The sequence below is a fragment of the Leptidea sinapis genome, chromosome 35, assembly GCF_905404315.1.
Source record: "Leptidea sinapis chromosome 35, ilLepSina1.1, whole genome shotgun sequence".
NCBI lineage: Eukaryota > Metazoa > Arthropoda > Insecta > Lepidoptera > Pieridae > Leptidea > Leptidea sinapis.
The window spans coordinates 1,109,768-1,181,856 of record NC_066299.1 but is presented as its reverse complement, the minus strand read 5'-3'; positions in this window follow the sequence as shown (position 1 = coordinate 1,181,856).

Below are 72,089 nucleotides of genomic sequence, written 5' to 3'. Positions count from 1 at the left end.
CAGAGGAAGATTTTGTGGACAGTTTTCAAATCCAAGATGGCCGCCGCTCAAAATTATGTTTTCACCAATGTGGATATCGTGTCCGAGGTTCACGAGGGTGCAGAAAACAATTTTGGGATCAGTTTTAAATCCGAGATGGCCACCGCTCAAAAGTTGGATTACTAGATTATGGTTATCGTATCCTAGGTTCTCGAGGGTGCAGAGAAAGATTATGTGATCAGTTTTCATATCCAGGATGGCCGCCGCTCAAAAGTATGATATCTTCATTATGGATATCGTATCAGAGGTTCTCGAGTGTGCTGAGAACGATTTTGTGATTATTTTTCAAATCCAAGATGGCCGCCGCACAAAATTATGATTTCAGCAAAATGGATATCGTATCCGAGGTTCTCGAGGGTGCAGAGAACGATTTGGTGATCATTTTTCAAATCCAAGATGGCCGCCGCACAAAATTATCATTTCAGCAATTTGGATATCGTACCCGAGATTCTAGAGGGTGCAGAGAACGATTTTGTGGACAGTTTTCAAATCCAAGATGGCCGCCGCTCAAAAGTATGGTAACTACATTATGGGTATCGTATCCCAGGTTCTCGAGGGTGCTGAGAACGATTTTGTGATCATTTTTCCAATCCAAGATGGCCGCCGCTCAAAAGTATGATAACTACATTATGGGTATCGAAACCCAGGTTCTCGAGGGTGCTGAGAACAATTTTGTGATAATTTTTCAAATCCAAGATGGCCGCCGCACAAAAATATGATTTCCGCAATATGGATATCGTGTCCGAGGTTCTCGAGGGTGAAGAAAACAATTTTGGGATCATTTTTAAATCCGAGATGGCCGCCGCACAAAATTATGATAACTAGATTATGGGTATCGTATCCTAGGTTCTCGAGTGTGCTGAGAACGATTTTGTGATTATTTTTCAAATCCAAGATGGCCGCCGCACAAAATTATGATTTCAGCGATATGGATATCGTACCCGAGGTTCTCGAGGGGGCAGAGAAAGATTTTGTGGTCAATTTTCAAATCCAAGATGGACGCCGCTCAAAAGTATGATAACTACATTATGGGTATCGTATCCCAGGTTCTTGAGGGTGCTGAGAACAATTTTGTGATCATTTTTAAATACAAGATGGCCGCCGCACAAAATTATGATTTCAGCAATATGGATATCGTACACGAGGTTCTCGAGGGTGCAGAGAAAGATTTTGTGGTCAGTTTTCAAATCCAAGATGGCCGCCGCTCAAAAGCATGATAACTACATTATGGGTATCGTATCCCAGGTTCTCGAGGAAGCTGAGAACAATTTTGTGATCATATTTCAAATCCAAGATGGCCGCCGCACAAAATTATGATAACTAGATTATGGGTATCGTATCCTAGGTTCTCGAGGGTGCAGAGAAAGATTTTGTTATCAGTTTTCAAATACAAGATGGCCGCCGCTCAAAAGTATGATAACTACATTATCGGTCTCGTATCCGAGGTTCTCGAGGGTGCTGAGAAAGATTTTGTGATCAATTTTCTAATCCAAGATGGCCGCCGCACAAAATTATGTTTTCACCAATGTGGATATCGTGTCCGAGGTTCTCGAGGGTGCAGAAAACAATTTTGGGATCAGTTTTAAATCCGAGATGGCCACCGCTCCAAAGTATTATAACTAGATAATGGGTATCGTATCCTAGGTTCTCGAGGGTGCAGAGAAAGATGATGTGATTAGTTTTCAAATCCAAGATGGCCGCCGCATTAAATTATGATTTCAGCAATATGGATATCGTACCCGAGGTTCTCCAGGGTGCAGAGAACGATTTGGTGATCATTTTTCAAATCCACTATGGCCGCCGCACAAAATTATGTTTTCACCAATGTGGATATCGTGTCCGAGGATCTTGAGGGTGCAGAAAACAATTTTGGGATCATTTTTAAATCCGAGATGGCCGCCGCTCAAAAGTATTATAACTAGATTATGGTTATCGTATCCTAGGTTCTGGAGGGTGCAGAGAAAGATTTTGTGATCAGTTTTCAAATACAAGATGGCCGCCGCTCAAAAGTATGATAACTACATCATTGGTATCGTATCCGAGGTTCTCGAGGGTGCTGAGAACGATTTTGTGATCATTTTTCTAATCTAAGACGGCCGCCGCACAAAATTATGATTTCAGCGATATGGATATCGTACCCGAGGTTCTCGAGGGGGCAGAGAAAGATTTTGTGGTCAATTTTCAAATCCAAGATGGACGCCGCTCAAAAGTTTGATAACGACATTATGGATATCATATCAGAGATTCTCGAGGGTGCTGAGAACGATTTTGTAATCATTTTTCAAATCCAAGATGGCCACCGCACAAAATTATGATTTCAGCAATATGGATATCGTGTCCGAGATTCTCAAGGGTGCCGAGAACAATTCTGTGATCATTTTTGAAATCCAAGAGGGCTGCCGCAAACAATAATGTTTTCAGCAATATGGATATCGTGTCCGAGGTTCTCGAGGGTGAAGAAAACAATTATGGGATCATTTTTAAATCCGAGATGGCCGCCACTCAAAAGTATGATAACTAGATTATGGGTATCGAAACCCAGGTTCTCGAGGGTGCTGAGAACAATTTTGTGATAATTTTTCAAATCCAAGATGGCCGCCGCACAAAAATATGATTTCCGCAATATGGATATCTTGTCCGAGGTTCTCGAGGGTGAAGAAAACAATTTTGGGATCATTATTAAATCCGAGATGGCCGCCACTCAAAAGTATGATAACTAGATTATGGGTATCGAAACCCAGGTTCTCGAGGGTGCTGAGAACAATTTTGTGATAATTTTTCAAATCCAAGATGGCCGCCGCATTAAATTATGATTTCAGCAATATGGATATCGTACCCGAGGTTCTCGAGGAAGCTGAGAACAATTTTATGATCATATTTCAAATCCAAGATGGCCGCCGCACAAAATTATGATAACTAGATTATGGGTATCGTATCCTAGGTTCTCGAGGGTGCAGAGAAAGATTTTGTGATCAGTTTTCAAATACAAATGGCCGCCGCTCAAAAGTATGATAACTACATTATCGGTCTCGTATCCGAGGTTCTCGAGGGTGCTGAGAAAGATTTTGTGATCAATTTTCTAATCCAAGATGGCAGCCGCACAAAATTATGTTTTCACCAATGTGGATACCGTGTCCGAGGTTCTTGAGGGTGCAGAAAACAATTTTGGGATCATTTTTAAATCCGAGATGGCCGCCGCTCAAAAGTATGATAACTTCATTATGGGTATCGTATCCTAGGTTCTCGAGGGTGCAAAGAAAGATTATGTGATCAGTTTTCAAATCCAAGATGGCCGCCGCTCAAAAGTATGATAACGACATTATGGATATCATATCAGAGATTCTCGAGGGTGCTGAGAACGATTTTGTAATCATTTTTCAAATCCAAGATGGCCACCGCACAAAATTATGATTTCAGCAATATGGATATCGTGTCCGAGATTCTCAAGGGTGCCGAGAACAATTCTGTGATCATTTTTGAAATCCAAGAGGGCTGCCGCAAACAATAATGTTTTCAGCAATATGGATATCGTGTCCGAGGTTCTCGAGGGTGAAGAAAACAATTATGGGATCATTTTTAAATCCGAGATGGCCGCCACTCAAAAGTATGATAACTAGATTATGGGTATCGAAACCCAGGTTCTCGAGGGTGCTGAGAACAATTTTGTGATAATTTTTCAAATCCAAGATGGCCGCCGCACAAAAATATGATTTCCGCAATATGGATATCGTGTCCGAGGTTCTCGAGGGTGAAGAAAACAATTTTGGGATCATTTTTAAATCCGAGATGGCCGCCACTCAAAAGTATGATAACTAGATTATGGGTATCGAAACCCAGGTTCTCGAGGGTGCTGAGAACAATTTTGTGATAATTTTTCAAATCCAAGATTGCCGCCGCACAAAAATATGATTTCCGCAATATGGATATCTTGTCCGAGGTTCTCGAGGGTGAAGAAAACAATTTTGGGATCATTATTAAATCCGAGATGGCCGCCACTCAAAAGTATGATAACTAGATTATGGGTATCGAAACCCAGGTTCTCGAGGGTGCTGAGAACAATTTTGTGATAATTTTTCAAATCCAAGATGGCCGCCGCATTAAATTATGATTTCAGCAATATGGATATCGTACCCGAGGTTCTCGAGGAAGCTGAGAACAATTTTGTGATCATATTTCAAATCCAAGATGGCCGCCGCACAAAATTATGATAACTAGATTATGGGTATCGTATCCTAGGTTCTCGAGGGTGCTGAGAACAATTTTGTGATCATTTTTCAAATCCAAGATGGCCGTCGCACAAAATTATGATTTCAGCGATATGGATATCGTACCCGAGGTTGTCGAGGGTGCAGAGGAAGATTTTGTGGACAGTTTTCAAATCCAAGATGGCCGCCGCTCAAAATTATGTTTTCACCAATGTGGATATCGTGTCCGAGGTTCACGAGGGTGCAGAAAACAATTTTGGGATCAGTTTTAAATCCGAGATGGCCACCGCTCAAAAGTTGGATTACTAGATTATGGTTATCGTATCCTAGGTTCTCGAGGGTGCTGAGAACAATTTTGTGATCATTTTTCCAATCCAAGATGGCCGCCGCTCAAAAGTATGGTAACTACATTATGGGTATCGTATCCCAGGTTCTCGAGGGTGCTGAGAACGATTTTGTGATCATTTTTCCAATCCAAGATGGCCGCCGCTCAAAAGTATGATAACTACATTATGGGTATCGAAACCCAGGTTCTCGAGGGTGCTGAGAACAATTTTGTGATAATTTTTCAAATCCAAGATGGCCGCCGCACAAAAATATGATTTCCGCAATATGGATATCGTGTCCGAGGTTCTCGAGGGTGAAGAAAACAATTTTGGGATCATTTTTAAATCCGAGATGGACGCCGCACAAAATTATGATAACTAGATTATGGGTATCGTATCCTAGGTTCTCGAGGGTGCAGAGAAAGATTTTGTGATCAGTTTTCAAATACAAGATGGCCGCCGCTCAAAAGTATGATAACTACATTTTCGGTCTCGTATCCGAGGTTCTCGAGGGTGCTGAGATCGATTTTGTGATCAATTTTCTAATCCAAGATGGCCGCCGCACAAAATTATGTTTTCACCAATGTGGATATCGTGTCCGAGGTTCTCAAGGGTGCAGAAAACAATTTTGGGATCAGTTTTAAATCCGAGATGGCCACCGCTCCAAAGTATTATAACTAGATAATGGGTATCGTATCCTAGGTTCTCGAGGGTGCAGAGAAAGATTATGTGATCAGTTTTCAAATCCAAGATGGCCGCCGCTCAAAAGTATGATATCTTCATTATGGATATCGTATCAGAGGTTCTCGAGGGTGCTGAGAACGATTTTGTGATCATTTTTCTAATCCAAGATGGCCGCCGCACAAAATTATGTTTTCACCAATGTGGATACCGTGTCCGAGGTTCTTGAGGGTGCAGAAAACAATTTTGGGATCATTTTTAAATCCGAGATGGCCGCCGCTCAAAAGTATGATAACTAGATTATGGGTATCGTATCCTAGGTTCTCGAGGGTGCAAAGAAAGATTATGTGATCAGTTTTCAAATCCAAGATGGCCGCCACTCAAAAGTATGATAACAACATTATGGATATCATATCAGAGATTCTCGAGGGTGGTGAGAACGATTTTGTAATCATTTTTCAAATCCATGATGGCCGCCGCACAAAATTATGATTTCAGCAATATGGATATCGTGTCCGAAATTCTCAAGGGTGCCGAGAACAATTCTGTGATCATTTTTGAAATCCAAGAGGGCTGCCGCAAACAATTATGTATTCAGCAATATGGATATCGTGTCCGAGGTTCTCGAGGGTGCAGAAAACAATTTTGGGATCATTTTTAAATCCGAGGTGGCCGCCGCACAAAATTATGATTTCAGCAATATGGATATCGTACCCGAGGTTCTCGAGGGTGCAGAGAACGATGTTGTGATCATTTTTCAAATCCATGATGGCCACCGCTCAAAAGTATGATAACTACATTATGGGTATAGTATCCGAGGTTCTCGAGAGTGCAGAAAACAAATTTGGGATCATTTTTAAATCCGAGATGGCCGCCGCTCAAAAGTATGATAACAAGATAATGGGTATCGTATCCTAGGTTCTCGAGGGTGCTGAGAACAATTTTGTGATAATTTTTCAAATCCAAGATTGCCGCCGCACAAAAATATGATTTCCGCAATATGGATATCTTGTCCGAGGTTCTCGAGGGTGAAGAAAACAATTTTGGGATCATTATTAAATCCGAGATGGCCGCCACTCAAAAGTATGATAACTAGATTATGGGTATCGAAACCCAGGTTCTCGAGGGTGCTGAGAACAATTTTGTGATAATTTTTCAAATCCAAGATGGCCGCCGCATTAAATTATGATTTCAGCAATATGGATATCGTACCCGAGGTTCTCGAGGAAGCTGAGAACAATTTTATGATCATATTTCAAATCCAAGATGGCCGCCGCACAAAATTATGATAACTAGATTATGGGTATCGTATCCTAGGTTCTCGAGGGTGCTGAGAACAATTTTGTGATAATTTTTCAAATCCAAGATGGCCGTCGCACAAAATTATGATTTCAGCGATATGGATATCGTACCCGAGGTTGTCGAGGGTGCAGAGGAAGATTTTGTGGACAGTTTTCAAATCCAAGATGGCCGCCGCTCAAAATTATGTTTTCACCAATGTGGATATCGTGTCCGAGGTTCACGAGGGTGCAGAAAACAATTTTGGGATCAGTTTTAAATCCGAGATGGCCACCGCTCAAAAGTTGGATTACTAGATTATGGTTATCGTATCCTAGGTTCTCGAGGGTGCTGAGAACAATTTTGTGATCATTTTTCCAATCCAAGATGGCCGCCGCTCAAAAGTATGGTAACTACATTATGGGTATCGTATCCCAGGTTCTCGAGGGTGCTGAGAACGATTTTGTGATCATTTTTCCAATCCAAGATGGCCGCCGCTCAAAAGTATGATAACTACATTATGGGTATCGAAACCCAGGTTCTCGAGGGTGCTGAGAACAATTTTGTGATAATTTTTCAAATCCAAGATGGCCGCCGCACAAAAATATGATTTCCGCAATATGGATATCGTGTCCGAGGTTCTCGAGGGTGAAGAAAACAATTTTGGGATCATTTTTAAATCCGAGATGGCCGCCGCACAAAATTATGATAACTAGATTATGGGTATCGTATCCTAGGTTCTCGAGGGTGCAGAGAAAGATTTTGTGATCAGTTTTCAAATACAAGATGGCCGCCGCTCAAAAGTATGATAACTACATTTTCGGTCTCGTATCCGAGGTTCTCGAGGGTGCTGAGATCGATTTTGTGATCAATTTTCTAATCCAAGATGGCCGCCGCACAAAATTATGTTTTCACCAATGTGGATATCGTGTCCGAGGTTCTCAAGGGTGCAGAAAACAATTTTGGGATCAGTTTTAAATCCGAGATGGCCACCGCTCCAAAGTATTATAACTAGATAATGGGTATCGTATCCTAGGTTCTCGAGGGTGCAGAGAAAGATTATGTGATCAGTTTTCAAATCCAAGATGGCCGCCGCTCAAAAGTATGATATCTTCATTATGGATATCGTATCAGAGGTTCTCGAGGGTGCTGAGAACGATTTTGTGATCATTTTTGTAATCCAAGATGGCCGCCGCACAAAATTATGTTTTCACCAATGTGGATACCGTGTCCGAGGTTCTTGAGGGTGCAGAAAACAATTTTGGGATCATTTTTAAATCCGAGATGGCCGCCGCTCAAAAGTATGATAACTAGATTATGGGTATCGTATCCTAGGTTCTCGAGGGTGCAAAGAAAGATTATGTGATCAGTTTTCAAATCCAAGATGGCCGCCACTCAAAAGTATGATAACAACATTATGGATATCATATCAGAGATTCTCGAGGGTGGTGAGAACGATTTTGTAATCATTTTTCAAATCCATGATGGCCGCCGCACAAAATTATGATTTCAGCAATATGGATATCGTGTCCGAAATTCTCAAGGGTGCCGAGAACAATTCTGTGATCATTTTTGAAATCCAAGAGGGCTGCCGCAAACAATTATGTATTCAGCAATATGGATATCGTGTCCGAGGTTCTCGAGGGTGCAGAAAACAATTTTGGGATCATTTTTAAATCCGAGGTGGCCGCCGCACAAAATTATGATTTCAGCAATATGGATATCGTACCCGAGGTTCTCGAGGGTGCAGAGAACGATGTTGTGATCATTTTTCAAATCCATGATGGCCACCGCTCAAAAGTATGATAACTACATTATGGGTATAGTATCCGAGGTTCTCGAGAGTGCAGAAAACAAATTTGGGATCATTTTTAAATCCGAGATGGCCGCCGCTCAAAAGTATGATAACAAGATAATGGGTATCGTATCCTAGGTTCTCAAGGGTGCAGAGAAAGATTTTGTGATAAGTTTTCAAATACAAGATGGCCGCCGCTCAAAAGTATGATAACTACATCATGGGTATCGTATCCGAGGTTCTCGAGGGTGCTGAGAACGATTTTGTGATCATTTTTCCAATCCAAGATGGCCGCCGCTCAAAAGTATGATAACTACATTATGGGTATCGAAACCCAGGTTCTCGAGGGTGCTGAGAACAATTTTGTGATAATTTTTCAAATCCAAGATGGCCGCCGCACAAAAATATGATTTCCGCAATATGCATATCGTGTCCGAGGTTCTCAAGGGTGCAGAGAAAGATTTTGTGATAAGTTTTCAAATACAAGATGGCCGCCGCTCAAAAGTATGATAACTACATCATGGGTATCGTATCCGAGGTTCTCGAGGGTGCTGAGAACGATTTTGTGATCATTTTTCCAATCCAAGATGGCCGCCGCTCAAAAGTATGATAACTACATTATGGGTATCGAAACCCAGGTTCTCGAGGGTGCTGAGAATAATTTTGTGATAATTTTTCAAATCCAAGATGGCCGCCGCACAAAAATATGATTTCCGCAATATGCATATCGTGTCCGAGGTTCTCGAGGGTGAAGAAAACAATTTTGGGATCATTTTTAAATCCGAGATGGCCGCCGCACAAAATTATGATAACTAGATTATGGGTATCGTATCCTAGGTTCTCGAGGGTGCAGAGAAAGATTTTGTGATCAGTTTTCAAATACAAGATGGCCGCCGCTCAAAAGTATGATAACTACATATTCGGTCTCGTATCCGAGGTTCTCGAGGGTGCTCCAAGATTTTGTTTTCATATCCAAGATTTTGTTTTCATATCCAAGATGGCCGCCGCTCAAAAGTATGATTTCCGCAATATGCATATCGTGTCCGAGGTTCTCGAGGGTGAAGAAAACAATTTTGGGATCATTTTTAAATCCGAGATGGCCGCCGCACAAAATTATGATAACTAGATTATGGGTATCGTATCCTAGGTTCTCGAGGGTGCAGAGAAAGATTTTGTTATCAGTTTTCAAATACAAGATGGCCGCCGCTCAAAAGTATGATAACTACATTATCGGTCTCGTATCCGAGGTTCTCGAGGGTGCTGAGAAAGATTTTGTGATCAATTTTCTAATCCAAGATGGCCGCCGCACAAAATTATGTTTTCACCAATGTGGATATCGTGTCCGAGGTTCTCGAGGGTGCAGAAAACAATTTTGGGATCAGTTTTAAATCCGAGATGGCCACCGCTCCAAAGTATTATAACTAGATAATGGGTATCGTATCCTAGGTTCTCGAGGGTGCAGAGAAAGATGATGTGATTAGTTTTCAAATCCAAGATGGCCGCCGCATTAAATTATGATTTCAGCAATATGGATATCGTACCCGAGGTTCTCCAGGGTGCAGAGAACGATTTGGTGATCATTTTTCAAATCCACTATGGCCGCCGCACAAAATTATGTTTTCACCAATGTGGATATCGTGTCCGAGGTTCTTGAGGGTGCAGAAAACAATTTTGGGATCATTTTTAAATCCGAGATGGCCGCCGCTCAAAAGTATGATAACTAGATTATGGTTATCGTATCCTAGGTTCTGGAGGGTGCAGAGAAAGATTTTGTGATCAGTTTTCAAATACAAGATGGCCGCCGCTCAAAAGTATGATAACTACATCATTGGTATCGTATCCGAGGTTCTCGAGGGTGCTGAGAACGATTTTGTGATCATTTTTCTAATCTAAGACGGCCGCCGCACAAAATTATGATTTCAGCGATATGGATATCGTACCCGAGGTTCTCGAGGGGGCAGAGAAAGATTTTGTGGTCAATTTTCAAATCCAAGATGGACGCCGCTCAAAAGTTTGATAACGACATTATGGATATCATATCAGAGATTCTCGAGGGTGCTGAGAACGATTTTGTAATCATTTTTCAAATCCAAGATGGCCACCGCACAAAATTATGATTTCAGCAATATGGATATCGTGTCCGAGATTCTCAAGGGTGCCGAGAACAATTCTGTGATCATTTTTGAAATCCAAGAGGGCTGCCGCAAACAATAATGTTTTCAGCAATATGGATATCGTGTCCGAGGTTCTCGAGGGTGAAGAAAACAATTATGGGATCATTTTTAAATCCGAGATGGCCGCCACTCAAAAGTATGATAACTAGATTATGGGTATCGAAACCCAGGTTCTCGAGGGTGCTGAGAACAATTTTGTGATAATTTTTCAAATCCAAGATGGCCGCCGCACAAAAATATGATTTCCGCAATATGGATATCTTGTCCGAGGTTCTCGAGGGTGAAGAAAACAATTTTGGGATCATTATTAAATCCGAGATGGCCGCCACTCAAAAGTATGATAACTAGATTATGGGTATCGAAACCCAGGTTCTCGAGGGTGCTGAGAACAATTTTGTGATAATTTTTCAAATCCAAGATGGCCGCCGCATTAAATTATGATTTCAGCAATATGGATATCGTACCCGAGGTTCTCGAGGAAGCTGAGAACAATTTTATGATCATATTTCAAATCCAAGATGGCCGCCGCACAAAATTATGATAACTAGATTATGGGTATCGTATCCTAGGTTCTCGAGGGTGCAGAGAAAGATTTTGTGATCAGTTTTCAAATACAAATGGCCGCCGCTCAAAAGTATGATAACTACATTATCGGTCTCGTATCCGAGGTTCTCGAGGGTGCTGAGAAAGATTTTGTGATCAATTTTCTAATCCAAGATGGCAGCCGCACAAAATTATGTTTTCACCAATGTGGATACCGTGTCCGAGGTTCTTGAGGGTGCAGAAAACAATTTTGGGATCATTTTTAAATCCGAGATGGCCGCCGCTCAAAAGTATGATAACTTCATTATGGGTATCGTATCCTAGGTTCTCGAGGGTGCAAAGAAAGATTATGTGATCAGTTTTCAAATCCAAGATGGCCGCCGCTCAAAAGTATGATAACGACATTATGGATATCATATCAGAGATTCTCGAGGGTGCTGAGAACGATTTTGTGATCATTTTTAAATCCGAGATGGCCGCCGCTCAAAAGTATGATAACTAGATTATGGTTATCGTATCCTAGGTTCTGGAGGGTGCAGAGAAAGATTTTGTGATCAGTTTTCAAATACAAGATGGCCGCCGCTCAAAAGTATGATAACTACATCATTGGTATCGTATCCGAGGTTCTCGAGGGTGCTGAGAACGATTTTGTGATCATTTTTCTAATCTAAGACGGCCGCCGCACAAAATTATGATTTCAGCGATATGGATATCGTACCCGAGGTTCTCGAGGGGGCAGAGAAAGATTTTGTGGTCAATTTTCAAATCCAAGATGGACGCCGCTCAAAAGTTTGATAACGACATTATGGATATCATATCAGAGATTCTCGAGGGTGCTGAGAACGATTTTGTAATCATTTTTCAAATCCAAGATGGCCACCGCACAAAATTATGATTTCAGCAATATGGATATCGTGTCCGAGATTCTCAAGGGTGCCGAGAACAATTCTGTGATCATTTTTGAAATCCAAGAGGGCTGCCGCAAACAATAATGTTTTCAGCAATATGGATATCGTGTCCGAGGTTCTCGAGGGTGAAGAAAACAATTATGGGATCATTTTTAAATCCGAGATGGCCGCCACTCAAAAGTATGATAACTAGATTATGGGTATCGAAACCCAGGTTCTCGAGGGTGCTGAGAACAATTTTGTGATCAATTTTCTAATCCAAGATGGCCGCCGCACAAAATTATGTTTTCACCAATGTGGATATCGTGTCCGAGGTTCTCGAGGGTGCAGAAAACAATTTTGGGATCAGTTTTAAATCCGAGATGGCCACCGCTCCAAAGTATTATAACTAGATAATGGGTATCGTATCCTAGGTTCTCGAGGGTGCAGAGAAAGATGATGTGATTAGTTTTCAAATCCAAGATGGCCGCCGCATTAAATTATGATTTCAGCAATATGGATATCGTACCCGAGGTTCTCCAGGGTGCAGAGAACGATTTGGTGATCATTTTTCAAATCCACTATGGCCGCCGCACAAAATTATGTTTTCACCAATGTGGATATCGTGTCCGAGGTTCTTGAGGGTGCAGAAAACAATTTTGGGATCATTTTTAAATCCGAGATGGCCGCCGCTCAAAAGTATGATAACTAGATTATGGTTATCGTATCCTAGGTTCTGGAGGGTGCAGAGAAAGATTTTGTGATCAGTTTTCAAATACAAGATGGCCGCCGCTCAAAAGTATGATAACTACATCATTGGTATCGTATCCGAGGTTCTCGAGGGTGCTGAGAACGATTTTGTGATCATTTTTCTAATCTAAGACGGCCGCCGCACAAAATTATGATTTCAGCGATATGGATATCGTACCCGAGGTTCTCGAGGGGGCAGAGAAAGATTTTGTGGTCAATTTTCAAATCCAAGATGGACGCCGCTCAAAAGTTTGATAACGACATTATGGATATCATATCAGAGATTCTCGAGGGTGCTGAGAACGATTTTGTAATCATTTTTCAAATCCAAGATGGCCACCGCACAAAATTATGATTTCAGCAATATGGATATCGTGTCCGAGATTCTCAAGGGTGCCGAGAACAATTCTGTGATCATTTTTGAAATCCAAGAGGGCTGCCGCAAACAATAATGTTTTCAGCAATATGGATATCGTGTCCGAGGTTCTCGAGGGTGAAGAAAACAATTATGGGATCATTTTTAAATCCGAGATGGCCGCCACTCAAAAGTATGATAACTAGATTATGGGTATCGAAACCCAGGTTCTCGAGGGTGCTGAGAACAATTTTGTGATAATTTTTCAAATCCAAGATGGCCGCCGCACAAAAATATGATTTCCGCAATATGGATATCTTGTCCGAGGTTCTCGAGGGTGAAGAAAACAATTTTGGGATCATTATTAAATCCGAGATGGCCGCCACTCAAAAGTATGATAACTAGATTATGGGTATCGAAACCCAGGTTCTCGAGGGTGCTGAGAACAATTTTGTGATAATTTTTCAAATCCAAGATGGCCGCCGCATTAAATTATGATTTCAGCAATATGGATATCGTACCCGAGGTTCTCGAGGAAGCTGAGAACAATTTTATGATCATATTTCAAATCCAAGATGGCCGCCGCACAAAATTATGATAACTAGATTATGGGTATCGTATCCTAGGTTCTCGAGGGTGCAGAGAAAGATTTTGTGATCAGTTTTCAAATACAAATGGCCGCCGCTCAAAAGTATGATAACTACATTATGGGTATCGTATCCTAGGTTCTCGAGAGTGCTGAGAAAGATTTTGTGATCAATTTTCTAATCCAAGATGGCAGCCGCACAAAATTATGTTTTCACCAATGTGGATACCGTGTCCGAGGTTCTTGAGGGTGCAGAAAACAATTTTGGGATCATTTTTAAATCCGAGATGGCCGCCGCTCAAAAGTATGATAACTTCATTATGGGTATCGTATCCTAGGTTCTCGAGGGTGCAAAGAAAGATTATGTGATCAGTTTTCAAATCCAAGATGGCCGCCGCTCAAAAGTATGATAACGACATTATGGATATCATATCAGAGATTCTCGAGGGTGCTGAGAACGATTTTGTAATCATTTTTCAAATCCAAGATGGCCACCGCACAAAATTATGATTTCAGCAATATGGATATCGTGTCCGAGATTCTCAAGGGTGCCGAGAACAATTCTGTGATCATTTTTGAAATCCAAGAGGGCTGCCGCAAACAATAATGTTTTCAGCAATATGGATATCGTGTCCGAGGTTCTCGAGGGTGAAGAAAACAATTATGGGATCATTTTTAAATCCGAGATGGCCGCCACTCAAAAGTATGATAACTAGATTATGGGTATCGAAACCCAGGTTCTCGAGGGTGCTGAGAACAATTTTGTGATAATTTTTCAAATCCAAGATGGCCGCCGCACAAAAATATGATTTCCGCAATATGGATATCGTGTCCGAGGTTCTCGAGGGTGAAGAAAACAATTTTGGGATCATTTTTAAATCCGAGATGGCCGCCACTCAAAAGTATGATAACTAGATTATGGGTATCGAAACCCAGGTTCTCGAGGGTGCTGAGAACAATTTTGTGATAATTTTTCAAATCCAAGATTGCCGCCGCACAAAAATATGATTTCCGCAATATGGATATCTTGTCCGAGGTTCTCGAGGGTGAAGAAAACAATTTTGGGATCATTATTAAATCCGAGATGGCCGCCACTCAAAAGTATGATAACTAGATTATGGGTATCGAAACCCAGGTTCTCGAGGGTGCTGAGAACAATTTTGTGATAATTTTTCAAATCCAAGATGGCCGCCGCATTAAATTATGATTTCAGCAATATGGATATCGTACCCGAGGTTCTCGAGGAAGCTGAGAACAATTTTATGATCATATTTCAAATCCAAGATGGCCGCCGCACAAAATTATGATAACTAGATTATGGGTATCGTATCCTAGGTTCTCGAGGGTGCTGAGAACAATTTTGTGATAATTTTTCAAATCCAAGATGGCCGTCGCACAAAATTATGATTTCAGCGATATGGATATCGTACCCGAGGTTGTCGAGGGTGCAGAGGAAGATTTTGTGGACAGTTTTCAAATCCAAGATGGCCGCCGCTCAAAATTATGTTTTCACCAATGTGGATATCGTGTCCGAGGTTCACGAGGGTGCAGAAAACAATTTTGGGATCAGTTTTAAATCCGAGATGGCCACCGCTCAAAAGTTGGATTACTAGATTATGGTTATCGTATCCTAGGTTCTCGAGGGTGCAGAGAAAGATTATGTGATCAGTTTTCATATCCAAGATGGCCGCCGCTCAAAAGTATGATATCTTCATTATGGATATCGTATCAGAGGTTCTCGAGAGTGCTGAGAACGATTTTGTGATTATTTTTCAAATCCAAGATGGCCGCCGCACAAAATTATGATTTCAGCAATATGGATATCGTATCCGAGGTTCTCGAGGGTGCAGAGAACGATTTGTTGATCATTTTTCAAATCCAAGATGGCCGCCGCACAAAATTATCATTTCAGCAATTTGGATATCGTACCCGAGATTCTAGAGGGTGCAGAGAACGATTTTGTGGACAGTTTTCAAATCCAAGATGGCCGCCGCTCAAAAGTATGGTAACTACATTATGGGTATCGTATCCCAGGTTCTCGAGGGTGCTGAGAACGATTTTGTGATCATTTTTCCAATCCAAGATGGCCGCCGCTCAAAAGTATGATAACTACATTATGGGTATCGAAACCCAGGTTCTCGAGGGTGCTGAGAACAATTTTGTGATAATTTTTCAAATCCAAGATGGCCGCCGCACAAAAATATGATTTCCGCAATATGGATATCGTGTCCGAGGTTCTCGAGGGTGAAGAAAACAATTTTGGGATCATTTTTAAATCCGAGATGGCCGCTGCTCAAAAGTATGATAACTAGATTATGGGTATCGTATCAGATGTTCTCGAGGGTGCTGAGAACGATTTTGTGATCATTATTCAAATCCAAGATGGCCGCCGCACAAAATTATGATTTCAGCGATATGGATATCGTACCCGAGGTTCTCGAGGGTGCAGAGAAAGATTTTGTGGTCAATTTTAAATTCCAAGATGTCCGCCGCTCAAAAGTATGATAAATACATTATGGGTATCGTATCCCTGGTTCTCGAAGGTGCTGAGAACGATTTTGTGATCATTTTTCTAATCCAAGATGGCCGCCGCACAAAATTATGATTTCAGCAATATGGTTATCGTACCCGAGGTTCTCGAGGGTGCAGAGAACGATTTGGTGAACATTTTTCAAATCCAAGATGGCCGCCGCACAAAATTATGATTTCAGCGATATGGATATCGTACCCGAGGTTCTCGAGGGTGCAGAGAAAGATTTTGTGGACAGTTTTCAAATCCAAGATGGCCGCCGCTCAAAAGTATGATAACTAAATTATGGGTATCGTATCCCAGGTACTCGAGGGTGCTGAGAACGATTTTGTGATCATTTTTCCAATCCAAAATGGCCGCCGCTCAAAAGTATGATAACTACATTATGGGTATCGAAACTCAGGTTCTCGAGGGTGCTGAGAACAACTTTGTGGTAATTTTTCAAATCCAAGATGGCCGCCGCACAAAAATATGATTTCAGCAATATGGATATCGTGTCCGAGGTTCTCGAGGGTGAAGATAACAATTTTGGGAACATTTTTAAATCCGAGATGGCCGCCGCTCAAAATTATGATAACTAGATTATGGGTATCGTATCAGAGGTTCTCGAGGGTGCTGAGAACGATTTTGTGATCATTATTCAAAACCAAGATGGCCGCCGCACAAAATTATGATTTCAGCAATATGGATATCGTACCCGAGGTTCTCGAGGGTGCAGAGAAAGATTTTGTGGACAGTTTTCAAATCCAAGATGGCCGCCGCTCAAAATTATGTTTTCACCAATGTGGATATCGTGTCCGAGGTTCTCGAGGGTGCAGAAAACAATTTTGGGATCAGTTTTAAATCCGAGATGGCCACCGCTCAAAAGTATGATTACTAGATTATGGGTATCGTATCCCAGGTTCTTGAGGGTGCTGAGAACAATTTTGTGATCATTTTTAAATACAAGATGGCCGCCGCACAAAATTATGATTTCAGCAATATGGATATCGTACCCGAGGTTCTCGAGGGTGCAGAGAAAGATTTTGTGGTCAGTTTTTAAATCCAAGATGGCCGCCGCTCAAAAGTATGATAACTACATTATGGGTATCGTATCCCAGGTTCTCGAGGAAGCTGAGAACAATTTTGTGATCATATTTCAAATCCAAGATGGCCGCCACACAAAATTATGATAACTAGATTATGGGTATCGTATCCTAGGTTCTCGAGGGTGCAGAGAAAGATTTTGTGATCAGTTTTCAACTACAAGATGGCCGCCGCTCAAAAGTATGATAACTACATTATCGGTCTCGTATCCGAGGTTCTCGAGGGTGCTGAGAAAGATTTTGTGATCAATTTTCTAATCCAAGATGGCCGCCGCACAAAATTATGTTTTCACCAATGTGGATACCGTGTCCGAGGTTCTTGAGGGTGCAGAAAACAATTTTGGGATCATTTTTAAATCCGAGATGGCCGCCGCTCAAAAGTATGATAACTTCATTATGGGTATCATATCCTAGGTTCTCGAGGGTGCAAAGAAAGATTATGTGATCAGTTTTCAAATCCAAGATGGCCGCCGCTCAAAATTATGATAACAACATTATGGATATCATATCAGAGATTCTCGAGGGTGCTGAGAACGATTTTGTAATCATTTTTCAAATCCAAGATGGCCACCGCACAAAATTATGATTTCAGCAATATGGATATCGTGTCCGAGATTCTCAAGGGTGCCGATAACAATTCTGTGATCATTTTTGAAATCCAAGAGGGCTGCCGCAAACAATAATGTTTTCAGCAATATGGATATCGTGTCCGAGGTTCTCGAGGGTGAAGAAAACAATTTTGGGATCATTTTTAAATCCGAGATGGCCGCCACTCAAAAGTATGATAACTAGATTATGGGTATCGAAACCCAGGTTCTCGAGGGTGCTGAGAACAATTTTGTGATAATTTTTCAAATCCAAGATGGCCGCCGCACAAAAATATGATTTCCGCAATATGGATATCGTGTCCGAGGTTCTCGAGGGTGAAGAAAACAATTTTGGGATCATTTTTAAATCCGAGATGGCCGCCACTCAAAAGTATGATAACTAGATTATGGGTATCGAAACCCAGGTTCTCGAGGGTGCTGAGAACAATTTTGTGATAATTTTTCAAATCCAAGATGGCCGTCGCACAAAATTATGATTTCAACGATATGGATATCGTACCCGAGGTTGTCGAGGGTGCAGAGGAAGATTTTGTGGACAGTTTTCAAATCCAAGATGGCCGCCGCTCAAAATTATGATTTCCGCAATATGGATATCGTGTCCGAGGTTCTCGAGGGTGAAGAACACAATTTTGGGATCATTTTTAAATCCGAGATGGCCGCCACTCAAAAGTATGATAACTAGATTATGGGTATCGTATCCCAGGTTCTTGAGGTTGCTGAGAACAATTTTGTGATCATTTTTAAATACAAGATGGCCGCCGCACAAAATTATGATTTCAGCAATATGGATATCGTACCCGAGGTTCTCGAGGGTGCAGAGAAAGATTTTGTGGTCAGTTTTTAAATCCAAGATGGCCGCCGCTCAAAAGTATGATAACTACATTATGGGTATCGTATCCCAGGTTCTCGAGGAAGCTGAGAACAATTTTGTGATCATATTTCAAATCCAAGATGGCCGCCGCACAAAATTATGATAACTAGATTATGGGTATCGTATCCTAGGTTCTCGAGGGTGCAGAGAAAGATTTTGTGATCAGTTTTCAAATACAAGATGGCCGCCGCTCAAAAGTATGATAACTACATTATCGGTCTCGTATCCGAGGTTCTCGAGGGTGCTGAGAAAGATTTTGTGATCAATTTTCTAATCCAAGATGGCCGCCGCACAAAATTATGTTTTCACCAATGTGGATACCGTGTCCGAGGTTCTTGAGGGTGCAGAAAACAATTTTGGGATCATTTTTAAATCCGAGATGGCCGCCGCTCAAAAGTATGATAATTTGATTATGGGTATCGTATCCTAGGTTCTCGAGGGTGCAAAGAAAGATTATGTGATCAGTTTTCAAATCCAAGATGGCCGCCGCTCAAAATTATGATAACAACATTATGGATATCATATCAGAGATTCTCGAGGGTGCTGAGAACGATTTTGTAATCATTTTTCAAATCCAAGATGGCCACCGCACAAAATTATGATTTCAGCAATATGGATATCGTGTCCGAGATTCTCAAGGGTGCCGATAACAATTCTGTGATCATTTTTGAAATCCAAGAGGGCTGCCGCAAACAATAATGTTTTCAGCAATATGGATATCGTGTCCGACGTTCTCGAGGGTGAAAAAAAACAGTTTTGGGATCATTTTTAAATCCGAGATTGCCGCCACTCAAAAGTATGATAACTAGATTATGGGTATCGAAACCCAGGTTCTCGAGGGTGCTGAGAACAATTTTGTGATAATTTTTCAAATCCAAGATGGCCGCCGCACAAAAATATGATTTCCGCAATATGGATATCGTGTCCGATGTTCTCGAGGGTGGAGAAAACAATTTTGGGATCATTTTTAAATCCGAGATGGCCGCCACTCAAAAGTATGATAACTAGATTATGGGTATCGAAACCCAGGTTCTCGAGGGTGCTGAGAACAATTTTGTGATAATTTTTCAAATCCAAGATGGCCGTCGCACAAAATTATGATTTCAGCGATATGGATATCGTACCCGAGGTTGTCGAGGGTGCAGAGGAAGATTTTGTGGACAGTTTTCAAATCCAAGATGGCCGCCGCTCTAAATTATGTTTTCACTAATGTGGATATCGTGTCCGAGGTTCACGAGGGTGCAGAAAACAATTTTGGGATCAGTTTTAAATCCGAGATGGCCACCGCTCAAAAGTTGGATTACTAGATTATGGTTATCGTATCCTAGGTTCTCGAGGGTGCAGAGAAAGATTATGTGATCAGTTTTCATATCCAAGATGGCCGCCGCTCAAAAGTATGATATCTTCATTATGGATATCGTATCAGAGGTTCTCGAGTGTTCTGAGAACGATTTTGTGATTATTTTTCAAATCCAAGATGGCCGCATTACAAAATTATGATTTCAGCAATATGGATATCGTATCCGAGGTTCTCGAGGGTGCAGAGAACGATTTGGTGATCATTTTTCAAATCCAAGATGGCCGCCGCACAAAATTATCATTTCAGCAATTTGGATATCGTACCCGAGATTCTAGAGGGTGCAGAGAACGATTTTGTGGACAGTTTTCAAATCCAAGATGGCCGCCGCTCAAAAGTATGGTAACTACATTATGGGTATCGTATCCCAGGTTCTCGAGGGTGCTGAGAACGATTTTGTGATCATTTTTCCAATCCAAGATGGCCGCCGCTCAAAAGTATGATAACTACATTATGGGTATCGAAACCCAGGTTCTCGAGGGTGCTGAGAACAATTTTGTGATAATTTTTCAAATCCAAGATGGCCGCCGCACAAAAATATGATTTCCGCAATATGGATATCGTGTCCGAGGTTCTCGAGGGTGAAGAAAACAATTTTGGGATCATTTTTAAATCCGAGATGGCCGCCGCACAAAATTATGATAACTAGATTATGGGTATCGTATCCTAGGTTCTCGAGGGTGCAGAGAAAGATTTTGTGATCAGTTTTCAAATACAAGATGGCCGCCGCTCAAAAGTATGATAACTACATTTTCGGTCTCGTATCCGAGGTTCTCGAGGGTGCTGAGATCGATTTTGTGATCAATTTTCTAATCCAAGATGGCCGCCGCACAAAACTATGTTTTCACCAATGTGGATATCGTGTCCGAGGTTCTCGAGGGTGCAGAAAACAATTTTGGGATCAGTTTTAAATCCGAGATGGCCACCGCTCCAAAGTATTATAACTAGACAATGGGTATCGTATCCTAGGTTCTCGAGGGTGCAGAGAAAGATTATGTGATCAGTTTTCAAATCCAAGATGGCCGCCGCTCAAAAGTATGATATCTTCATTATGGATATCGTATCAGAGGTTCTCGAGGGTGCTGAGAACGATTTTGTGATCATTTTTGTAATCCAAGATGGCCGCCGCACAAAATTATGTTTTCACCAATGTGGATACCGTGTCCGAGGTCCTTGAGGGTGCAGAAAACAATTTTGGGATCATTTTTAAATCCGAGATGGCCGCCGCTCAAAAGTATGATAACTAGATTATGGGTATCATATCCTAGGTTCTCGAGGGTGCAAAGAAAGATTATGTGATCAGTTTTCAAATCCAAGATGGCCGCCGCTCAAAAGTATGATAACAACATTATGGATATCATATCAGAGATTCTCGAGGGTGGTGAGAACGATTTTGTAATCATTTTTCAAATCCATGATGGCCGCCGCACAAAATTATGATTTCAGCAATATGGATATCGTGTCCGAGATTCTCAAGGGTGCCGAGAACAATTCTGTGATCATTTTTGAAATCCAAGAGGGCTGCCGCAAACAATTATGTATTCAGCAATATGGATATCGTGTCCGAGGTTCTCGAGGGTGCAGAAAACAATTTTGGGATCATTTTTAAATCCGAGGTGGCCGCCGCACAAAATTATGATTTCAGCAATATGGATATCGTACCCGAGGTTCTCGAGGGTGCAGAGAACGATGTTGTGATCATTTTTCAAATCCATGATGGCCACCGCTCAAAAGTATGATAACTACATTATGGGTATAGTATCCGAGGTTCTCGAGAGTGCAGAAAACAAATTTGGGATCATTTTTAAATCCGAGATGGCCGCCGCTCAAAAGTATGATAACAAGATAATGGGTATCGTATCCTAGGTTCTCGAGGGTGCAGAGAAAGATTTTGTGATAAGTTTTCAAATACAAGATAGCCGCCGCTCAAAAGTATGATAACTACATCATGGGTATCGTATCCGAGGTTCTCGAGGGTGCTGAGAACGATTTTGTGATCATTTTTCTAATCTTAGACGGCCGCCGCACAAAATTATGATTTCAGCGATATGGATATCGTACCCGAGGTTCTCGAGGGGGCAGAGAAAGATTTTGTGGTCAATTTTCAAATCCAAGATGGACGCCGCTCAAAAGTATGATAACTACATTATGGGTATCGTATCCCAGGTTCTTGAGGGTGCTGAGAACAATTTTGTGATCATTTTTAAATACAAGATGGCCGCCGCACAAAATTATGATTTCAGCAATATGGATATCGTACCTGAGGTTCTCGAGGGTGCAGAGAAAGATTTTGTGGTCAGTTTTCAAATCCAAGATAGCCGCCGCTCAAAAGCATGATAACTACATTATGGGTATCGTATCCCAGGTTCTCGAGGAAGCTGAGAACAATTTTGTGATCATATTTCAAATCCAAGATGGCCGCCGCACAAAATTATGATAACTAGATTATGGGTATCGTATCCTAGGTTCTCGAGGGTGCAGAGAAAGATTTTGTGATCAGTTTTCAAATACAAGATGGCCGCCGCTCAAAAGTATGATAACTACATTATCGGTCTCGTATCCGAGGTTCTCGAGGGTGCTGAAAAAGATTTTGTGATCAATTTTCTAATCCAAGATGGCCGCCGCACAAAATTATGTTTTCACCAATGTGGATATCGTGTCCGAGGTTCTCGAGGGTGCAGAAAACAATTTTGGGATCAGTTTTAAATCCGAGATGGCCACCGCTCCAAAGTATTATAACTAGATAATGGGTATCGTATCCTAGGTTCTCGAGGGTGCAGAGAAAGATGATGTGATCAGTTTTCAAATCCAAGATGGCCGCCGCATTAAATTATGATTTCAGCAATATGGATATCGTACCCGAGGTTCTCGAGGGTGCAGAGAACGATTTGGTGATCATTTTTCAAATCCACTATGGCCGCCGCACAAAATTATGTTTTCACCAATGTGGATATCCTGTCCGAGGTTCTTGAGGGTGCAGAAAACAATTTTGGGATCATTTTTAAATCCGAGATGAACGCCGCTCAAAAGTATGATAACTAGATTATGGTTATCGTATCCTAGGTTCTGGAGGGTGCAGAGAACGATTTTGTGATCATTTTTCTAATCTAAGACGGCCGCCGCACAAAATTATGATTTCAGCGATATGGATATCGTACCCGAGGTTCTCGAGGGGGCAGAGAAATATTTTGTGGTCAATTTTCAAATCCAAGATGGACGCCGCTCAAAAGTATGATAACTACATCATTGGTATCGTATCCGAGGTTCTCGAGGGTGCTGAGAACGATTTTGTGATCATTTTTCTAATCTAAGACGGCCGCCGCACAAAATTATGATTTCAGCGATATGGATATCGTACCCGAGGTTCTCGAGGGGGCAGAGAAATATTTTGTGGTCAATTTTCAAATCCAAGATGGACGCCGCTCAAAAGTATGATAACTACATTATTGGTATCGTATCCCAGGTTCTTGAGGGTGCTGAGAACAATTTTGTGATCATTTTTAAATACAAGATGGCCGCCGCACAAAATTATGATTTCAGCATTATGGATATCGTACCCGAGGTTCTCGAGGGTGCAGAGAAAGATTTTGTGGTCAGTTTTTAAATCCAAGATGGCCGCCGCTCAAAAGTATGATAACTACATTATGGGTATCGTATCCCAGGTTCTCGAGGAAGCTGAGAACAATTTTGTGATCATATTTCAAATCCAAGATGGCCGCCGCACAAAATTATGATAACTAGATTATGGGTATCGTATCCTAGGTTCTCGAGGGTGCAGAGAAAGATTTTGTGATCAGTTTTCAAATACAAGATGGCCGCCGCTCAAAAGTATGATAACTACATTATCGGTCTCGTATCCGAGGTTCTCGAGGGTGCTGAGAAAGATTTTGTGATCAATTTTCTAATCCAAGATGGCCGCCGCACAAAATTATGTTTTCACCAATGTGGATACCGTGTCCAAGGTTCTTGAGGGTGCAGAAAACAATTTTGGGATCATTTTTAAATCCGAGATGGCCGCCGCTCAAAAGTATGATAACTTGATTATGGGTATCGTATCCTAGGTTCTCGAGGGTGCAATGAAAGATTATGTGATCAGTTTTCAAATCCAAGATGGCCGCCGCTCAAAAGTATGATGACGACATTATGGATATCATATCAGAGATTCTCGAGGGTGCTGAGAACGATTTTGTAATCATTTTTCAAATCCAAGATGGCCACCGCACAAAATTATGATTTCAGCAATATGGATATCGTGTCCGAGATTCTCAAGGGTGCCGAGAACAATTCTGTGATCATTTTTGAATTCCAAGAGGGCTGCCGCAAACAATAATGTTTTCAGCAATATGGATATCGTGTCCGAGGTTCTCGAGGGTGAAGAAAACAATTATGGGATCATTTTTAAATCCGAGATGGCCGCCACTCAAAAGTATGATAACTAGATTATGGGTATCGAAACCCAGGTTCTCGAGGGTGCTGAGAATAATTTTGTGATAATTTTTCAAGCACAAAATTATGATTTCAGCGATATGGATATCGTACCCGAGGTTGTCGAGGGTGCAGAGGAAGATTTTGTGGACAGTTTTCAAATCCAAGATGGCCGCCGCTCAAAATTATGTTTTCACCAATGTGGATATCGTGTCCGAGGTTCACGAGGGTGCAGAAAACAATTTTGGGATCAGTTTTAAATCCGAGATGGCCACCGCTCAAAAGTTGGATTACTAGATTATGGTTATCGTATCCTAGGTTCTCGAGGGTGCAGAGAAAGATTATGTGATCAGTTTTCATATCCAAGATGGCCGCCGCTCAAAAGTATGATATCTTCATTATGGATATCGTATCAGAGGTTCTCGAGTGTGCTGAGAACGATTTTGTGATTATTTTTCAAATCCAAGATGGCCGCCGCACAAAATTATGGTTTCAGCAATATGGATATCGTATCCGAGGTTCTCGAGGGTGCAGAGAACGATTTGGTGATCATTTTTCAAATCCAAGATGGCCGCCGCACAAAATTATCATTTCAGCAATTTGGATATCGTACCCGAGATTCTAGAGGGTGCAGATAACGATTTTGTGGACAGTTTTCAAATCCAAGATGGCCGCCGCTCAAAAGTATGGTAACTACATTATGGGTATCGTATCCCAGGTTCTCGAGGGTGCTGAGAACGATTTTGTGATCATTTTTCCAATCCAAGATGGCCGCCGCTCAAAAGTATGATAACTACATTATGGGTATCGAAACCCAGGTTCTCGAGGGTGCTGAGAACAACTTTGTGGTAATTTTTCAAATCCAAGATGGCCGCCGCACAAAAATATGATTTCCGCAATATGGATATCGTGTCCGAGGTTCTCGAGGGTGAAGAAAACAATTTTGGGATCATTTTTAAATCCGAGATGGCCGCTGCTCAAAAGTATGATAACTAGATTATCGGTATCGTATCAGATGTTCTCGAGGGTGCTGAGAACGATTTTGTGATCATTATTCAAATCCAAGATGGCCGCCGCACAAAATTATGATTTCAGCGATATGGATATCGTACCCGAGGTTCTCGAGGGTGCAGAGAAAGATTTTGTGGTCAATTTTAAATTCCAAGATGTCCGCCGCTCAAAAGTATGATAAATACATTATGGGTATCGTATCCCAGGTTCTCGAGGGTGCTGAGAACGATTTTGTGATCATTTTTCTAATCCAAGATGGCCGCCGCACAAAATTATGATTTCAGCAATATGGATATCGTACCCGAGGTTCTCGAGGGTGCAGAGAACGATTTGGTGAACATTTTTCAAATCCAAGATGGCCGCCGCACAAAATTATGATTTCAGCGATATGGATATCGTACCCGAGGTTCTTGAGGGTGCAGAGAAAGATTTTGTGGACAGTTTTCAAATCCAAGATGGCCGCCGCTCAAAAGTATGATAAATAAATTATGGGTATCGTATCCCAGGTACTCGAGGGTGCTGAGAACGATTTTGTGATCATTTTTCCAATCCAAAATGGCCGCCGCTCAAAAGTATGATAACTACATTATGGGTATCGAAACCCAGGTTCTCGAGGGTGCTGAGAACAACTTTGTGGTAATTTTTCAAATCCAAGATGGCCGCCGCACAAAAATATGATTTCAGCAATATGGATATCGTGTCCGAGGTTCTCGAGGGTGAAGAAAACAATTTTGGGATCATTTTTAAATCCGAGATGGCCGCCGCACAAAATTATGATTTCAGCAATATGGATATCGTACCCGAGGTTCTCGAGGGTGCAGAGAAAGATTTTGTGGACAGTTTTCAAATCCAAGATGGCCGCCGCTCAAAATTATGTTTTCACCAATGTGGATATCGTGTCCGAGGTTCTCGAGGGTGCAGAAAACAATTTTGGGATCAGTTTTAAATCCGAGATGGCCACCGCTCAAAAGTATGATTACTAGATTATGGTTATCGTATCCTAGGTTCTCGAGGGTGCAAAGAACAATTTGGTGAACATTTTTCAAATCCAAGATGGCCGCCGCACAAAATTATGTTTTCAGCAATATGGATATCGTACCCGAGCTTCTCGAGGGTGCAAAGAACGATTTTGTGATCATTTTTTAAATCCAAGATGGCCGCCACTCAAAAGTATGATAACTAGATTATGGGTATCGAAACCCAGGTTCTCGAGGGTGCTGAGAACAATCTTGTGATAATTTTTCAAATCCAAGATGGCCGTCGCACAAAATTATGATTTCAGCGATATGGATATCGTACCCGAGGTTCTCGAGGGTGCAGAGAAAGATTTTGTGGACAGTTTTCAAATCCAAGATGGCCGCCGCTCAAAATTATGTTTTCACCAATGTGGATATCGTGTCCGAGGTTCTCGAGGGTGCAGAAAACAATTTTGGGATCAGTTTTAAATCCGAGATGGCCACCGCTCAAAAGTATGATTACTAGATTATGGGTATCGTATCCTAGGTTCTCGAGTGTGCGGAGAAAGATTATGTGATCAGTTTTCAAATCCAAGATGGCTGCCGCTCAAAAGTATGATATCTTCATTATGGATATCGTATCAGAGGTTCTCGAGGGTGCTGAGAACAATTTTGTGATTATTTTTCAAATCCAAGATGGCCGCCGCACAAAATTATGATTTCAGTAATATGGATATCGTACCCGAGGTTCTCGAGGGTGCAGAGAACGATTTGGTGATCATTTTTCAAATCCAAGATGGCCGCCGCACAAAATTATCATTTCAGCAATTTGGATATCGTACCCGAGATTCTCGAGGGTGCAGAGAACGATTTTGTGGACAGTTTTCAAATCCAAGATGGCCGCCGCTCAAAAGTATAGTAACTACATTATGGGTATCGTATCCCAGGTTCTCGAGGGTGCTGTGAACGATTTTGTGATCATTTTTCCAATCCAAGATGGCCGCCGCTCAAAAGTATGATAACTACATTATGGGTATCGAAACCCAGGTTCTCGAGGGTGCTGAGAACAATTTTGTGATAATTTTTCAAATCCAAGATGGCCGCCGCACAAAAATATGATTTCAGCAATATGGATATCGTGTCCGAGGTTCTCGAGGGTGAAGAAAACAATTTTGGGATCATTTTTAAATCCGAGATGGCCGCCGCACAAAATTATGATAAATACATTATGGGTATCGTATCCCAGGTTCTCGAGGATGCTGAGAACGATTTTGTGATCATTATTCAAATCCAAGATGGCCGCTGCACAAAATTATGATTTCAGCAATATGGATATCGTACCCGAGGTTCTCGAGGGTGCAGAGAAAGATTTTGTGGACAGTTTTCAAATCCAAGATGGCCGCCGCTCAAAAGTATGATAAATACATTATGGGTATCGTATCAGAGGTTCTCGAGGGTGCTGAGAACGATTTTGTGATCATTATTCAAAACCAAGATGGCCGCCGCACAAAATTATGATTTCAGCAATATGGATATCGTACCCGAGGTCCTCGAGGGTGCAGAGAACGATTTGGTGAACATTTTTCAAATCCAAGATGGCCGCCGCACAAAATTATGTTTTCAGCAATATGGATATCGTACCCGAGCTTCTCGAGGGTGCAAAGAACGATTTTGTGATCATTTTTCAAATCCAAGATGGCCGCCACTAAAAAGTATGATAACTAGATTACGGGTATCGAAACCCAGGTTCTTGAGGGTGCTGAGAACAATTTTGTGATAATTTTTCAAATCCAAGATGGCCGTCGCACAAAATAATGATTTCAGCGATATGGATATCGTACCCGAGGTTCTCGAGGGTGCAGAGAAAGATTTTGTGGACAGTTTTCAAATCCAAGATGGCCGCCGCTCAAAATTATGTATTCACCAATGTGGATATCGTGTCCGAGGTTCACGAGGGTGCAGAAAACAATTTTGGGATCAGTTTTAAATCCGAGATGGCCACCGCTCAAAAGTATGATTACTAGATTATGGTTATCGTATCCTAGGTTCTCGAGGGTGCAGAGAAAGATTATGTGATCAGTTTCCATATCAAAGATGGCCGCCGCTCAAAAGTATGATATCTTCATTATGGATATCGTATCAGAGGTTCTCGAGGGTGCTGAGAACAATTTTGTGATAATTTTTCAAATCCAAGCTGGCCGCCGCACAAAAATATGATTTCAGCAATATGGATATCGTGTCCGAGGTTCTCGAGGGTGCAGAGAAAGATTTTGTGGACAGTTTTCAAATCCAAGATGGCCGCCGCACAAAATCATGTTTTCACCAATGTGGATATCGTGTCCGAGGTTCACGAGGGTGCAGAAAACAATTTTGGGATCAGTTTTAAATCCGAGATGGCCACCGCTCAAAAGTATGATTACTAGATTATGGTTATCGTATCCTAGGTTCTCGAGGGTGCAAAGAACAATTTGGTGAACATTTTTCAAATCCAAGATGGCCGCCGCACAAAATTATGTTTTCAGCAATATGGATATCGTACCCGAGCTTCTCGAGGGTGCAAAGAACGATTTTGTGATCATTTTTCAAATCCAAGATGGCCGCCACTCAAAAGTATGATAACTAGATTATGGGTATCGAAACCCAGGTTCTCGAGGGTGCTGAGAACAATCTTGTGATAATTTTTCAAATCCAAGATGGCCGTCGCACAAAATTATGATTTCAGCGATATGGATATCGTACCCGAGGTTCTCGAGGGTGCAGAGAAAGATTTTGTGGACAGTTTTCAAATCCAAGATGGCCGCCGCTCAAAATTATGTTTTCACCAATGTGGATATCGTTCCGAGGTTCACGAGGGTGCAGAAAACAATTTTGGGATCAGTTTTAAATCCGAGATGGCCACCGCTCAAAAGTATGATTACTAGATTATGGTTATCGTATCCTAGGTTCTCGAGGGTGCAGAGAAAGATTATGTGATCAGTTTTCATATCCAAGATGGCCGCCGCTCAAAAGTATGATATCTTCATTATGGATATCGTATCAGAGGTTCTCGAGGGTGCTGAGAACGATTTTGTGATTATTTTTCAAATCCAAGATGGCCGCCGCACAAAATTATGATTTCAGCAATATGGATATCGTACCCGAGGTTCTCGAGGGTGCAGAGAACGATTTGGTGATCATTTTTCAAATCCAAGATGGCCGCCGCACAAAATTATCATTTCAGCAATTTGGATATCGTACCCGAGATTCTCGAGGGTGCAGAAAACGATTTTGTGGACAGTTTTCAAATCCAAGATGGCCGCCGCTCAAAAGTATGGTAACTACATTATGGGTATCGTATCCCAGGTTCTCGAGGGTGCTGAGAACGATTTTGTGATCATTTTTCCAATCCAAGATGGCCGCCGCTCAAAAGTATGATAACTGCATTATGGGTATCGAAACCCAGGTTCTCGAGGGTGCTGAGAACAATTTTGTGATAATTTTTCAAATCCAAGATGTTCGCCGCACAAAATTATCATTTCAGCAATTTGGATATCGTACCCGAGATTCTCGAGGGTGCAGAGAACGATTTTGCGGACAGTTTTCAAATCCAAGATGGCCGCCGCTCAAAAGTATAGTAACTACATTATGGGTATCGTATCCCAGGTTCTCGAGGGTGCTGTGAACGATTTTGTGATCATTTTTCCAATCCAAGATGGCCGCCGCTCAAAAGTATGATAACTACATTATGGGTATCGAAACCCAGGTTCTCGAGGGTGCTGAGAACAATTTTGTGATAATTTTTCAAATCCAAGATGGCCGTCGCACAAAATTATAATTTCAGCAATATGGATATCGTATCCCAGGTTCTCGAGGAAGCTGAGAACAATTTTGTGATCATTTTTCAAATCCAAGATGTCCGCCGCACAAAACTATGATTTCAGCAATATGGATATCGTACCCGAGGTTCTCGAGGGTGCAGAGATCGATTTTGTGATCATTTTTCAAATCCAAGATGGCCGCTCAAAAGTATGATAACTACATTATGGGTATCGTACCCGAGGTTCTCGAGGGTGCAGAGAAAGATTTTGTGGACAGTTTTCAAATCCAAGATGGTCGCCGCTCAAAAGTATGATAAATACATTATGGGTATCGAAACCCAGGTTCTCGAGGGTGCTGAGAACAATTTTGTGATAATTTTTCAAATCCAAGATGGCCGCCGCACAAAAATATGATTTCAGCAATATGGATATCGTGTCCGAGGTTCTCGAGGGTGAAGAAAACAATTTTGGGATCATTTTTAAATCCGAGATGGCCGCCGCTCAAAAGTATGATAACTAGATTATGGGTATCGTATCAGAGGTTCTCGAGGGTGCTGAGAACGATTTTGTGATCATTATTCAAAACCAAGATGGCCGCCGCACAAAATTATGATTTCAGCAATATGGATATCGTACCCGAGGTTCTCGAGGGTGCAAAGAACGATTTTGTGATCATTTTTCAAATCCAAGATGGCCGCCGCACAAAATTATCATTTCAGCAATTTGGATATCGTACCCGAGATTCTCGAGGGTGCAGAGAACGATTTTGTGGACAGTTTTCAAATCCAAGATGGCCGCCGCTCAAAAGTATGGTAACTACATTATGGGTATCGTATCCCAGGTTCTCGAGGGTGCTGAGAACGATTTTGTGATCATTTTTCCAATCCAAGATGGCCGCCGCTCAAAAGTATGATAACTACATTATGGGTATCGAAACCCAGGTTCTCGAGGGTGCTGAGAACAATTTTGTGATAATTTTTCAAATCCAAGATGGCCGCCGCACAAAAATATGATTTCAGCAATATGGATATCGTGTCCGAGGTTCTCGAGGGTGAAGAAAACAATTTTGGGATCATTTTTAAATCCGAGATGGCCGCCGCACAAAATTATGATAAATACATTATGGGTATCGTATCCCAGGTTCTCGAGGATGCTGAGAACGATTTTGTGATCATTTTTCTAATCCAAGATGGCCGCCGCACAAAATTATGATATCTTCATTATGGATATCGTATCAGAGGTTCTCGAGGGTGCTGAGAACAATTTTGTGATAATTTTTCAAATCCAAGATGGCCGCCGCACAAAAATATGATTTCAGCAATATGGATATCGTGTCCGAGGTTCTCGAGGGTGCAGAGAAAGATTTTGTGGACAGTTTTCAAATCCAAGATGGCCGCCGCTCAAAATTATGTTTTCACCAATGTGGATATCGTGTCCGAGGTTCACGAGGGTGCAGAAAACAATTTTGGGATCAGTTTTAAATCCGAGATGGCCACCGCTCAAAAGTATGATTACTAGATTATGGTTATCGTATCCTAGGTTCTCGAGGGTGCAAAGAACAATTTGGTGAACATTTTTCAAATCCAAGATGGCCGCCGCACAAAATTATGTTTTCAGCAATATGGATATCGTACCCGAGCTTCTCGAGGGTGCAAAGAACGATTTTGTGATCATTTTTCAAATCCAAGATGGCCGCCACTCAAAAGTATGATAACTAGATTATGGGTATCGAAACCCAGGTTCTCGAGGGTGCTGAGAACAATTTTGTGATAATTTTTCAAATCCAAGATGGCCGTCGCACAAAATTATGATTTCAGCGATATGGATATCGTACCCGAGGTTCTCGAGGGTGCAGAGAAAGATTTTGTGGACAGTTTTCAAATCCAAGATGGCCGCCGCTCAAAATTATGATTTCAGCGATATGGATATCGTGTCCGAGGTTCACGAGGGTGCAGAAAACAATTTTGGGATCAGTTTTAAATCCGAGATGGCCACCGCTCAAAAGTATGATTACTAGGTTATGGTTATCGTATCCTAGGTTCTCGAGGATGCTGAGAACGATTTTGTGATTATTTTTCAAATCCAAGATGGCCGCCGCACAAAATTATGATTTCAGCGATATGGATATCGTGTCCGAGGTTCACGAGGGTGCAGAAAACAATTTTGGGATCAGTTTTAAATCCGAGATGGCCACCGCTCAAAAGTATGATTACTAGGTTATGGTTATCGTATCCTAGGTTCTCGAGGGTGCAGAGAAAGATTATGTGATCAGTTTTCATATCCAAGATGGCCGCCGCTCAAAAGTATGATATCTTCATTATGGATATCGTATCAGAGGTTCTCGAGGGTGCTGAGAACGATTTTGTGATTATTTTTCAAATCCAAGATGGCCGCCGCACAAAATTATGATTTCAGCAATATGGATATCGTACCCGAGGTTCTCGAGGGTGCAGAGAACGATTTGGTGATCATTTTTCAAATCCAAGATGGCCGCCACACAAAATTATCATTTCAGCAATTTGGATATCGTACCCGAGATTCTCGAGGGTGCAGAGAACGATTTTGTGGACAGTTTTCAAATCCAAGATGGCCGCCGCTCAAAAGTATGGTAACTACATTATGGGTATCGTATCCCAGGTTCTCGAGGGTGCTGAGAACGATTTTGTGATCATTTTTCCAATCCAAGATGGCCGCCGCTCAAAAGTATGATAACTACATTATGGGTATCGAAACCCAGGTTCTCGAGGGTGCTGAGAACAATTTTGTGATAATTTTTCAAATCCAAGATGGCCGCCGCACAAAAATATGATTTCAGCAATATGGATATCGTGTCCGAGGTTCTCGAGGGTGAAGAAAACAATTTTGGGATCATTTTTAAATCCGAGATGGCCGCCGCACAAAATTATGATAAATACATTATGGGTATCGTATCCCAGGTTCTCGAGGATGCTGAGAACGATTTTGTGATCATTTTTCTAATCCAAGATGGCCGCCGCACAAAATTATGATTTCAGCAATATGGATATCGTACCCGAGGTTCTCGAGGGTGCAGAGAACGATTTGGTGAACATTTTTTAAATCCAAGATGGCCGCCGCACAAAATTATGTTTTCAGCAATATGGATATCGTACCCGAGCTTCTCGAGGGTGCAAAGAACGATTTTGTGATAATTTTTCAAATCCAAGATGGCCGCCACTCAAAAGTATGATACCTAGATTATGGGTATCGAAACCCAGGTTCTCGAGGGTGCTGAGAACAATTTTGTGATAATTTTTCAAATCCAAGATGGCCGTCGCACAAAATTATGATTTCAGCGATATGGATATCGTACCCGAGGTTCTCGAGGGTGCAGAGAAAGATTTTGTGGACAGTTTTCAAATCCAAGATGGCCGCCGCTCAAAATTATGTTTTCACCAATGTGGATATCGTGTCCGAGGTTCACGAGGGTGCAGAAAACAATTTTGGGATCAGTTTTAAATCCGAGATGGCCACCGCTCAAAAGTATGATTACTAGATTATGGTTATCGTATCCTAGGTTCTCGAGGGTGCAGAGAAAGATTATGTGATCAGTTTTCATATCCAAGATGGCCGCCGCTCAAAAGTATGATATCTTCATTATGGATATTGTATTAGAGGTTCTCGAGGGTGCTGAGAACAATTTTGTGATAATTTTTCAAATCCAAGATGGCCGCCGCAGAAAAATATGATTTCAGCAATATGGATATCGTGTCCGAGGTTCTCGAGGGTGCAGAGAAAGATTTTGTGGACAGTTTTGAAATCCAAGATGGCCGCCGCTCAAAATTATGTTTTCACCAATGTGGATATCGTGTCCGAGGTTCACGAGGGTGCAGAAAACAATTTTGGGATCAGTTTTAAATCCGAGATGGCCACCGCTCAAAAGTATGATTACTAGATTATGGTTATCGTATCCTAGGTTCTAGAGGGTGCAGAGAACGATTTGGTGAACATTTTTCAAATCCAAGATGGCCGCTGCACAAAATTATGATTTCAGCAATATGGATATCGTACCCGAGGTTCTCGAGGGTGCAGAGAAAGATTTTGTGGACAGTTTTCAAATCCAAGATGGTCGCCGCTCAAAAGTATGATAAATACATTATGGGTATCGAAACCCAGGTTCTCGAGGGTGCTGAGAACAATTTTGTGATAATTTTTCAAATCCAAGATGGCCGCCGCACAAAAATATGATTTCAGCAATATGGATATCGTGTCCGAGGTTCTCGAGGGTGAAGAAAACAATTTTGGGATCATTTTTAAATCCGAGATGGCCGCCGCTCAAAAGTATGATAACTAGATTATGGGTATCGTATCAGAGGTTCTCGAGGGTGCTGAGAACGATTTTGTGATCATTATTCAAAACCAAGATGGCCGCCGCACAAAATTATGATTTCAGCAATATGGATATCGTACCCGAGATTCTCGAGGGTGCAGAGAAAGGTTTTGTGGACAGTTTTCAAATCCAAGATGGCCGCCGCTCAAAATTATGTTTTCACCAATGTGGATATCGTGTCCGAGGTTCTCGAGGGTGCAGAAAACAATTTTGGGATCAGTTTTAAATCCGAGATGGCCACCGCTCAAAAGTATGATTACTAGATTATGGGTATCGTATCCTAGGTTCTCGAGAGTGCGGAGAAAGATTATGTGATCAGTTTTCAAATCCAAGAAGGCCGCCGCTCAAAAGTATGATTACTAGATTATGGTTATCGTATCCTAGGTTCTCGAGGGTGCAGAGAAAGATTATGTGATCAGTTTTCATATCCAAGATGGCCGCCGCTCAAAAGTATGATATCTTCATTATGGATATCGTACCCGAGGTTCTCGAGGGTGCAGAGAACGATTTGGTGATCATTTTTCAAATCCAAGATGGCCGCCGCACAAAATTATCATTTCAGCAATTTGGATATCGTACCCGAGATTCTCGAGGGTGCAGAGAACGATTTTGTGGACAGTTTTCAAATTCAAGATGGCCGCCGCTCAAAAGTATGATAACTAGATTATGGGTATCGTATCCTAGGTTCTCGAGGGTGCAAAGAAAGATTATGTGATCAGTTTTCAAATCCAAGATGGCCGCCGCTCAAAAGTATGATAACTAGATTATGGGTATCGTATCCTAGGTTCTGGAGGGTGCAGAGAAAGATTTTGTGATCAGTTTTCAAATACAAGATGGCCGCCGCTCAAAAGTATGATAACTAGATTATGGGAATCGTAACCCAGGTTCTCGAGGGTGCTGAGAACAATTTTGTGATAATTTTTCAAATCCAAGATGGCCGCCGCTCATAAATATGTATTCAGCAATATGGATATCGTGTCCGAGGTTCTCGAGGGTGAAGAAAACAATTTTGGGATTATTTTTATATCCGAGATGGCCGCCGCTCAAAAGTATGATAACTAGATTATGGGTATCGTATCCTAGGTTCTGGAGGGTGCAGAGAAAGATTTTGTGATCAGTTTTCAAATACAAGATGGCCGCCGCTCAAAAGTATGATAACTTGATTATGGGAATCGTATCATAGGTTCTCTAGGAAGCTGAGAACAATTTTGTGATCATATTTCAAATCCAAGATGGCCGCCGCACAAAATTATGATTTCAGCAATATGGATATCGTACCCGAGGTTCTCGAGTGTGCAGAGAAAGATTTTGTGGACAGTTTTCAAATCCAAGATGGCCGCCGCACAAAACTATAATTTCAGCTATATGGGTATCGTATCCTAGGTTCTCGAGGGTGCTGAGAACGATTTTGATATCATTTTTCAAATCCAAGATGGCCGCCGCTCAAAAGTATGATAACTACATTATGGGTATCGTATCAGAGGTTCTCGAGGGTGCTGAGAACGATTTTGTGATCATTTTTCAAATCCAAGATGGCCGCCGCTCAAAATTATGATTTCAGCAATATGGATATCGTACCCGAGATTCTTGAAGGTGCAGAGAAAGATTTTGTGGTCATTTTTCAAATCCAAGATGGACGCCGCTCAAAATTATGATTACTACATTATGGGTATCGTATCAGAGGTTCTCGAGGGTGCTGAGAACGATTTTGTGATCAATTTTCAAATCCAAGATGGCCGCCGCACAAAATTATGATTTCAGCAATATGGATATCGTACCCTAGGTTCTCGAGGGTGCAGAGAAAGATTTTCTGGACAGTTTTCAAATCCAAAATGGCCGCCGCTCAAAAGTATGATAACTACATTATGGGTATCGTATCCCAGGTTCTCGAGGGTGCTGAGAACGATTTTGTGATCATTTTCCCAATCCAACATGGCCTTCGCTCAAAAGTATGATAACTACATTATGGGTATCGTAACCCAGGTTCTCGAGGGTGCTAAGAACAATTTTGTGATAATTTTTCAAATCCAAGATGGCAGCCGCACAAAATTATGTTTTCAGCAATATGGATATCTTGTCCGAGGTTCTCGAGGGTGCAGAAAACAATTTTGGAATCATTTTTAAATCCGAGATGGCCGCCGCTCAAAGTATGATAACTAGATTATGGGAATCGTATCCTAGGTTCTCGAGGGTGCTGAGAACGATTTTGTGATCATTATTCAAATCCTAGATTGCCGCAGCACAAAATTATGATTTCAGCAATATGGATATCGTACCCGAGGTTCTCGAGGGTGCAGAGAACGATTTTGTGATCATTTTTCAAATCCAAGATGGCCGCCGCTCAAAAGTATGATAACTACATTATGGGTATCGTATCAGAGGTTCTCGAGGGTGCTGAGAACGATTTTGTGATCATTTTTCAAATCCAAGATGGCCGCCGCACAAAATTATGATTTCAGCAATATGGATATCGTACCTGAAGTTCTCGAGGGTGCAGAGAACGATTTTGATATCATTTTTCAAATCCAAGATGGCCGCCGCTCAAAAGTATGATAACTACATTATGGGTATCGTATCAGAGGTTCTCGAGGGTGCTGAGAACGATTTTGTGATCATTTTTCAAATCCAAGATGGCCGCCGCTCAAAATTATGATTTCAGCAATATGGATATCGTACCCGAGATTCTTGAAGGTGCAGAGAAAGATTTTGTGGTCATTTTTCAAATCCAAGATGGACGCCGCTGAAAATTATGATAACTACATTATGGGTATCGTATCAGAGGTTCTCGAGGGTGCTGAGAACGATTTTGTGATCAATTTTCAAATCCAAGATGGCCACCGCACAAAATTATGATTTCAGCAATATGGATATCGTACCCGAGGTTCTCGAGGGTGCAGAGAAAGATTTTCTGGACAGTTTTCAAATCCAAAATGGCCGCCGCTCAAAAGTATGATAACTACATTATGGGTATCGTATCCCAGGTTCTCGAGGGCGCTGAGAACGATTTTGTGATCATTTTTCCAATCCAACATGGCCTTCGCTCAAAAGTATGATAACTACATTATGGGTATCGTAACCCAGGTTCTCGAGGGTGCTAAGAACAATTTTGTGATAATTTTTCAAATCCAAGATGGCCGCCGCAAGAAAATATGTATTCAGCAATATGGATATCGTGTCCGAGGATCTCGAGGGTGAAGAAAACAATTTAGGGATCATTTTTAAATCCCAGATGGCCGCCGCTCAAAAGTATGATGACTAGATTATGGGTATCGTATCAGAGGTTCTCGAGGGTGCTGAGAACGATTTTGTGATCACTATTCAAATCCTAGATTGCCGCCGCACAAAATTATGATTTCAGCAATATGGATATCGTACCCGAGGTTCTCGAGGGTGCAGAGAAAGATTTTGTGGTCAGTTTTCAAATCCAAGATGGCCGCCGCTCAAAAGTATGATAACTACATTATGGGTATCGTATCAGAGGTTCTCGAGGGTGCTGAGAACGATTTTGTGATCATTTTTCAAATCCAAGATGGCCGCCGCACAAAATTATGATTTCAGCAATATGGATATCGTACCCGAGGTTCTCGAGGGTGCAGAGAAAGAGTTTTTGGACAGTTTTCAAATCCAAGATGGCCGCCGCTCAAAAGTATGATAACTACATTATGGGTATCGTATCCCAGGTTCTCGAGGGTGCTGAGATCGATTTTGTGATCATTTTTCCAATCCAACATGGCCTTCGCTCAAAAGTATGATAACTACATTATGGGTATCGTAACCCAGGTTCTCGAGGGTGCTGAGAACAATTTTGTGATAATTTTTCAAATCCAAGATGGCCGCCGCAAGAAAATATGTATTCAGCAATATGGATATCGTGTTCGAGGTTCTCGAGGGTGAAGAAAACAATTAAGGGATCATTTTTAAATCCCAGATGGCCGCCGCTCAAAAGTATGATGACTAGATTATGGGTATCGTATCAGAGGTTCTCGAGGGTGCTGAGAACGATTTTGTGATCATTATTCAAATCCTTGATTGCCGCCGCACAATATTATGATTTCAGCAATATGGATATCGTACCCGAGGTTCTCGAGGGTGCAGAGAACGATTTTGTGATCATTTTTCAAATCCAAGATGGCTGCCGCTCAAAAGTATGATAACTACATTATGGGTATCGTATCAGAGGTTCTCGAGGGTGCTGAGAACAATTTTGTGATCATTTTTCAAATCCAAGATGGCCGCCGCACAAAATTTATGATTTCAGCAATATGGATATCGTACCCGAGGTTCTCGAGGGTGTAGAGAACGATTTTGTGATCATTTTTCAAATCCAAGATGGCCGCCGCTCAAAAGTTTGATAACTACATTATGGGTATCGTATCAGAGGTTCTCGAGGGTGCTGAGAACGATTTTGTGATCATTTTTCAAATCCAAGATGGCCGCCGCACAAAATTATGTTTTCACCAATGTGGATATCGTGTCCGAGGTTCTCGAGGGTGCAGAAAACAATTTTGGGATCAGTTTTAAATCCGAGATGGCCACCGCTCAAAAGTATGATTACTAGATTATGGGTATCGTATCCTAGGTTCTCGAGAGTGCGGAGAAAGATTATGTGATCAGTTTTCAAATCCAAGATGGCCGCCGCTCAAAAGTATGATAACTACATTATGGGTATCGTATCCCAGGTACTCGAGGATGCTGAGAACGATTTTGTGATCATTTTTCTAATCCAAGATGGCCGCCGCACAAAATTATGATTTCAGCAATATGGATATCGTACCCGAGGTCCTCGAGGGTGCAGAGAACGATTTGGTGAACATTTTTCAAATCCAAGATGGCCGCCGCACAAAATTATGTTTACAGCAATATCTACTCAAACGTCCGGGCAACTAGAGCGGCTTTTTTCTTTAGACAGTCAAACGTCCAGGCAACCAGAGTGGCCCAGTCGACTTGCGTATTTATTTTGTGTTATAATCTGTAGTATGAATGAATTAGCTTGTCAAATACGATTTTTAAGACTCTATGGTAAGTAATGGTAATAGGCTTATCTTTAAATATCAAGTATCCGAGCAAAAATTAAAAGAAATAATTAATTGAAAATCGGTTTGCGGGGGGAATTGTCATTTGTTTATTTTTGTAGTGTCAAGTGTTTTGTTATTGTTTTGTTTATCATGTAAGTGTAATATTTTAATTACGTATTATATTTGTTTTATATATGAAATTAATCCTCATGATATCTAGTTTCCGATTTTATCTACAAATTACATATAAAATTCTGCTTACGACATTAAATCGACAAGTTATAACAGTATGATCGATACTACTTTATCGATTTGGTTTAAATATCAAATTTTTATTGTAATCCAATTAATTAACACTAAATCATTGCTTGTAATAGGGACAAAATATCATAAATATAATGTTTATAATATTCAACAATCTGGATGTATTGAGACAACCAAGTATTTTACGTTTTACTTGTGCATTCCGCAGATAAATTGTAGGTATATACTAAGAATGGGTGCTTTATTTTAGTTTAATGCAACAATCCCGTAAGTCGAAGTAATGACATATTAATATCAAAAAATAGGTTATATAGTCTATTTCAATAATAATCAAGTTTTATTAATGTGTGCGCTAATATTTTACATAAAAACTTAATATAATGAAAATGTTATCACATTTCTACCTATAATCTCGAGCTTTAACCTTTTATTTATATATAACTTGGGTTCAAAAACATAATTTATGATTTTACACGTTGATTTTCTATACTTTTAACTACGTGAATGTATTTTTTATATAGCCATAGGTAGAGTCGTTATGTAATTATATCGCTTTTAATAATGATGAATCTCGCGCTCGCTGTCGGATATCTTAATCGCGTCATCGGACGTTTCGCTATCTGCCAGCTGTCATTAATCGGACGTTGCAATAGATATGGATATCGTACCCGAGCTTCTCGAGGGTGCAAAGAACGATTTTGTGATCATTTTTCTAATCCAAGATGGCCGCCGCACAAAATTATGATTTCAGCAATATGGATATCGTACCCGAGGTCCTCGAGGGTGCAGAGAACGATTTGGTGAACATTTTTCAAATCCAAGATGGCCGCCGCACAAAATTATGTTTTCAGCAATATGGATATCGTACCCGAGCTTCTCGAGGGTGCAAAGAACGATTTTGTGATCATTTTTCAAATCCAAGATGGCCGCCACTCAAAAGTATGATAACTAGATTACGGGTATCGAAACCCAGGTTCTCGAGGGTGCTGAGAACAATTTTGTGATAATTTTTCAAATCCAGATGGCCGTCGCACAAAATTATGATTTCAGCGATATGGATATCGTACCCGAGATTCTCGAGGGTGCAGAGAAAGATTTTGTGGACAGTTTTCAAATCCAAGATGGCCGCCGCTCAAAATTATGTATTCACCAATGTGGATATCGTGTCCGAGGTTCACGAGGGTGCAGAAAACAATTTTGGGATCAGTTTTAAATCCGAGATGGCCACCGCTCAAAAGTATGATTACTAGATTATGGTTATCGTATCCTAGGTTCTCGAGGGTGCAGAGAAAGATTATGTGATCAGTTTTCATATCCAAGATGGCCGCCGCTCAAAAGTATGATATCTTCATTATGGATATCGTATCAGAGGTTCTCGAGGGTGCTGAGAACGATTTTGTGATTATTTTTCAAATCCAAGATGGCCGCCGCACAAAATTATGATTTCAGCAATATGGATATCGTACCCGAGGTTCTCGAGGGTGCAGAGAACGATTTGGTGATCATTTTTCAAATCCAAGATGGCCGCCGCACAAAATTATCATTTCAGCAATTTGGATATCGTACCCGAGATTCTCGAGGGTGCAGAGAACGATTTTGTGGACAGTTTTCAAATCCAAGATGGCCGCCGCTCAAAAGTATGGTAACTACATTATGGGTATCGTATCCCAGGTTCTCGAGGGTGCTGAGAACGATTTTGTGATCATTTTTCCAATCCAAGATGGCCGCCGCTCAAAAGTATGATAACTACATTATGGGTATCGAAACCCAGGTTCTCGAGGGTGCTGAGAACAATTTTGTGATAATTTTTCAAATCCAAGATGGCCGCCGCACAAAAATATGATTTCAGCAATATGGATATCGTGTCCGAGGTTCTCGAGGAAGAAGAAAACAATTTTGGGATCATTTTTAAATCCGAGATGGCCGCCGCACAAAATTATGATAAATACATTATGGGTATCGTATCCCAGGTTCTCGAGGATGCTGAGAACGATTTTGTGATCATTTTTCTAATCCAAGATGGCCGCCGCACAAAATTATGATTTCAGCAATATGGATATCGTACCCGAGGTCCTCGAGGGTGCAGAGAACGATTTGGTGAACATTTTTCAAATCCAAGATGGCCGCCGCACAAAATTATGTTTTCAGCAATATGGATATCGTACCCGAGCTTCTCGAGGGTGCAAAGAACGATTTTGTGATCATTTTTCAAATCCAAGATGGCCGCCACTCAAAAGTATGATAACTAGATTACGGGTATCGAAACCCAGGTTCTCGAGGGTGCTGAGAACAATTTTGTGATAATTTTTCAAATCCAGATGGCCGTCGCACAAAATTATGATTTCAGCGATATGGATATCGTACCCGAGATTCTCGAGGGTGCAGAGAAAGATTTTGTGGACAGTTTTCAAATCCAAGATGGCCGCCGCTCAAAATTATGTATTCACCAATGTGGATATCGTGTCCGAGGTTCACGAGGGTGCAGAAAACAATTTTGGGATCAGTTTTAAATCCGAGATGGCCACCGCTCAAAAGTATGATTACTAGATTATGGTTATCGTATCCTAGGTTCTCGAGGGTGCAGAGAAAGATTATGTGATCAGTTTTCATATCCAAGATGGCCGCCGCTCAAAAGTATGATATCTTCATTATGGATATCGTATCAGAGGTTCTCGAGGGTGCTGAGAACGATTTTGTGATTATTTTTCAAATCCAAGATGGCCGCCGCACAAAATTATGATTTCAGCAATATGGATATCGTACCCGAGGTTCTCGAGGGTGCAGAGAACGATTTGGTGATCATTTTTCAAATCCAAGATGGCCGCCGCACAAAATTATCATTTCAGCAATTTGGATATCGTACCCGAGATTCTCGAGGGTGCAGAGAACGATTTTGTGGACAGTTTTCAAATCCAAGATGGCCGCCGCTCAAAAGTATGGTAACTACATTATGGGTATCGTATCCCAGGTTCTCGAGGGTGCTGAGAACGATTTTGTGATCATTTTTCCAATCCAAGATGGCCGCCGCTCAAAAGTATGATAACTACATTATGGGTATCGAAACCCAGGTTCTCGAGGGTGCTGAGAACAATTTTGTGATAATTTTTCAAATCCAAGATGGCCGCCGCACAAAAATATGATTTCAGCAATATGGATATCGTGTCCGAGGTTCTCGAGGAAGAAGAAAACAATTTTGGGATCATTTTTAAATCCGAGATGGCCGCCGCACAAAATTATGATAAATACGTTATGGGTATCGTATCCCAGGTTCTCGAGGATGCTGAGAACGATTTTGTGATCATTTTTCTAATCCAAGATGGCCGCCGCACAAAATTATGATTTCAGCAATATGGATATCGTACCCGAGGTCCTCGAGGGTGCAGAGAACGATTTGGTGAACATTTTTCAAATCCAAGATGGCCGCCGCACAAAATTATGTTTTCAGCAATATGGATATCGTACCCGAGCTTCTCGAGGGTGCAAAGAACGATTTTGTGATCATTTTTCAAATCCAAGATGGCCGCCACTCAAAAGTATGATAACTAGATTACGGGTATCGAAACCCAGGTTCTCGAGGGTGCTGAGAACAATTTTGTGATAATTTTTCAAATCCAGATGGCCGTCGCACAAAATTATGATTTCAGCGATATGGATATCGTACCCGAGATTCTCGAGGGTGCAGAGAAAGATTTTGTGGACAGTTTTCAAATCCAAGATGGCCGCCGCTCAAAATTATGTATTCACCAATGTGGATATCGTGTCCGAGGTTCACGAGGGTGCAGAAAACAATTTTGGGATCAGTTTTAAATCCGAGATGGCCACCGCTCAAAAGTATGATTACTAGATTATGGTTATCGTATCCTAGGTTCTCGAGGGTGCAGAGAAAGATTATGTGATCAGTTTTCATATCCAAGATGGCCGCCGCTCAAAAGTATGATATCTTCATTATGGATATCGTATCAGAGGTTCTCGAGGGTGCTGAGAACAATTTTGTGATAATTTTTCAAATCCAAGATGGCCGCCGCACAAAAATATGATTTCAGCAATATGGATATCGTGTCCGAGGTTCTCGAGGGTGCAGAGGAAGATTTTGTGGACAGTTTTCAAATCCAAGATGGCCGCCGCTCAAAATTATGTTTTACCAATGTGGATATCGTGTCCGAGGTTCACGAGGGTGCAGAAAACAATTTTGGGATCAGTTATAAATCCGAGATGGCCACCGCTCAAAAGTATGATTACTAGATTATGGTTATCGTATCCTAGGTTCTCGAGGGTGCAAAGAACAATTTGGTGAACATTTTTCAAATCCAAGATGGCCGCCGCTCAAAAGTATGATAACTACATTATGGGTATCGTATCAGAGGTTCTCGAGGGTGCTGAGAACAATTTTGTGATCATTTTTCAAATCCAAGATGGCCGCCGCACAAAATTTATGATTTCAGCAATATGGATATCGTACCCGAGGTTCTCGAGGGTGTAGAGAACGATTTTGTGATCATTTTTCAAATCCAAGATGGCCGCCGCTCAAAAGTTTGATAACTACATTATGGGTATCGTATCAGAGGTTCTCGAGGGTGCTGAGAACGATTTTGTGATCATTTTTCAAATCCAAGATGGCCGCCGCACAAAATTATGATTTCAGCAATATGGATATCGTACCCGAGGTTCTCGAGGGTGCAGAGTAAGATTTTCTGGACAGTTTTCAAATCCAAGATGGCCGCCGCTCAAAAGTATGATAACTACATTATGGGTATCGTAACCCAGGTTCTCGAGGGTGCTGAGAACAATTTTGTGATAATTTTTCAAATCCAAGATGGCCGCCGCACAAAAGTATGATAACTACATTATGGGTATCGTGGCCCAGGTTCTCGAGGGTGCTGAGAACGATTTTGTGATCATTATTCAAATCCTAGATTGCCGCAGCACAAAATTATGATTTCAGCAATATGGATATCGTACCCGAGGTTCTCGAGGGTGCAGAGAACGATTTTGTGATCATTTTTCAAATCCAAGATGGCCGCCGCTCAAAAGTATGATAACTACATTATTGGTATCGTATCAGAGGTTCTCGAGGGTGCTGAGAACGATTTTGTTATCATTTTTCAAATCCAAGATGGCCGCCGCACAAAATTATGATTTCAGCAATATGGATATCGTACCTGAAGTTCTCGAGGGTGCAGAGAACGATTTTGATATCATTTTTCAAATCCAAGATGGCCGCCGCTCAAAAGTATGATAACTACATTATGGGTATCGTATCAGAGGTTCTCGAGGGTGCTGAGAACGATTTTGTGATCATTTTTCAAATCCAAGATGGCCGCCGCTCAAAATTATGATTTCAGCAATATGGATATCGTACCCGAGATTCTTGAAGGTGCAGAGAAAGATTTTGTGGTCATTTTTCAAATCCAAGATGGACGCCGCTCAAAATTATGATAACTACATTATGGTTATCGTATCAGAGGTTCTCGAGGGTGCTGATAACGATTTTGTGATCAATTTTCAAATCCAAGATGGCCGCCGCACAAAATTATGATTTCAGCAATATGGATATCGTACCCGAGGTTCTCGAGGGTGCAGAGAAATATTTTCTGGACAGTTTTCAAATCCAAAATGGCCGCCGCTCAAAAGTATGATAACTACATTATGGGTATCGTATCCCAGGTTCTCGAGGGTGCTGAAAACGATTTTGTGATCATTTTTCCAATCCAACATGGCCTTCGCTCAAAAGTATGATAACTACATTATGGGTATCGTAACCCAGGTTCTCGAGGGTGCTAAGAACAATTTTGTGATAATTTTTCAAATCCAAGATGGCCGCCGCAAGAAAATATGTATTCAGCAATATGGATATCGTGTCCGAGGATCTCGAGGGTGAAGAAAACAATTTAGGGATCATTTTTAAATCCCAGATGGCCGCCGCTCAAAAGTATGATGACTAGATTATGGGTATCGTATCAGAGGTTCTCGAGGGTGCTAAAAACGATTTTGTGATCACTATTCAAATCCTAGATTGCCGCCGCACAAAATTATGATTTCAGCAATATGGATATCGTACCCGAGGTTCTCGAGGGTGCAGAGAAAGATTTTGTGGTCAGTTTTCAAATCCAAGATGGCCGCCGCTCAAAAGTATGATAACTACATTATGGGTATCGTATCAGAGGTTCTCGAGGGTGCTGAGAACGATTTTGTGATCATTTTTCAAATCCAAGATGGCCGCCGCACAAAATTATGATTTCAGCAATATGGATATCGTACCCGAGGTTCTCGAGGGTGCAGAGAAAGAGTTTTTGGACAGTTTTCAAATCCAAGATGGCCGCCGCTCAAAAGTATGATAACTACATTATGGGTATCGTATCCCAGGTTCTCGAGGGTGCTGAGATCGATTTTGTGATCATTTTTCCAATCCAACATGGCCTTCGCTCAAAAGTATGATAACTACATTATGGGTATCGTAACCCAGGTTCTCGAGGGTGCTGAGAACAATTTTGTGATAATTTTTCAAATCCAAGATGGCCGCCGCAAAAAAATATGTATTCAGCAATATGGATATCGTGTCCGAGGTTCTCGAGGGTGAAGAAAACAATTTAGGGATCATTTTTAAATCCCAGATGGCCGCCGCTCAAAAGTATGATGACTAGATTATGGGTATCGTATCAGAGGTTCTCGAGGGTGCTGAGAACGATTTTGTGATCATTATTCAAATCCTTGATTGCCGCCGCACAATATTATGATTTCAGCAATATGGATATCGTACCCGAGGTTCTCGAGGGTGCAGAGAACGATTTTGTAATCATTTTTCAAATCCAAGATGGCCGCCGCTCAAAAGTATGATAACTACATTATGGGTATCGTATCAGAGGTTCTCGAGGGTGCTGAGAACAATTTTGTGATCATTTTTCAAATCCAAGATGGCCGCCGCACAAAATTTATGATTTCAGCAATATGGATATCGTACCCGAGGTTCTCGAGGGTGTAGAGAACGATTTTGTGATCATTTTTCAAATCCAAGATGGCCGCCGCTCAAAAGTTTGATAACTACATTATGGGTATCGTATCAGAGGTTCTCGAGGGTGCTGAGAACGATTTTGTGATCATTTTTCAAATCCAAGATGGCCGCCGCACAAAATTATGATTTCAGCAATATGGATATCGTACCCGAGGTTCTCGAGGGTGCAGAGTAAGATTTTCTGGACAGTTTTCAAATCCAAGATGGCCGCCGCTCAAAAGTATGATAACTACATTATGGGTATCGTAACCCAGGTTCTCGAGGGTGCTGAGAACAATTTTGTGATAATTTTTCAAATCCAAGATGGCCGCCGCACAAAAGTATGATAACTACATTATGGGTATCGTGGCCCAGGTTCTCGAGGGTGTTTAGAACAATTTTGTGATCATTTTTCAATTCCAAGATGGCTGCCGCTCAAAAGTATGATGTCTAGATTATGGGTATCGTATCAGAGGTTCTCGAGAGTGCAGAAAACAATTTTGTGATCATTTTTCTAATCCAAGATGGCCGCCGCACAAAATTATGATAACTACATTATGGGCATCGTATCCGAGGTTCTCGAGAGTGCAAACAATCTAGGATTTGAATACAAATCCTAGATTGCCGCCGCACAAAATTATGATTTCAGCAATATGGATATCGTACCCGAGGTTCTCGAGGGTGCAGAGAAAGATTTTGTGGACAGTTTTCAAATCCAAGATGGCCGCCGCTCAAAAGTATGATAACTACATTATGGGTATCGTATCCCAGGTTCTCGAGGGTGCTGATAACGATTTTGTGATCATTTTTCTAATCCAAGATGGCCGCCGCACAAAATTATGATAACTACATTATGGGCATCGTATTCGAGGTTCTCGAGAGTGCAGAAAACAATTTTGGGATCATTTTTAAATGCAAGATGGCCGCCGCTCAAAAGTATGATAACTACATTATGGATATCGTATCAGAGGTTCTCGAGGGTGCTGAGATCGATTTTGTGATCATTTTTCCAATCCAACATGGCCTTCGCTCAAAAGTATGATAACTACATTATGGGTATCGTAACCCAGGTTCTCGAGGGTGCTGAGAACAATTTTGTGATAATTTTTCAAATCCAAGATGGCCGCCGCAAGAAAATATGTATTCAGCAATATGGATATCGTGTTCGAGGTTCTCGAGGGTGAAGAAAACAATTAAGGGATCATTTTTAAATCCCAGATGGCCGCCGCTCAAAAGTATGATGACTAGATTATGGGTATCGTATCAGAGGTTCTCGAGGGTGCTGAGAACGATTTTGTTATCATTATTCAAATCCTTGATTGCCGCCGCACAATATTATGATTTCAGCAATATGGATATCGTACCCGAGGTTCTCGAGGGTGCAGAGAACGATTTTGTGATCATTTTTCAAATCCAAGATGGCCGCCGCTCAAAAGTATGATAACTACATTATGGGTACCGTATCAGAGGTTCTCGAGGGTGCTGAGAACAATTTTGTGATCATTTTTCAAATCCAAGATGGCCGCCGCACAAAATTTATGATTTCAGCAATATGGATATCGTACCCGAGGTTCTCGAGGGTGTAGAGAACGATTTTGTGATCATTTTTCAAATCCAAGATGGCCGCCGCTCAAAAGTATGATAACTACATTATGGGTATCGTATCAGAGGTTCTCGAGGGTGCTGAGAACGATTTTGTGATCATTTTTCAAATCCAAGATGGCCGCCGCACAAAATTATGTTTTCACCAATGTGGATATCGTGTCCGAGGTTCTCGAGGGTGCAGAAAACAATTTTGGGATCAGTTTTAAATCCGAGATGGCCACCGCTCAAAAGTATGATTACTAGATTATGGGTATCGTATCCTAGGTTCTCGAGAGTGCGGAGAAAGATTATGTGATCAGTTTTCAAATCCAAGATGGCCGCCGCTCAAAAGTATGATATCTTCATTATGGATATCGTATCAGAGGTTCTCGAGGGTGCTGAGAACGATTTTGTGATTATTTTTCAAATCCAAGATGGCCGCCGCACAAAATTATGATTTCAGCAATATGGTTATCGTACCCGAGGTTCTCGAGGGTGCAGAGAACGATTTGGTGATCATTTTTCAAATCCAAGATGGCCGCCGCACAAAATTATCATTTCAGCAATTTGGATATCGTACCCGAGATTCTCGAGGGTGCAGAGAACGATTTTGTGGACAGTTTTCAAATCCAAGATGGCCGCCGCTCAAAAGTATGGTAACTACATTATGGGTATCGTATCCCAGGTTCTCGAGGGTGCTGAGAACGATTTTGTGATCATTTTTCCAATCCAAGATGGCCGCCGCTCAAAAGTATGATAACTACATTATGGGTATCGAAACCCAGGTTCTCGAGGGTGCTGAGAACAATTTTGTGATAATTTTTCAAATCCAAGATGGCCGCCGCACAAAAATATGATTTCAGCAATATGGATATCGTGTCCGAGGTTCTCGAGGAAGAAGAAAACAATTTTGGGATCATTTTTAAATCCGAGATGGCCGCCGCACAAAATTATGATAAATACATTATGGGTATCGTATCCCAGGTTCTCGAGGATGCTGAGAACGATTTTGTGATCATTTTTCTAATCCAAGATGGCCGCCGCACAAAATTATGATTTCAGCAATATGGATATCGTACCCGAGGTCCTCGAGGGTGCAGAGAACGATTTGGTGAACATTTTTCAAATCCAAGATGGCCGCCGCACAAAATTATGTTTTCAGCAATATGGATATCGTACCCGAGCTTCTCGAGGGTGCAAAGAACGATTTTGTGATCATTTTTCAAATCCAAGATGGCCGCCACTCAAAAGTATGATAACTAGATTACGGGTATCGAAACCCAGGTTCTCGAGGGTGCTGAGAACAATTTTGTGATAATTTTTCAAATCCAGATGGCCGTCGCACAAAATTATGATTTCAGCGATATGGATATCGTACCCGAGATTCTCGAGGGTGCAGAGAAAGATTTTGTGGACAGTTTTCAAATCCAAGATGGCCGCCGCTCAAAATTATGTATTCACCAATGTGGATATCGTGTCCGAGGTTCACGAGGGTGCAGAAAACAATTTTGGGATCAGTTTTAAATCCGAGATGGCCACCGCTCAAAAGTATGATTACTAGATTATGGTTATCGTATCCTAGGTTCTCGAGGGTGCAGAGAAAGATTATGTGATCAGTTTTCATATCCAAGATGGCCGCCGCTCAAAAGTATGATATCTTCATTATGGATATCGTATCAGAGGTTCTCGAGGGTGCTGAGAACAATTTTGTGATAATTTTTCAAATCCAAGATGGCCGCCGCACAAAAATATGATTTCAGCAATATGGATATCGTGTCCGAGGTTCTCGAGGGTGCAGAGAAAGATTTTGTGGACAGTTTTCAAATCCAAGATGGCCGTCGCTCAAAATTATGTTTTCACCAATGTGGATATCGTGTCCGAGGTTCACGAGGGTGCAGAAAACAATTTTGGGATCAGTTTTAAATCCGAGATGGCCACCGCTCAAAAGTATGATTACTAGATTATGGTTATCGTATCCTAGGTTCTCGAGGGTGCAAAGAACCATTTGGTGAACATTTTTCAAATCCAAGATGGCCGCCGCACAAAATTATGTTTTCAGCAATATGGATATCGTACCCGAGCTTCTCGAGGGTGCAAAGAACGATTTTGTGATCATTTTTCAAATCCAAGATGGCCGCCACTCAAAAGTATGATAACTAGATTACGGGTATCGAAACCCAGGTTCTCGAGGGTGCTGAGAACAATTTTGTGATAATTTTTCAAATCCAGATGGCCGTCGCACAAAATTATGATTTCAGCGATATGGACATCGTACCCGAGATTCTCGAGGGTGCAGAGAAAGATTTTGTGGACAGTTTTCAAATCCAAGATGGCCGCCGCTCAAAATTATGTATTCACCAATGTGGATATCGTGTCCGAGGTTCACGAGGGTGCAGAAAACAATTTTGGGATCAGTTTTAAATCCGAGATGGCCACCGCTCAAAAGTATGATTACTAGATTATGGTTATCGTATCCTAGGTTCTCGAGGGTACAGAGAAAGATTATGTGATCAGTTTTCATATCCAAGATGGCCGCCGCTCAAAAGTATGATATCTTCATTATGGATATCGTATCAGAGGTTCTCGAGGGTGCTGAGAACGATTTTGTGATTATTTTTCAAATCCAAGATGGCCGCCGCACAAAATTATGATATCTAGATAATGGGTATCGTATCCTCGGTTCTCGAGGTTGCAGAGAAAGATTCTGTGATCAGTTTTCAAATCCAAGATGGCCGCCGCTCAAAAGTATGTTTTCAGCAATATGGAAATCGTGTCCGAGGTTCTCGAGGGTGCAGAAAACAATTTTGGGATCATTTTTAAATCCGAGATGGCCGCCGCTCAAAAGTATGATAACTAGATTATGGGTATCGTATCCTAGGTTCTCGAGGGTGCAAAGAAAGATTATGTGATCAGTTTTCAAATCCAAGATGGCCGCCGCTCAAAAGTATGATAACTAGATTATGGGTATCGTATCCTAGGTTCTGGAGGGTGCAGAGAAAGATTTTGTGATCAGTTTTCAAATACAAGATGGCCGCCGCTCAAAAGTATGATAACTAGATTATGGGAATCGTAACCCAGGTTCTCGAGGGTGCTGAGAACAATTTTGTGATAATTTTTCAAATCCAAGATGGCCGCCGCTCATAAATATGTATTCAGCAATATGGATATCGTGTCCGAGGTTCTCGAGGGTGAAGAAAACAATTTTGGGATTATTTTTAAATCCGAGATGGCCGCCGCTCAAAAGTATGATAACTAGATTATGGGTATCGTATCCTAGGTTCTGGAGGGTGCAGAGAAAGATTTTGTGATCAGTTTTCAAATACAAGATGGCCGCCGCTCAAAAGTATGATAACTAGATTATGGGAATCGTATCATAGGTTCTCTAGGAAGCTGAGAACAATTTTGTGATCATATTTCAAATCCAAGATGGCCGCCGCACAAAATTATGATTTCAGCAATATGGATATCGTACCCGAGGTTCTCGAGTGTGCAGACAACGATTTGGTGATCATTTTTCAAATACAGGATGGCCGCCGCACAAAACTATAATTTCAGCTATATGGGTATCGTATCCTAAGTTCTCGAGGGTGCTGAGAACGATTTGGTGATCAGTTTTCAAATCCAAGATGGCAGCCGCACAAAATTATGTTTTCAGCAATATGGGTATCTTGTCCGAGGTTCTCGAGGGTGCAGAAAACAATTTTGGAATCATTTTTAAATCCGAGATGGCCGCCGCTCAAAGTATGATAACTAGATTATGGGAATCGTATCCTAGGTTCTCGAGGGTGCTGAGAACGATTTTGTGATCATTATTCAAATCCTAGATTGCCGCAGCACAAAATTATGATTTCAGCAATATGGATATCGTACCCGAGGTTCTCGAGGGTGCAGAGAACGATTTTGTGATCATTTTTCAAATCCAAGATGGCCGCCGCTCAAAAGTATGATAACTACATTATTGGTATCGTATCAGATGTTCTCGAGGGTGCTGAGAACGATTTTGTGATCATTTTTCAAATCCAAGATGGCCGCCGCACAAAATTATGATTTCAGCAATATGGATATCGTACCTGAAGTTCTCGAGGGTGCAGAGAACGATTTTGATATCATTTTTCAAATCCAAGATGGCCGCCGCTCAAAAGTATGATAACTACATTATGGGTATCGTATCAGAGGTTCTCGAGGGTGCTGAGAACGATTTTGTGATCATTTTTCAAATCCAAGATGGCCGCCGCTCAAAATTATGATTTCAGCAATATGGATATCGTACCCGAGATTCTTGAAGGTGCAGAGAAAGATTTTGTGGTCATTTTTCAAATCCAAGATGGCCGCCGCTCAAAATTATGATAACTACATTATGGGTATCGTATCAGAGGTTCTCGAGGGTGCTGAGAACGATTTTGTGATTAATTTTCAAATCCAAGATGGCCGCCGCACAAAATTATGATTTCAGCAATATGGATATCGTACCCGAGGTTCTCGAGGGTGCAGAGAAATATTTTCTGGACAGTTTTCAAATCCAAAATGGCCGCCGCTCAAAAGTATGATAACTACATTATGGGTATCGTATCCCAGGTTCTCGAGGGTGCTGAGAACGATTTTGTGATCATTTTTCCAATCCAACATGGCCTTCGCTCAAAAGTATGATAACTACATTATGGGTATCGTAACCCAGGTTCTCGAGGGTGCTAAGAACAATTTTGTGATAATTTTTCAAATCCAAGATGGCCGCCGCAAGAAAATATGTATTCAGCAATATGGATATCGTGTCCGAGGATCTCGAGGGTGAAGAAAACAATTTAGGGATCATTTTTAAATCCCAGATGGCCGCCGCTCAAAAGTATGATGACTAGATTATGGGTATCGTATCAGAGGTTCTCGAGGGTGCTGAGAACGATTTTGTGATCACTATTCAAATCCTAGATTGCCGCCGCACAAAATTATGATTTCAGCAATATGGATATCGTACCCGAGGTTCTCGAGGGTGCAGAGAAAGATTTTGTGGTCAGTTTTCAAATCCAAGATGGCCGCCGCTCAAAAGTATGATAACTACATTATGGGTATCGTATCAGAGGTTCTCGAGGGTGCTGAGAACGATTTTGTGATCATTTTTCAAATCCAAGATGGCCGCCGCACAAAATTATGATTTCAGCAATATGGATATCGTACCCGAGGTTCTCGAGGGTGCAGAGAAAGAGTTTTTGGACAGTTTTCAAATCCAAGATGGCCGCCGCTCAAAAGTATGATAACTACATTATGGGTATCGTATCCCAGGTTCTCGAGGGTGCTGAGATCGATTTTGTGATCATTTTTCCAATCCAACATGGCCTTCGCTCAAAAGTATGATAACTACATTATGGGTATCGTAACCCAGGTTCTCGAGGGTGCTGAGAACAATTTTGTGATAATTTTTCAAATCCAAGATGGCCGCCGCAAGAAAATATGTATTCAGCAATATGGATATCGTGTTCGAGGTTCTCGAGGGTGAAGAAAATAATTTAGGGATCATTTTTAAATCCCAGATGGCCGCCGCTCAAAAGTATGATGACTAGATTATGGGTATCGTATCAGAGGTTCTCGAGGGTGCTGAGAACGATTTTGTGATCATTATTCAAATCCTTGATTGCCGCCGCACAATATTATGATTTCAGCAATATGGATATCGTACCCGAGGTTCTCGAGGGTGCAGAGAACGATTTTGTGATCATTTTTCAAATCCAAGATGGCCGCCGCTCAAAAGTATGATAACTACATTATGGGTATCGTATCAGAGGTTCTCGAGGGTGCTGAGAACAATTTTGTGATCATTTTTCAAATCCAAGATGGCCGCCGCACAAAATTTATGATTTCAGCAATATGGATATCGTACCCGAGGTTCTCGAGGGTGTAGAGAACGATTTTGTGATCATTTTTCAAATCCAAGATGGCCGCCGCTCAAAAGTTTGATAACTACATTATGGGTATCGTATCAGAGGTTCTCGAGGGTGCTGAGAACGATTTTGTGATCATTTTTCAAATCCAAGATGGCCGCCGCACAAAATTATGATTTCAGCAATATGGATATCGTACCCGAGGTTCTCGAGGGTGCAGAGTAAGATTTTCTGGACAGTTTTCAAATCCAAGATGGCCGCCGCTCAAAAGTATGATAACTACATTATGGGTATCGTAACCCAGGTTCTCGAGGGTGCTGAGAACAATTTTGTGATAATTTTTCAAATCCAAGATGGCCGCCGCACAAAAGTATGATAACTACATTATGGGTATCGTGACCCAGGTTCTCGAGGGTGTTTAGAACAATTTTGTGATCATTTTTCAATTCCAAGATGGCTGCCGCTCAAAAGTATGATGTCTAGATTATGGGTATCGTATCAGAGGTTCTCGAGAGTGCAGAAAACAATTTTGTGATCATTTTTCTAATCCAAGATGGCCGCCGCACAAAATTATGATAACTACATTATGGGCATCGTATCCGAGGTTCTCGAGAGTGCAAACAATCTAGGATTTGAATACAAATCCTAGATTGCCGCCGCACAAAATTATGATTTCAGCAATATGGATATCGTACCCGATGTTCTCGAGGGTGCAGAGAAAGATTTTGTGGACAGTTTTCAAATCCAAGATGGCCGCCGCTCAAAAGTATGATAACTACATTATGGGTATCGTATCCCAGGTTCTCGAGGGTGCTGATAACGATTTTGTGATCATTTTTCTAATCCAAGATGGCCGCCGCACAAAATTATGATAACTACATTATGGGCATCGTATTCGAGGTTCTCGAGAGTGCAGAAAACAATTTTGGGATCATTTTTAAATGCAAGATGGCCGCCGCTCAAAAGTATGATAACTACATTATGGATATCGTATCAGAGGTTCTCGAGGGTGCTGAGAACGATTCTGTGATCAGTTTTCCAATCCAAGATGGCCGCCGAACAAAATTATGATTTTAGCAATATGGATACCGTACCCGAGGTTCTCGAGGGTGCAGAGAACGAATTGATGATAATTTTTCAAATCCAACATAGCCGCCGCACAAAATTATGATTTCAGCAGTATGGATATCGTACCCGAGGTTCTCGAGGGTGCTGAGAACGATTTTGTGATCATTTTTCAAATCCAAGATGGCCGCCGAGCAAAATTATGATTTCAGCAATATGGATATCGTACCCGAGGTTCTCACGGGTGCAGAGAAAGATTTTATGGACAGTTTTCAAATCCAAGATGGCCGCCGTACAAAAGTATGATAACTACATTATGGGTATCGTATCCCAGGTTCTCGAGGGTGCTGAGAACGATTTTGTGATCATTTTTCCAATCCAAGATGGCCTTCGCTCAAAATATGATAACTACATTATGGGTATCGTGTCCGAGGTTCTCGAGAGTGCACAGAACGATTTTGTGATCATGTTTGAAATCCAAGATGGCCGTCGCTCAAAATGATGATAACTACATTATGGGTATCGTATCCTAGGTTCTCGAGAGTGCAGAGAAAGATTTTGTGATCAGTTTTCAAATACAAGATGGCCGCCGCTCAAAAGTATAATGACTAGATTATGGGTATCGTATCAGAGGTTCTCGAGGGTGCTGAGAACGATTTCGTGATCATTATTCAAATCCAAGATGGCCGCCGCTCAAAAGTATGATAACTACATTATGGGTATCGTATCAGAGGTTCTCGAGGGTGCTGAGAACGATTTTGTGATCATTTTTCAAATCCAAGATGGCCGCCGCTCAAAATTATGATTTCAGCAATATGGATATCGTACCCGAGATTCTTGAAGGTGCAGAGAAAGATTTTGTGGTCATTTTTCAAATCCAAGATGGACGCCGCTCAAAATTATGATAACTACATTATGGGTATCGTATCAGAGGTTCTCGAGGGTGCTGAGAACGATTTTGTGATTAATTTTCAAATCCAAGATGGCCGCCGCACAAAATTATGATTTCAGCAATATGGATATCGTACCCGAGGTTCTCGAGGGTGCAGAGAAATATTTTCTGGACAGTTTTCAAATCCAAAATGGCCGCCGCTCAAAAGTATGATAACTACATTATGGGTATCGTATCCCAGGTTCTCGAGGGTGCTGAGAACGATTTTGTGATCATTTTTCCAATCCAACATGGCCTTCGCTCAAAAGTATGATAACTACATTATGGGTATCGTAACCCAGGTTCTCGAGGGTGCTAAGAACAATTTTGTGATAATTTTTCAAATCCAAGATGGCCGCCGCAAGAAAATATGTATTCAGCAATATGGATATCGTGTCCGAGGTTCTCGAGGGTGAAGAAAACAATTAAGGGATCATTTTTAAATCCGAGATGGCCGCCGCTCAAAAGTATGATGACTAGATTATGGGTATCGTATCAGAGGTTCTCGAGGGTGCTGAGAACGATTTTGTGATCACTATTCAAATCCTAGATTGCCGCCGCACAAAATTATGATTTCAGCAATATGGATATCGTACCCGAGGTTCTCGAGGGTGCAGAGAAAGATTTTGTGGTCAGTTTTCAAATCCAAGATGGCCGCCGCTCAAAAGTATGATAACTACATTATGGGTATCGTATCAGAGGTTCTCGAGGGTGCTGAGAACGATTTTGTGATCATTTTTCAAATCCAAGATGGCCGCCGCACAAAATTATGATTTCAGCAATATGGATATCGTACCCGAGGTTCTCGAGGGTGCAGAGAAAGAGTTTTTGGACAGTTTTCAAATCCAAGATGGCCGCCGCTCAAAAGTATGATAACTACATTATGGGTATCGTATCCCAGGTTCTCGAGGGTGCTGAGAACGATTTTGTGATCATTTTTCCAATCCAACATGGCCTTCGCTCAAAAGTATGATAACTACATTATGGGTATCGTAACCCAGGTTCTCGAGGGTGCTGAGAACAATTTTGTGATAATTTTTCAAATCCAAGATGGCCGCCGCAAGAAAATATGTATTCAGCAATATGGATATCGTGTTCGAGGTTCTCGAGGGTGAAGAAAACAATTTAGGGATCATTTTTAAATCCCAGATGGCCGCCGCTCAAAAGTATGATGACTAGATTATGGGTATCGTATCAGAGGTTCTCGAGGGTGCTGAGAACGATTTTGTGATCATTATTCAAATCCTTGATTGCCGCCGCACAATATTATGATTTCAGCAATATGGATATCGTACCCGAGGTTCTCGAGGGTGCAGAGAACGATTTTGTGATCATTTTTCAAATCCAAGATGGCCGCCGCTCAAAAGTATGATAACTACATTATGGGTATCGTATCAGAGGTTCTCGAGGGTGCTGAGAACAATTTTGTGATCATTTTTCAAATCCAAGATGGCCGCCGCACAAAATTTATGATTTCAGCAATATGGATATCGTACCCGAGGTTCTCGAGGGTGTAGAGAACGATTTTGTGATCATTTTTCAAATCCAAGATGGCCGCCGCTCAAAAGTTTGATAACTACATTATGGGTATCGTATCAGAGGTTCTCGAGGGTGCTGAGAACGATTTTGTGATCATTTTTCAAATCCAAGATGGCCGCCGCACAAAATTATGATTTCAGCAATATGGATATCGTACCCGAGGTTCTCGAGGGTGCAGAGTAAGATTTTCTGGACAGTTTTCAAATCCAAGATGGCCGCCGCTCAAAAGTATGATAACTACATTATGGGTATCGTAACCCAGGTTCTCGAGGGTGCTGAGAACAATTTTGTGATAATTTATCAAATCCAAGATGGCCGCCGCACAAAAGTATGATAACTACATTATTGGTATCGTGACCCAGGTTCTCGAGGGTGTTTAGAACAATTTTGTGATCATTTTTCAATTCCAAGATGGCTGCCGCTCAAAAGTATGATGTCTAGATTATGGGTATCGTATCAGAGGTTCTCGAGAGTGCAGAAAACAATTTTGTGATCATTTTTCTAATCCAAGATGGCCGCCGCACAAAATTATGATAACTACATTATGGGCATCGTATCCGAGGTTCTCGAGAGTGCAAACAATCTAGGATTTGAATACAAATCCTAGATTGCCGCCGCACAAAATTATGATTTCAGCAATATGGATATCGTACCCGAGGTTCTCGAGGGTGCAGAGAAAGATTTTGTGGACAGTTTTCAAATCCAAGATGGCCGCCGCTCAAAAGTATGATAACTACATTATGGGTATCGTATCCCAGGTTCTCGAGGGTGCTGATAACGATTTTGTGATCATTTTTCTAATCCAAGATGGCCGCCGCACAAAATTATGATAACTACATTATGGGCATCGTATTCGAGGTTCTCGAGAGTGCAGAAAACAATTTTGGGATCATTTTTAAATGCAAGATGGCCGCCGCTCAAAAGTATGATAACTACATTATGGATATCGTATCAGAGGTTCTCGAGGGTGCTGAGAACGATTCTGTGATCAGTTTTCCAATCCAAGATGGCCGCCGAACAAAATTATGATTTTAGCAATATGGATACCGTACCCGAGGTTCTCGAGGGTGCAGAGAACGAATTGATGATAATTTTTCAAATCCAACATAGCCGCCGCACAAAATTATGATTTCAGCAGTATGGATATCGTACCCGAGGTTCTCGAGGGTGCTGAGAACGATTTTGTGATCATTTTTCAAATCCAAGATGGCCGCCGAGCAAAATTATGATTTCAGCAATATGGATATCGTACCCGAGGTTCTCACGGGTGCAGAGAAAGATTTTATGGACAGTTTTCAAATCCAAGATGGCCGCCGTACAAAAGTATGATAACTACATTATGGGTATCGTATCCCAGGTTCTCGAGGGTGCTGAGAACGATTTTGTGATCATTTTTCCAATCCAAGATGGCCTTCGCTCAAAATATGATAACTACATTATGGGTATCGTGTCCGAGGTTCTCGAGAGTGCACAGAACGATTTTGTGATCATGTTTGAAATCCAAGATGGCCGTCGCTCAAAATGATGATAACTACATTATGGGTATCGTATCCTAGGTTCTCGAGAGTGCAGAGAAAGATTTTGTGATCAGTTTTCAAATACAAGATGGCCGCCGCTCAAAAGTATAATGACTAGATTATGGGTATCGTATCAGAGGTTCTCGAGGGTGCTGAGAACGATTTCGTGATCATTATTCAAATCCTAGATTGCCGCCGCACAAAATTATGATTTCAGCAATATGGATATCATACCCGAGGTTCTCGAGGGTGCAGAGAAAGATTTTGTGGACAGTTTTCAAATCCAAGATGGCCGCCGCTCAAAAGTATGATAAGTACATGATGGGTATCGTATCCCAGGTTCTCGAGGGTGCTGAGAACGATTTTGTGATCATTTTTCTAATCCAAGATGGCCGCCGCACAAAATTATGATTTCAGCAATATGGATATCGTATCCGAGTTTCTCGAGGGTGCAGAGAACGATTTGGTGATCATTTTTCAATTCCAAGATGGCCGCCGCACAAAATAATCATGTCAGCAATTTGGATATCGTACCCGAGATTCTCGAGGATGCAGAGAACGATTTTGTGATCATTTTTCAAATCCAAGATGGCAGCTGCTCAAAAGTATGATAACTACATTAAGGGTATCGTATCCGAGGTTCTCGAGAGTGCAGAAAACAATTTTGGGATCATTTTTAAATCCGAGATGGCCGCCGCTCAAAAGTATGATAACTAGATAATGGGTATCGTATCCTCGGTTCTCGAGGGTGCAGAGAAAAATTCTGTGATCAGTTTTCAAATCCAAGATGGCCGCCGCTCAAAAGTATGTTTTCAGCAATATGGAAATCGTGTCCGAGGTTCTCGAGGGTGCAGAAAACAATTTTGGGATCATTTTTAAATCCGAGATGGCTGCCGCTCAAAAGTATGATAACTAGATTATGGGTATCGTATCAGAGGTTCTCGAGGGTGCTGAGAACGATTTTGTGATCATTTTTCAAATCCAAGATGGCCGCCGCACAAAATTATGATTTCAGCAATATGGATATCGTACCCGAGGTTCTCGAGGGTGCAGAGAAAGATTTTGTGGTCAGTTTTCAAATCCAAGATGGGCCGCCGCGCAAAAGTATGATAACTACATTATGGGTATCGTGAAGCAGGTTCTCGAGGGTGCTGAGAACAATTTTGTGATCATTTTTCAAATCCAAGATGGCCGCCGCAAAAAATTATGATTTCAGCAATATGGATATCGTACCCGAGGTTCTCGAGGGTGCAGAGAACGATTTTGTGATCATTTTTCAAATCCAAGATGGCCGCCGCTCAAAAGTATGATAACTACATTATGGGTATCGTATCAGAGGTTCTCGAGGGTGCTGAGAACGATTTTGTGATCATTTTTCAAATCCAAGATGGCCGCCGCTCAAAAGTATGATAACTACATTATGGGTATCGTACCCGAGGTTCTCGAGGGTGCAGAGAAAGATTTTCTGGACAGTTTTCAAATCCAAGATGGCCGCCGCTCAAAAGTATGATAACTACATTATGGGTATCGTAACCCAGGTTCTCGAGGGTGCTGAGAACAATTTTGTGATAATTTCTCAAATCCAAGATGGCCGCCGCACAAAAGTATGATAACTACATTATGGGTATCGTGACCCAAGTTCTCGAGGGTGTTGAGAACAATTTTGTGATCATTTTTCAATTCCAAGATGGCTGCCGCTCAAAAGTATGATGACTAGATTATGGGTATCGTATCAGAGGTTCTCGAGAGTGCAGAAAACAATTTTGTGATCATTTTTCTAATCCAAGATGGCCGCCGCACAAAATTATGATAACTACATTATGGGCATCGTATACGAGGTTCTCGAGAGTGCAAACAATCTAGGATTTGAATACAAATCCTAGATTGCCGCCGCAAAAAATTATGATTTCAGCAATATGGATATCGTACCCGAGGTTCTCGAGGGTGCAGAGAAAGATTTTGTGGACAGTTTTCAAATCCAAGATGGCCGCCGCTCAAAAGTATGATAACTACATTATGGGTATCGTATCCCAGGTTCTCGAGGGTGCTGATAACGATTTTGTGATCATTTTTAAATCCGAGATGGCCGCCGCTCAAAAGTATGATAACTAGATTATGGGTATCGTATCCTAGGTTCTCGAGGGTGCTGAGAACGATTTGGTGATCAGTTTTCAAAGCCAAGATGGCAGCCGCACAAAATTATGTTTTCAGCAATATGGATATCTTGTCCGAGGTTCTCGAGGGTGCAGAAAACAATTTTGGAATCATTTTTAAATCCGAGATGGCCGCCGCTCAAAGTATGATAACTAGATTATGGGTATCGTGTCCGAGGTTCTCGAGAGTGCACAGAACGATTTTGTGATCATGTTTGAAATCCAAGATGGCCGTCGCTCAAAATGATGATAACTAGATTATGGGTATCGTATCCTAGGTTCTCGAGAGTGCAGAGAAAGATTTTGTGATCAGTTTTCAAATACAAGATGGCCGCCGCTCAAAAGTATAATGACTAGATTATGGGTATCGTATCAGAGGTTCTCGAGGGTGCTGAGAACGATTTCGTGATCATTATTCAAATCCTAGATTGCCGCCGCACAAAATTATGATTTCAGCAATATGGATATCATACCCGAGGTTCTCGAGGGTGCAGAGAAAGATTTTGTGGACAGTTTTCAAATCCAAGATGGCCGCCGCTCAAAAGTATGATAAGTACATGATGGGTATCGTATCCCAGGTTCTCGAGGGAGCTGAGAACGATTTTGTGATCATTTTTCTAATCCAAGATGGCCGCCGCACAAAATTATGATTTCAGCAATATGGATATCGTATCCGAGTTTCTCGAGGGTGCAGAGAACGATTTGGTGATCATTTTTCAAATCCAAGATGGCCGCCGCACAAAATAATCATGTCAGCAATTTGGATATCGTACCCGAGATTCTCGAGGATGCAGAGAACGATTTTGTGATCATTTTTCAAATCCAAGATGGTAGCTGCTCAAAAGTATGATAACTACAGTAAGGGTATCGTATCCGAGGTTCTCGAGAGTGCAGAAAACAATTTTGGGATCATTTTTAAATCCGAGATGGCCGCCGCTCAAAAGTATGATAACTAGATAATGGGTATCGTATCCTCGGTTCTCGAGGGTGCAGAGAAAAATTCTGTGATCAGTTTTCAAATCCAAGATGGCCGCCGCTCAAAAGTATGTTTTCAGCAATATGGAAATCGTGTCCGAGGTTCTCGAGGGTGCAGAAAACAATTTTGGGATCATTTTTAAATCCGAGATGGCCGCCGCTCAAAAGTATGATAACTAGATTATGGGTATCGTATCAGAGGTTCTCGAGGGTGCTGAGAACGATTTTGTGATCATTTTTCAAATCCAAGATGGCCGCCGCACAAAATTATGATTTCAGCAATATGGATATCGTACCCGAGGTTCTCGAGGGTGCAGAGAAAGATTTTGTGGTCAGTTTTCAAATCCAAGATGGGCCGCCGCGCAAAAGTATGATAACTACATTATGGGTATCGTAACCCAGGTTCTCGAGGGTGCTGAGAACAATTTTGTGATCATTTTTCAAATCCAAGATGGCCGCCGCACAAAATTATGATTTCAGCAATATGGATATCGTACCCGAGGTTCTCGAGGGTGCAGAGAAAGATTTTCTGGACAGTTTTCAAATCCAAGATGGCCGCCGCTCAAAAGTATGATAACTACATTATGGGTATCGTAACCCAGGTTCTCGAGGGTGCTGAGAACAATTTTGTGATAATTTCTCAAATCCAAGATGGCCGCCGCACAAAAGTATGATAACTACATTATGGGTATCGTGACCCAAGTTCTCGAGGGTGTTGAGAACAATTTTGTGATCATTTTTCAATTCCAAGATGGCTGCCGCTCAAAAGTATGATGACTAGATTATGGGTATCGTATCAGAGGTTCTCGAGAGTGCAGAAAACAATTTTGTGATCATTTTTCTAATCCAAGATGGCCGCCGCACAAAATTATGATAACTACATTATGGGTATCGTATCCCAGGTTCTCGAGGGTGCTGATAACGATTTTGTGATCATTTTTAAATCCGAGATGGCCGCCGCTCAAAAGTATGATAACTAGATTATGGGTATCGTATCCTAGGTTCTCGAGGGTGCTGAGAACGATTTGGTGATCAGTTTTCAAATCCAAGATGGCAGCCGCACAAAATTATGTTTTCAGCAATATGGATATCTTGTCCGAGGTTCTCGAGGGTGCAGAAAACAATTTTGGAATCATTTTTAAATCCGAGATGGCCGCCGCTCAAAGTATGATAACTAGATTATGGGAATCGTATCCTAGGTTCTCGAGGGTGCTGAGAACGATTTTGTGATCATTATTCAAATCCTAGATTGCCGCAGCACAAAATTATGATTTCAGCAATATGGATATCGTACCCGAGGTTCTCGAGGGTGCAGAGAACGATTTTGTGATCATTTTTCAAATCCAAGATGGCCGCCGCTCAAAAGTATGATAACTACATTATGGGTATCGTATCAGAGGTTCTCGAGGGTGCTGAGAACGATTTTGTTATCATTTTTCAAATCCAAGATGGCCGCCGCACAAAATTATGATTTCAGCAATATGGATATCGTACCTGAAGTTCTCGAGGGTGCAGAGAACGATTTTGATATCATTTTTCAAATCCAAGATGGCCGCCGCTCAAAAGTATGATAACTACATTATGGGTATCGTATCAGAGGTTCTCGAGGGTGCTGAGAACGATTTTGTGATCAATTTTCAAATCCAAGATGGCCGCCGCACAAAATTATGATTTCAGCAATATGGATATCGTACCCGAGGTTCTCGAGGGTGCAGAGAAAGATTTTCTGGACAGTTTTCAAATCCAAAATGGCCGCCGCTCAAAAGTATGAAAACTAAATTATGGGTATCGTATCCCAGGTTCTCGAGGGTGCTGAGAACGATTTTGTGATCATTTTTCCAATCCAACATGGCCTTCGCTCAAAAGTATGATAACTACATTATGGGTATCGTAACCCAGGTTCACGAGGGTGCTAAGAACAATTTGTTGATAATTTTTCAAATCCAAGATGGCCGCCGCAAGAAAATATGTATTCAGCAATATGGATATCGTGTCCGAGGATCTCGAGGGTGAAGAAAACAATTTAGGGATCATTTTTAAATCCCAGATGGCCGCCGCTCAAAAGTATGATGACTATATTATGGGTATCGTATCAGAGGTTCTCGAGGGTGCTGAGAACGATTTTGTGATCACTATTCAAATCCTAGATTGCCGCCGCAAAAAATTATGATTTCAGCAATATGGATATCGTACCCGAGGTTCTCGAGGGTGCAGAGAAAGATTTTGTGGTCAGTTTTCAAATCCAAGATGGCCGCCGCTCAAAAGTATGATAACTACATTATGGGTATCGTATCAGAGGTTCTCGAGGGTGCTGAGAACGATTTTGTGATCAATTTTCAAATCCAAGATGGCCGCCGCACAAAATTATGATTTCAGCAATATGGATATCGTACCCGAGGTTCTCGAGGGTGCAGAGAAAGATTTTCTGGACAGTTTTCAAATCCAAAATGGCCGCCGCTCAAAAGTATGAAAACTAAATTATGGGTATCGTATCCCAGGTTCTCGAGGGTGCTGAGAACGATTTTGTGATCATTTTTCCAATCCAACATGGCCTTCGCTCAAAAGTATGATAACTACATTATGGGTATCGTAACCCAGGTTCACGAGGGTGCTAAGAACAATTTGTTGATAATTTTTCAAATCCAAGATGGCCGCCGCAAGAAAATATGTATTCAGCAATATGGATATCGTGTCCGAGGATCTCGAGGGTGAAGAAAACAATTTAGGGATCATTTTTAAATCCCAGATGGCCGCCGCTCAAAAGTATGATGACTATATTATGGGTATCGTATCAGAGGTTCTCGAGGGTGCTGAGAACGATTTTGTGATCACTATTCAAATCCTAGATTGCCGCCGCAAAAAATTATGATTTCAGCAATATGGATATCGTACCCGAGGTTCTCGAGGGTGCAGAGAAAGATTTTGTGGTCAGTTTTCAAATCCAAGATGGCCGCCGCTCAAAAGTATGATAACTACATTATGGGTATCGTATCAGAGGTTCTCGAGGGTGCTGAGAACGATTTTGTGATCATTTTTCAAATCCAAGATGACCGCCGCACAAAATTATGATTTCAGCAATATGGATATCGTACCCGAGGTTCTCGAGGGTGCAGAGAAAGAGTTTTTGGACAGTTTTCAAATCCAAGATGGCCGCCGCTCAAAAGTATGATAACTACATTATGGGTATCGTATCCCAGGTTCTCGAGGGTGCTGAGAAGGATTTTGTGATCATTTTTCCAATCCAACATGGCCTTCGCTCAAAAGTATGATAACTACATTATGGGTATCGTAACCCAGGTTCACGAGGGTGCTAAGAACAATTTGTTGATAATTTTTCAAATCCAAGATGGCCGCCGCAAGAAAATATGTATTCAGCAATATGGATATCGTGTCCGAGGATCTCGAGGGTGAAGAAAACAATTTAGGGATCATTTTTAAATCCCAGATGGCCGCCGCTCAAAAGTATGATGACTATATTATGGGTATCGTATCAGAGGTTCTCGAGGGTGCTGAGAACAATTTTGAGATCATTTTTCAAATCCAAGATGGCCGCCGCTCAAAATTATGATTTCAGCAATATGGATATCGTACCCGAGATTCTTGAAGGTGCAGAGAAAGATTTTGTGGTCATTTTTCAAATCCAAGATGGACGCCGCTCAAAATTATGATAACTACATTATGGGTATCGTATCAGAGGTTCTCGAGGGTGCTGAGAACGATTTTGTGATCAATTTTCAAATCCAAGATGGCCGCCGCACAAAATTATGATTTCAGCAATATGGATATCGTACCCGAGGTTCTCGAGGGTGCAGAGAAAGATTTTCTGGACAGTTTTCAAATCCAAAATGGCCGCCGCTCAAAAGTATGAAAACTAAATTATGGGTATCGTATCCCAGGTTCTCGAGGGTGCTGAGAACGATTTTGTGATCATTTTTCCAATCCAACATGGCCTTCGCTCAAAAGTATGATAACTACATTATGGGTATCGTAACCCAGGTTCACGAGGGTGCTAAGAACAATTTGTTGATAATTTTTCAAATCCAAGATGGCCGCCGCAAGAAAATATGTATTCAGCAATATGGATATCGTGTCCGAGGATCTCGAGGGTGAAGAAAACAATTTAGGGATCATTTTTAAATCCCAGATGGCCGCCGCTCAAAAGTATGATGACTATATTATGGGTATCGTATCAGAGGTTCTCGAGGGTGCTGAGAACGATTTTGTGATCACTATTCAAATCCTAGATTGCCGCCGCAAAAAATTATGATTTCAGCAATATGGATATCGTACCCGAGGTTCTCGAGGGTGCAGAGAAAGATTTTGTGGTCAGTTTTCAAATCCAAGATGGCCGCCGCTCAAAAGTATGATAACTACATTATGGGTATCGTATCAGAGGTTCTCGAGGGTGCTGAGAACGATTTTGTGATCATTTTTCAAATCCAAGATGACCGCCGCACAAAATTATGATTTCAGCAATATGGATATCGTACCCGAGGTTCTCGAGGGTGCAGAGAAAGAGTTTTTGGACAGTTTTCAAATCCAAGATGGCCGCCGCTCAAAAGTATGATAACTACATTATGGGTATCGTATCCCAGGTTCTCGAGGGTGCTGAGAAGGATTTTGTGATCATTTTTCCAATCCAACATGGCCTTCGCTCAAAAGTATGATAACTACATTATGGGTATCGTAACCCAGGTTCTCGAGGGTGCTAAGAACAATTTAGTGATAATTTTTCAAATCCAAGATGGCCGCCGCAAGAAAATATGTATTCAGCAATATGGATATCGTGTCCGAGGATCTCGAGGGTGAAGAAAACAATTTAGGGATCATTTTTAAATCCCAGATGGCCGCCGCTCAAAAGTATGATGACTAGATTATGGGTATCGTATCAGAGGTTCTCGAGGGTGCTGAGAACGATTTTGTGATCACTATTCAAATCCTAGATTGCCGCCGCAAAAAATTATGATTTCAGCAATATGGATATCGTACCCGAGGTTCTCGAGGGTGCAGAGAAAGATTTTGTGGTCAGTTTTCAAATCCAAGATGGCCGCCGCTCAAAAGTATGATAACTACATTATGGGTATCGTATCAGAGGTTCTCGAGGGTGCTGAGAACGATTTTGTGATCATTTTTCAAATCCAAGATGACCGCCGCACAAAATTATGATTTCAGCAATATGGATATCGTTCCCGAGGTTCTCGAGGGTGCAGAGAAAGATTTTCTGGACAGTTTTCAAATCCAAGATGGCCGCCGCTCAAAAGTATGATAACTACATTATGGGTATCGTAACCCAGGTTCTCGAGGGTGCTGAGAACAATTTTGTGATAATTTTTCAAATCCAAGATGGCCGCCGCACAAAAGTATGATAACTACATTATGGGTATCGTGACCCAGGTTCTCGAGGGTGTTTAGAACAATTTTGTGATCATTTTTCAATTCCAAGATGGCTGCCGCTCAAAAGTATGATGTCTAGATTATGGGTATCGTATCAGAGGTTCTCGAGAGTGCAGAAAACAATTTTGTTATCATTTTTCTAATCCAAGATGGCCGCCGCACAAAATTATGATAACTACATTATGGGCATCGTATCCGAGGTTCTCGAGAGTGCAAACAATCTAGGATTTGAATACAAATCCTAGATTGCCGCCGCACAAAATTATGATTTCAGCAATATGGATATCGTACCCGAGGTTCTCGAGGGTGCAGAGAAAGATTTTGTGGACAGTTTTCAAATCCAAGATGGCCGCCGCTCAAAAGTATGATAACTACATTATGGGTATCGTATCCCAGGTTCTCGAGGGTGCTGATAACGATTTTGTGATCATTTTTCTAATCCAAGCTGGCCGCCGCACAAAATTATGATAACTACATTATGGGCATCGTATTCGAGGTTCTCGAGAGTGCAGAAAACAATTTTGGGATCATTTTTAAATCCAAGATGGCCGCCGCTCAAAAGTATGGTAACTACATTATGGATATCGTATCAGAGGTTCTCGAGGGTGCTGAGAACGATTCTGTGATCAGTTTTCCAATTTAAGATGGCCGCCGAACAAAATTATGATTTTAGCAATATGGATACCGTACCCGAGGTTCTCGAGGGTGCAGAGAACGAATTGATGATAATTTTTCAAATCCAACATAGCCGCCGCACAAAATTATGATTTCAGCAGTATGGATATCGTACCCGAGGTTCTCCAGGGTGCTGAGAACGATTTTGTGATCATTTTTCAAATCCAAGATGGCCGCCGAGCAAAATTATGATTTCAGCAATATGGATATCGTACCCGAGGTTCTCACGGGTGCAGAGAAAGATTTTATGGACAGTTTTCAAATCCAAGATGGCCGCCGTACAAAAGTATGATAACTACATTATTGGTATCGTATCCCAGGTTCTCGAGGGTGCTGAGAACGATTTTGTGATCATTTTTCCAATCCAAGATGGCCTTCGCTCAAAATATGATAACTACATTATGGGTATCGTGTCCGAGGTTCTCGAGAGTGCACAGAACGATTTTGTGATCATGTTTGAAATCCAAGATGGCCGTCGCTCAAAATGATGATAACTAGATTATGGGTATCGTATCCTAGGTTCTCGAGAGTGCAGAGAAAGATTTTGTGATCAGTTTTCAAATACAAGATGGCCACCGCTCAAAAGTATAATGACTAGATTATGGGTATCGTATCAGAGGTTCTCGAGGGTGCTGAGAACGATTTCGTGATCATTATTCAAATCCTAGATTGCCGCCGCACAAAATTATGATTTCAGCAATATGGATATCATACCCGAGGTTCTCGAGGGTGCAGAGAAAGATTTTGTGGACAGTTTTCAAATCCAAGATGGCCGCCGCTCAAAAGTATGATAAGTACATGATGGGTATCGTATCCCAGGTTCTCGAGGGAGCTGAGAACGATTTTGTGATCATTTTTCTAATCCAAGATGGCCGCCGCACAAAATTATGATTTCAGCAATATGGATATCGTATCCGAGTTTCTCGAGGGTGCAGAGAACGATTTGGTGATCATTTTTCAAATCCAAGATGGCCGCCGCACAAAATAATCATGTCAGCAATTTGGATATCGTACCCGAGATTCTCGAGGATGCAGAGAACGATTTTGTGATCATTTTTCAAATCCAAGATGGCAGCTGCTCAAAAGTATGATAACTACAGTAAGGGTATCGTATCCGAGGTTCTCGAGAGTGCAGAAAACAATTTTGGGATCATTTTTAAATCCGAGATGGCCGCCGCTCAAAAGTATGATAACTAGATAATGGGTATCGTATCCTCGGTTCTCGAGGGTGCAGAGAAAAATTCTGTGATCAGTTTTCAAATCCAAGATGGCCGCCGCTCAAAAGTATGTTTTCAGCAATATGGATATCGTGTCCGAGGTTCTCGAGGGTGCAGAAAACAATTTTGGGATCATTTTTAAATCCGAGATGGCCGCCGCTCAAAAGTATGATAACTAGATTATGGGTATCGTATCAGAGGTTCTCGAGGGTGCTGAGAACGATTTTGTGATCATTTTTCAAATCCAAGATGGCCGCCGCACAAAATTATGATTTCAGCAATATGGATATCGTACCCGAGGTTCTCGAGGGTGCAGAGAAAGATTTTGTGGTCAGTTTTCAAATCCAAGATGGGCCGCCGCGCAAAAGTATGATAACTACATTATGGGTATCGTGACCCAGGTTCTCGAGGGTGCTGAGAACAATTTTGTGATCATTTTTCAAATCCAAGATGGCCGCCGCACAAAATTATGATTTCAGCAATATGGATATCGTACCCGAGGTTCTCGAGGGTGCAGAGAAAGATTTTCTGGACAGTTTTCAAATCCAAGATGGCCGCCGCTCAAAAGTATGATAACTACATTATGGGTATCGTAACCCAGGTTCTCGAGGGTGCTGAGAACAATTTTGTGATAATTTCTCAAATCCAAGATGGCCGCCGCACAAAAGTATGATAACTACATTATGGGTATCGTGACCCAAGTTCTCGAGGGTGTTGAGAACAATTTTGTGATCATTTTTCAATTCCAAGATGGCTGCCACTCAAAAGTATGATGACTAGATTATGGGTATCGTATCAGAGGTTCTCGAGAGTGCAGAAAACAATTTTGTGATCATTTTTCTAATCCAAGATGGCCGCCGCACAAAATTATGATAACTACATTATGGGCATCGTATCCGAGGTTCTCGAGAGTGCAAACAATCTAGGATTTGAATACAAATCCTAGATTGCCGCCGCACAAAATTATGATTTCAGCAATATGGATATCGTACCCGAGGTTCTCGAGGGTGCAGAGAAAGATTTTGTGGACAGTTTTCAAATCCAAGATGGCCGCCGCTCAAAAGTATGATAACTACATTATGGGTATCGTATCCCAGGTTCTCGAGGGTGCTGATAACGATTTTGTGATCATTTTTCTAATCCAAGATGGCTGCCGCACAAAATTATGATAACTACATTATGGGCATCGAATCCGAGGTTCTCGAGAGTGCAGAAAACAATTTTGGGATCATTTTTAAATCCAAGATGGCCGCCGCTCAAAAGTATGATAATTACATTATGGATATCGTATCAGAGGTTCTCGAGGGTGCAGAGAAAGATTTTGTGGACAGTTTTCAAATCCAAGATGGCCGCCGCTCAAAAGTATGATAAGTACATGATGGGTATCGTATCCCAGGTTCTCCAGGGTGCTGATAACGATTTTGTGATCATTTTTCTAATCCAAGATGGCCGCCGCACAAAATTATTATGATTTCAGCAATATGGATATCGTACCCGAGTTTCTCGAGGGTGCAGAGAACAATTTGGTGATCATTTTTCAAATCCAAGATGGCCGCCGCACAAAATAATCATGTCAGCAATTTGGATATCGTACCCGAGATTCTCGAGGATGCAGAGAACGATTTTGTGATCATTTTTCAAATCCAAGATGGCAGCTGCTCAAAAGAATGATAACTACATTATGGGTATCGTATCCGAGGTTCTCGAGAGTGCAGAAAACAATTTTAGGATCATTTTTAAATCCGAGATGGCCGCCGATCAAAAGTATGATAACTAGATAATGGGTATCGTATCCTCGGTTCTCGAGGGTGCAGAGAAAAATTCTGTGATCAGTTTTCAAATCCAAGATGGCCGCCGCTCAAAAGTATGTTTTCAGCAATATGGAAATCGTGTCCGATGTTCTCGAGGGTGCAGAAAACAATTTTGGGATCATTTTTAAATCCGAGATGGCCGCGGCTCAAAAGTATGATAACTACATTATGGGTAACGTATCAGAGGTTCTCGAGGGTGCTGAGAACGATTTTGTGATCATTTTTCAAATCCAAGATGGCCGCCGCACAAAATTATGATTTCAGCAATATGGATATCGTACCCGAGGTTCTCGCGGGTGCAGAGAAAGATTTTATGGACAGTTTTCAAATCCAAGATGGCCGCCGTACAAAAGTATGATAACTACATTATGGGTATCGTATTTCTATGGGTTCTCGAGGGTGCTGAGAACGATTTTGTGATCATTTTTCCAATCCAAGATGGCCTTCGCTCAAAAGTATGATAACTACATTATGGGTATCGTGT